This window comes from Ranitomeya imitator, chromosome 2 (genome assembly GCF_032444005.1).
Source record: "Ranitomeya imitator isolate aRanImi1 chromosome 2, aRanImi1.pri, whole genome shotgun sequence".
Classification (NCBI taxonomy): domain Eukaryota; kingdom Metazoa; phylum Chordata; class Amphibia; order Anura; family Dendrobatidae; genus Ranitomeya; species Ranitomeya imitator.
The window spans coordinates 255,975,805-256,047,893 of NC_091283.1; the positions used below are offsets into that span (position 1 = coordinate 255,975,805).

Consider the following 72,089-nt stretch of genomic DNA (forward strand, 5'->3'; position numbering starts at 1 on the left):
AGTCTTCACAAGGTTGCCACACACTGTTGTTGGTATGTTGGCCCATTCCTCCATGCAGATCTCCTCTAGAGCAGTGATGTTTTTGGCTTTTCGCTTGGCAACACGGACTTTCAACTCCCTCCAAAGGTTTTCTATAGGGTTGAGATCTGGAGACTGGCTAGGCCACTCCAGGACCTTGAAATGCTTCTTACGAAGCCACTCCTTCGTTGCCCTGGCGGTGTGCTTTGGATCATTGTCATGTTGAAAGACCCAGCCCCGTTTCATCTTCAATGCCCTTGCTGATGGAAGGAGATTTGCACTCAAAATCTCACGATACATGGCCCCATTCATTCTTTCATGTACCCGGATCAGTCATCCTGGCCCCTTTGCAGAGAAACAGCCCCAAAGCATGATGTTTCCACCACCATGCTTTACAGTAGGTATGGTGTTTGATGGATGCAACTCAGTATTCTTTTTCCTCCAAACACGACAAGTTGTGTTTCTACCAATCAGTTCCAGTTTGGTTTCATCAGACCATAGTACATTCTCCCAAAACTCCTCTGGATCATCCAAATGCTCTCTAGCAAACTTCAGACGGGCCCGGACATGTACTGGCTTAAGCAGTGGGACACGTCTGGCACTGCAGGATCTGAGTCTATGGTGGTGTAGTGTGTTACTTATGGTAGGCCTTGTTACATTGGTCCCAGCTCTCTGCAGTTCATTCACTAGGTCCCCCCGCGTGGTTCTGAGATTTTTGCTCACCGTTCTTGTGATCATTCTGACCCCACGGGGTGGGATTTTGCGTGGAGAACCAGATCGAGCGAGATTATCAGTGGTCTTGTATGTCTTCCATTTTCTAATTATTGCTCCCACTGTTGATTTCTTCACTCCAAGCTGGTTGGCTATTGCAGATTCAGTCTTCCCAGCCTGGTGCAGGGCTACAATTTTGTTTCTGGTGTCCTTTGACAGCTCTTTGGTCTTCACCATAGTGGAGTTTGGAGTCAGACTGTTTGAGGGTGTGCACAGGTGTCTTTTTATACTGATAACAAGTTTAAACAGGTGCCATTACTACAGGTAATGAGTGGAGGAAACAGGAGACTCTTAAAGAAGAAGTTACAGGTCTGTGAGAGCCAGAAATCTTGATTGTTTGTTTCTGACCAAATACTTATTTTCCACCATAATATGCAAATAAATTGTTAAAAAAACAGACAATGTGATTTTCTGGATTTTTTTTTCTCAGTTTGTCTCCCATAGTTGAGGTCTACCTATGATGTAAATTACAGACGCCTCTCATCTTTTTAAGTGGTGGAACTTGCACTATTGCTGACTGACTAAATACTTTTTTGCCCCACTGTATAATGCTCAGAAGGTATGTAGCTATATACTAGGCAATTTAATAAGCAGATCAATATTAGGAGAACTACTATAAAAACTGTGGTTTTAAAAACAAAACAATCTCATAGAGGCTTGCGGAGTTGAGCTTCTATGTATAGACACGCAATAGTAATGCAGCAAAGATCATACGTACTATTCTTCGTGTAGACACCTGGGTCTGAAGAAAGTCGGCAAGAGCAACACGTGCACTTGTAAGATTGTAACTTAGTTATTACTTCCCTTGTGATGATCGGCGATGTTCGGAGGTAATAGTTCCTCGGCGTGCTGTCCCGGCCGGTGACAGCTGCCCTTGCGGCAGGAAGTGGATGAGAGCTGAGCGCTCTGTATCGTTGCAGCTGACAGGACCTACGGAGACTTCGGGTCACGTGTCCTGTATGTCACGTGGTGCCCCTGTCGGAAGTACGGAGCACTGTAGGAGCCAAGAATAACCAACGCGTTTCGGAATAACACGGATTCCTTCTTCAGGGTTGGCTCCCGCTGTGCTCTGCTGGCTATATATAGCCTTGGCTCCTAAGTTGCATGTCAATCAAATGCAAAGAGTTCGACTCCATTATTAAGTCCCTTCGGTTTAGGTGTATCTAATTCAAAAATAAATCTGGTTTTCTCCCTAGACATTTATTTAATGTAGTCACCATTGCGCCAATCTTTATGGACCACCTTTATCCCAGACACTCTTATCCCTTGTAGGGAACCCCCGTGATGGATTGAAAAATGTTTTGATACAGGTACCGTCACACATAACAATATTGTTAACGATATTGTTGCTTTTTGTGACGTAGCAACGATATCGTTAAGGAAATCGTTATGTGTGACAGCGACCAACGATCAGGCCCCTGCTGGGAGATCGTTGGTCGCTGAGGAAAGTCCAGAACTTTATTTCGTCGCTGGATCTCCCGCTGACATCGCTGGATCGGCGTGTGTGACGCCGATCCAGCGATGTCTTCACTAGTAACCAGGGTAAACATCGGGTTACTAAGCGCAGGGCCGTAAAAGTAAAAAAAACAAACACTACATACTTACATTCCGTGTCTGTCCACCGGCGCTGTGCTTCTCTGCACTGGCTGTGAGCGCCGGCCAGCCGGAAAGCACAGCGGTGACGTCACCGCTCTGCTTTCTGGCTGACCGGCGCTGACAGTGCAGAGGTTTACTAAGGGTTACTAAGCCCTGCGCTTAGTAACCCGATGTTTACCCTGGTTACCAGGGGACTTCGGGATCGTTGATCGCTGGAGAGCTGTCTGACAGCTCTCCAGCGACCAAACAGCGACGCTGCAGCGATCGACATCGTTGTCGGTATCGCTGCAGTGTCGCTTAGTGTGACGGTACCCTAACTCTTCATGTTATGAAAACTTTGTCACAAGTGATTCTTAATGATATGCAAATGTCGTCACATGTGATTGCTCAAAGGAAATGACATACTATTCATTGTATCTGGACCCGTGGAAACAAGAACAACGTGAAACGGCCGTCGTCCTGTCTCTCTTGCCTGCATAACCTGCACTCGTCCTGCCCGCACCACTTTGTCCTTGTAACTCGTTTAGAAATAAAGCACTAAGGATATTTATCACAAACATCTGAAGTGTTGCTGCTATTTTTCTTCTCCATGGGACTCATTTCTATGTTAGCTTACTGACTGAGCACTCCTCCCTTCACCATGTGGTTTTTAATTACATCTAATCACACTTGGTTTTGGCCAACCCATATGTAGGCTTTACTGACAGAGGTGTCCACATTCACCAAGCATACAGACATTGGCCTTCGGTAAGTGTTCACATTTGGACAGGGAGGTCAGGGACCCATCAGATTAATGAGACCACCTTGACAATGGTTGATGGGCTCACACTATTTGGCCAAATTCTGTGCAAAGCATCTCTCAAATATTTTTCCTAATGTTCAAAAGCCATTTTGCTATTCATATTTCATATTAGACATGCTTTGGCACGATAGAGTGCAACCTTTTCTTGTATATTATATATGGAGGTAGTTGCTCCTGGTATGCACCTATTCACAGTAGTTTGGATGTGCCAGTCATTTTTCTGTCACAACACAAAACTAGGGCAGTCCCTATAGGAGAAAAACACAAGAAGTATACTGTATTTTCACATACTATCTATTCCTGACACTGGAGTGGCTTATAAACTTACGAAGTATATAGTTTGAGGTCTGGGATCTGCCAATATGTGGCTGGTTTTCTGACTGTTTCGGATAACATGATACATGATTTAAGTTTTTTTTTGTCTAGTGTCGCTTGAATATAGGTCATTATTAAATAGTCTCCTGATGAGTCGCCTTTGGAGAGGACGATGAAGCCCGTAGAAATGAGAGGCTTGTAGAGTGAGTGTGTATACGTCACCTCACCCTATATACTGAACTGTAGGGTACATGTTTTTTCTATTAGTCACCTACTGACTAATCTTCAGGGGGTAAATTATGGATATAGTTTTACCTTTGGAATGAATAAAGTTCAGTTTTATCCTTTCTTTCAGCAAACATGAGGAATGACAAGAGACAACCCACTTAAGAAAATTCAATTTTGGTTAAAACTATTCCAACATTATGAACATAAAAAGGCTTCTCCCCTATGTGACATCTCTGATGTTTATTAACATTTGATTTCCAAGTAAAATATTTCCCACATTAAGAAAATAAAAATGCTTCTCCTCTGTGTGACTGCTCTGATGTCTAACAAGAAGCGCTTTCCGGTTAAAACATTTCCCACATTCTGAACAGGAAAAAAGCTTCTTCCCTATGCGAGTTCTATGGTGCCTAACCAAATATGATTTCCGGTTAAAACATTTCCCACATTCTTAACAGAAAAAGGGTTTCTCCCTTGTGTGAGTTATCTGGTGACTAACCAAATATGATTTCCGGTTAAAACATTTCCCACATTCTGAACACGAAAAAGGCTTCTCCCCTGTGTGAGTTCTCTCGTGACTAACAAGATTAAATTTCCAGTTAAAACATTTCTCACATTCTGAACAGGAAAAAGGCTTCTCCCCTGTGTGAGTTCTCTGGTGATTAACAAGACTCCTTTTGTAGGTAAAACATTTCCCACATTCTGAACATAAATAAGGCTTCTCTCCTGTGTGAATTATTTGGTGTCTAACAAGCTGCCATTTATGGTTAAAACATTTCCCACATTCTAAACATGAAAATGACTTCTTTGCTTTAGGAACAGTGTGTTTCTTAATGACTCTTTTGTGACTTTGATTTTCCTTAGTAGTCAGTAATGAATCAGAAGATGGGACCTGTTTCATAGGATCAGATGATAGATCTTTGCTGTGAATGGATGATGATATACCTGGAGTAATGGCATTCACTTCAGTTGTATCTTGTAGGATCTCAAGATCATCAGATTTAAAAATTGAAGATGTCAGCTGTCTCTCTAATCTTCTGGTATAGTCATCTGCTAAGAGAAAAAAAAAACAATTATTTTTAATAAAAATATCCTTGAGGTTTACTTTTTTGAACATTTCTACTTAAACGGTCCATAAAATGGCAAGCTATGTAAAAAAAACTTTAATTATTTAACAAGACAATGACAGTTCACAATCTAATAGAAAACCTTGTTGGATGAGCCAGTAGTGTGTGGTGTTCAACTGTTTGTTCATTCTGCCTCCCAAATATCAGATAAAAAGGAACCAATCAATAATATGTAGGCGAAAATAATACCAATTCTCATCTCACAAAAAACAAGTCCCCACTCTGTTCCATCATCTGTCAATGGAAAAACAGTGGTTCCCACACTATTAGTGGCTCAAAGGCTGTTGAAAAGTAACAGAGTTTCTATAAACCAATCGAGCAAAATCCGCTCTCACTTCTGAGTCTTGCAGTGTGCTCAAACAACATTTAGGATCCCTGTATTTAGCAATATTATAGTGAGAAGAATCCATTTAATTTGCGGTGTATGTCTCCTGGAGCACAATCTGGGCACTGTGTGCTGGGTAATAAAATGGCAAATGTGTAACCTTCACTCTCCAACATCCACTGCGTGTTAATTTCCGGAAAGTGGCTGTGGAGTCAAAATATTAAGTACACCTACATACGTGGTCAAAATTGTTGGTACCCCTCGTTTAATGACAGAAAAACCCACAATGGTCACAGAAATAACTTGAATCTGACAAAAGTAATAATAAATCAAAACTCTATGAAAATGAACAAATGAAAGTCAGACATTGCTTTTTAACCATGCTTCCACAGAATGAAAAAAAAAAATAAAACTCATGAAACAGGCCTGGACAGAAATGATGGTAACTTAACCGCTTCGTGACTGCCAACAGTAGATAAACGTCGGCTCTGGCAGGGCTTTGTGCAGCGCCGACGTTTTTCTATGGTCGGCGGTTTTGTGCTCATCGGGACTCCCACGTACCTTATAACAAGGGGATTCCGGCGCACAACACTTCCAGTGAATCCCGACCTCATTGAGACCTGGTTGGTTCAGGTCCTGATGACGTCAGCATCACACCAGTCAATAAGACAAATCACTAGGAAAGTCTGTTGTAGCAATGAACTTTCCCGGTTGATCTGCCTCATAAAAACACTTTTACTCCTCAGATCTCCTGTCAGTGAGCGATTAGAGGAGAAACAGTGTTACAAGTGCAGCTGTGTCAGTCAGCAATCTTGTTATAAAGTAAAAAAAGAAAACAAAGCAGGATAGGGTTAGTGCTATAGTTAGGGTTAGTGTTGGGGCTAAAGTTAGGGTTACTGTTAGGGTTAGGAATATTGTTAGGCTAAAGTTGGGTTTACTGTTAGGGTTACTGTTAGGCTAAAGTTAGGGTAACTGTTAGGGTTAGGGTTGCTATTAGGCTAAAGTTACGGTTACTGTTAGGTTAAAGTGAAGGTTACTGTTACGCTAAAGTTAGAGTTAGGGTTTATTCTAAAGTTAGGGTAGGCTAAAGAATTTGGCTTTTCTCAATTGTCTCCCCAATAATTTGGTCACGTCAGTCTAGTCACGTCAGTCAGTCACGTCAGAGTTTTCTATTTCCAGGAAAAAAAAATAAAAACGAGTAAAATGGCCCATCAGTATTATAGTGCAGAGGAGGCTTATGCACTTTTATGTTCTGACAGCGAAGAAAGTGCAGTGCCAGATGGCGATGAGGATTTCGAGGGCTTTAGCAGCAGCGACAGTGATAGCTCAGAAATGAGCAGTGATTCTGATCCACAGGGCCGCCATCAGGGCATGACAGCCGTGACTGGCGTATGGGGCCCGGTGAGCAGAGGGGGCCCACATCGGGCCCCGTCTCATCTGCTCACCGGGCGCCCCCTGCAGGCGCTGCGGCAGCGGCACACTATTGACGTGCGGGCCCGCGCCCGCACGTCAAAAGTTAACAGCCACCAGCCAGTCTGAGGCTGGCAGCTGAATAGGGCCGCAGTGCGCACTCGCCGGCGTCTGATGTCATTGTCAGCCGCCGGCGGGCCCAGCGAGTGCGTCTGTGTGGAGCCTGGGGGGATCTTCGCCCGGCGCAGGAACATGGCCAGGTAAGAAGTCGTGGTTTTTTTTTTTTCTTTGAGAGCTGCCTGCGATCCAGGGGGGCCCGGGGGGCAGGATGATGGACACACAGGGGCAGAAATGCTGGACACAGTGTGGCAGAATGGTGGACACACAGGGGCAGAAATGGTGGACACAGTGGGACAGAATGGTGGACACACAGTGGGGCAGAATGGTGGACACAGTGGGGCAGAATGCTGGACACACAGGGGCAGAATGCTGGACACAGTGGGGCAGAATGGTGGACACAGTGGGGCAGAAATGCTGGACACAGTGGGGCAGAATGGTGGACACAGTGGGGCAGAATGCTAGACACACAGGGGCAGAAATGCTGGACACAGTGGGGCAGAATGATGGACACAGTGGGGCAGAAATGCTGGACACAGTGGGGCAGAATGGTGGACACACAGGGGCAGAAATGCTGGACACAGTGGGGCAGAATGCTGGACACAGTGGGGCAGAATGCTGGACACAGTGGGGCAGAATGCTGGACACAGTGGGGCAGAATGGTGGACACAGTGGGGCAGAATGCTGGACACAGTGGGGCAGAATGCTGGACACAGTGGGGCAGAAATGCTGGACACAGTGGGGCAGAATGGTGGACACACAGGGGCAGAAATGCTGGACACAGTGGGGCAGAATGCTGGACACAGTGGGGCAGAAATGCTGGACACAGTGGGACAGAATGGTGGACACACAGTGGGGCAGAATGCTGGACACAGTGGGGCAGAAATGCTGGACACAGTGGGGCAGAATGGTGGACACACAGGGGCAGAAATGCTGGACACAGTGGGGCAGAAATGCTGGACACAGTGGGGCAGAATGGTGGACACAGTGGGGCAGAATGCTGGACACAGTGGGGCAGAAATGCTGGACACAGTGGGGCAGAATGGTGGACACACAGGGGCAGAAATGCTGGACACAGTGGGGCAGAATGCTGGACACAGTGGGGCAGAATGCTGGACAGTGGGGCAGAATGCTGGACACAGTGGGGCAGAAATGCTGGACACAGTGGGGCAGAATGGTGGACACACAGTGGGGCAGAATGGTGGACACAGTGGGGCAGAATGCTGGACACAGGGGCAGAATGCTGGACACAGGGGCAGAAATGCTGGACACAGGGGCAGAAATGCTGGACACAGTGGGGCAGAAATGCTGGACACAGTGGGGCAGAATGGTGGACACACAGTGGGGCAGAATGCTGGACACAGTGGGGCAGAATGCTGGACACAGTGGGGCAGAAATGCTGGACACAGTGGGGCAGAATGGTGGACACAGTGGGGCAGAATGCTGGACACACAGGGGCAGAAATGCTGGACACAGTGGGGCAGAATGCTGGACACAGTGGGGCAGAATGCTGGACACAGTGGGGCAGAAATGCTGGACACAGTGGGGCAGAATGGTGGACACAGTGGGGCAGAAATGCTGGACACAGTGGGGCAGAAATGCTGGACACAGTGGGGCAGAATGCTGGACACAGTGGGGCAGAATGCTGGTCACAGTGGGGCAGAATGCTGGACACAGTGGGGCAGAATGCTGGACACAGTGGGGCAGAAATGGTGGACACACAGTGGGACAGAATGGTGGACACACAGTGGGGCAGAATGGTGGACACAGTGGGGCAGAATGCTGGACACACAGGGGCAGAAATGCTGGACACAGTGGGGCAGAATGGTGGACACAGTGGGGCAGAATGCTGTACACAGTGGGGCAGAAATGCTGGACACAGTGGGGCAGAATGGTGGACACACAGGGGCAGAAATGCTGGACACAGTGGGGCAGAATGCTGGACACAGTGGGGCAGAATGCTGGACACAGTGGGGCAGAAATGCTGGACACAGTGGGGCAGAAATGCTGGACACAGTGGGGCAGAATGGTGGACACAGTGGGGCAGAATGGTGGACACAGTGGGGCAGAATGCTGGACACAGTGGGGCAGAAATGCTGGACACCGTGGGGCAGAATGGTGGACACACAGGGGCAGAATGCTGGACACAGTGGGGCAGAATGCTGGACACAGTGGGGCAGAATGCTGGACACAGTGGGGCAGAAATGCTGGACACAGTGGGGCAGAATGGTGGACACAGTGGGGCAGAAATGCTGGACACAGTGGGGCAGAATGGTGGACACAGTGGGGCAGAAATGCTGGACACAGTGGGACAGAATGGTGGACACAGTGGGGCAAAATGCTGGACACAGTGGGGCAGAATGGTGGACACACAGGGGCAGAAATGCTGGACACAGTGGGGCAGAATGGTGGACACAGTGGGGCAGAATGGTGGACACACAGGGGCAGAAATGCTGGACACAGTGGGGCAGAATGGTGGACACAGTGGGGCAGAATGGTGGACACACAGGGGCAGAAATGCTGGACACAGTGGGGCAGAATGCTGGACACAGTGGGGCAGAATGCTGGACACACAGGGGCAGAAATGCTGGACACAGTGGGGCAGAATGCTGGACACACAGGGGCAGAAATGCTGGACACAGTGGGGCAGAAATGCTGGACACAGTGGGGCAGAATGCTGGAGACAGTGGGGCAGAAATGCTGGACACAGTGACAGGGGCAGAATGCTGGACACCGTGACAGGGGCAGAATGCTGGACACAGGGGCAGACTGTGAGACCCAGGGGCAGAATGCTGGACACACAGTGGGGCAGAAATGCTGGACACAGTGGGGCAGAATGCTGGACACAGTGACAGGGGCAGAATGCTGGACACAGGGGCAGAATGCTGGACATTGGGGCAGAATGCGAGACACAGTGGGGCAGAATGCTGGACACACAGTGGGGCAGAATGCTGGACACACAGTGGGGCAGAATGTTGGAGACAGTGGGGCAGAAATGCTGGACACAGTGGGGCAGAAATGCTGGACACAGTGGGGCAGAATGCTGGACACAGTGGGGCAGAAATGCTGGACACAGTGACAGGGGCAGAATGCTGGACACCGTGACAGGGGCAGAATGCTGGACACAGGGGCAGACTGTGAGACCCAGGGGCAGAATGCTGGACACACAGTAGGGCAGAAATGCTGGACACAGTGGGGCAGAATGCTGGACACAGTGACAGGGGCAGAATGCTGGACACAGGGGCAGAATGCGAGACACAGTGGGGCAGAATGCTGGACACACAGTGGGGCAGAATGCTGGACACACAGTGGGGCAGAATGCTGGACACAGTGGGGCAGAATGTTGGAGACAGTGGGGCAGAATGCTGGAGACAGTGGGGCAGAAATGCTGGACACAGTGACAGGGGCAGAAATGCTGAACACAGTGACAGGGGCAGAAATGCTGAACACAGTGACAGGGGCAGAATGCTGGACACAGGGGCAGACTGTGAGACCCAGGGGCAGAATGCTGGACATTGGGGCAGAATGCGAGACACGGGGCAGAATGGAGATACGGGGCATGATTGGAGACACAGGGCAGGATGAAAGACATGGGGGCATGACTGGAGACAGATGGGGCAGGATTGGAGACAGATGGGGCAGAATGGAGACACAGGGGGCATGATTGGAGACACTGGGGGCAGAATTGGAGACAGATCGTGCAGGATCATGGGGCAGGATGGATATGATGGAGACAGATGGGGCAGGATGGAGAGATCACATGGGGCGATCATATGGGGCAGTGTCGAGTTCACACTCAGTCGGAGCAGCCTTTGGAAGTGGGGAATCACCAGAAATAATACACAAGACACGTCTTGTATAGTGTATCACTGGGAAGTCTCTGAAGCACGCCTGCCTTCAAAGTGCTATCCCTTCTTTATATAGTTGTTTCAGTAGGTTTAGTGGTTATACAAGTTTTGCATGTTTAAACAAAGAGACAAAACAGGAAAGAAAGAAAAGAAAAGAAAACAGTTTCGTGGGCGGCAGTTTCACAACAAACAGTACAAAGGCAATTCCACAGACAAGAAAAACAGGATTTCATACTATAGCTAAAATGTCCTTGAATGGACAGGTCAATATTTATCACAAATTCTTTTTTTTTTTTTTTTTTTGTTCATTGAGGTAATCATTTTTGTTCTGCTCTTCACAATCCCCCCTTTGACATATTCCATTCAAAACCTTGTCGATCATTTTAGTCATTCTTTTTGTGATATTACAAAAAAAAACTTTATATTCTCGCATCCATTACACAAAATTTATTTGTGCATACCGAGATACCCTTGAGTACAACCTTGAATAATACATATATAATTACAATAACCATAACTGTATGTATTAGGCTTTGCATAATCCCGAAGACACAAAAGAGAATGGTAAAACCAAAAACACTCAGTTTGAAAAAATGTTTGCAGTAATCCGCAAGTGCTAGTAAAAGATGTAAATAACAGGGTATTTGGTTGATACGTTTTTTGCAAAAAATGTATACTAAGCTGCTCTACCAATCTTCACGGTATACCCATATCAGAGCAGTCCTAACTAATGTATGCAATCCCTATCTGATGTATTTAAAAACCTGATCATCTGTATATTACCTGTGTGAACAGGGTTCAGAGAGGAAAAATCCATGTGTGCATACAGGGCAGAACAGCTTTTGTGCAGCTAGCCCAAGAGGAGTGGTGGAACTCCCCAGTCTTGTAGACACAAGAGAACAATCATGGAAACAGGAACACATGGGCTACTTGCACAGTGAACAAGTCTGTAAGAACATGTTCACACACCACCAAGAAACCTGAAGACACAAAAGAGAATGGTAAAACCAAAAACACTCAGTTTGAAAAAATGTTTGCAGTAATCCGCAAGTGCTAGTAAAAGATGTAAATAACAGGGTATTTGGTTGATACGTTTTTTGCAAAAAATGTATACTAAGCTGCTCTACAAATCTTCACGGTATACCCATATCAGAGCAGTCCTAACTAATGTATGCAATCCCTATCTGATGTATTTAAAAACCTGATCATCTGTATATTACCTGTGTGAACAGGGTTCAGAGAGGAAAAATCCATGTGTGCATACAGGGCAGAACAGCTTTTGTGCAGCTAGCCCAAGAGGAGTGGTGGAACTCCCCAGTCTTGTAGACACAAGAGAACAATCATGGAAACAGGAACACATGGGCTACTTGCACAGTGAACAAGTCTGTAAGAACATGTTCACACACCACCAAGAAACCTGAAGACACAAAAGAGAATGGTAAAACCAAAAACACTCAGTTTGAAAAAATGTTTGCAGTAATCCGCAAGTGCTAGTAAAAGATGTAAATAACAGGGTATTTGGTTGATACGTTTTTTGCAAAAAATGTATACTAAGCTGCTCTACCAATCTTCACGGTATACCCATATCAGAGCAGTCCTAACTAATGTATGCAATCCCTATCTGATGTATTTAAAAACCTGATCATCTGTATATTACCTGTGTGAACAGGGTTCAGAGAGGAAAAATCCATGTGTGCATACAGGGCAGAACAGCTTTTGTGCAGCTAGCCCAAGAGGAGTGGTGGAACTCCCCAGTCTTGTAGACACAAGAGAACAATCATGGAAACAGGAACACATGGGCTACTTGCACAGTGAACAAGTCTGTAAGAACATGTTCACACACCACCAAGAAACCTGAAGACACAAAAGAGAATGGTAAAACCAAAAACACTCAGTTTGAAAAAATGTTTGCAGTAATCCGCAAGTGCTAGTAAAAGATGTAAATAACAGGGTATTTGGTTGATACGTTTTTTGCAAAAATTGTATACTAAGCTGCTCTACCAATCTTCACGGTATACCCATATCAGAGCAGTCCTAACTAATGTATGCAATCCCTATCTGATGTATTTAAAAACCTGATCATCTGTATATTACCTGTGTGAACAGGGTTCAGAGAGGAAAAATCCATGTGTGCATACAGGGCAGAACAGCTTTTGTGCAGCTAGCCCAAGAGGAGTGGTGGAACTCCCCAGTCTTGTAGACACAAGAGAACAATCATGGAAACAGGAACACATGGGCTACTTGCACAGTGAACAAGTCTGTAAGAACATGTTCACACACCACCAAGAAACCTGAAGACACAAAAGAGAATGGTAAAACCAAAAACACTCAGTTTGAAAAAATGTTTGCAGTAATCCGCAAGTGCTAGTAAAAGATGTAAATAACAGGGTATTTGGTTGATACGTTTTTTGCAAAAAATGTATACTAAGCTGCTCTACCAATCTTCACGGTATACCCATATCAGAGCAGTCCTAACTAATGTATGCAATCCCTATCTGATGTATTTAAAAACCTGATCATCTGTATATTACCTGTGTGAACAGGGTTCAGAGAGGAAAAATCCATGTGTGCATACAGGGCAGAACAGCTTTTGTGCAGCTAGCCCAAGAGGAGTGGTGGAACTCCCCAGTCTTGTAGACACAAGAGAACAATCATGGAAACAGGAACACATGGGCTACTTGCACAGTGAACAAGTCTGTAAGAACATGTTCACACACCACCAAGAAACCTGAAGACACAAAAGAGAATGGTAAAACCAAAAACACTCAGTTTGAAAAAATGTTTGCAGTAATCCGCAAGTGCTAGTAAAAGATGTAAATAACAGGGTATTTGGTTGATACGTTTTTTGCAAAAAATGTATACTAAGCTGCTCTACCAATCTTCACGGTATACCCATATCAGAGCAGTCCTAACTAATGTATGCAATCCCTATCTGATGTATTTAAAAACCTGATCATCTGTATATTACCTGTGTGAACAGGGTTCAGAGAGGAAAAATCCATGTGTGCATACAGGGCAGAACAGCTTTTGTGCAGCTAGCCCAAGAGGAGTGGTGGAACTCCCCAGTCTTGTAGACACAAGAGAACAATCATGGAAACAGGAACACATGGGCTACTTGCACAGTGAACAAGTCTGTAAGAACATGTTCACACACCACCAAGAAACCTGAAGACACAAAAGAGAATGGTAAAACCAAAAACACTCAGTTTGAAAAAATGTTTGCAGTAATCCGCAAGTGCTAGTAAAAGATGTAAATAACAGGGTATTTGGTTGATACGTTTTTTGCAAAAAATGTATACTAAGCTGCTCTACCAATCTTCACGGTATACCCATATCAGAGCAGTCCTAACTAATGTATGCAATCCCTATCTGATGTATTTAAAAACCTGATCATCTGTATATTACCTGTGTGAACAGGGTTCAGAGAGGAAAAATCCATGTGTGCATACAGGGCAGAACAGCTTTTGTGCAGCTAGCCCAAGAGGAGTGGTGGAACTCCCCAGTCTTGTAGACACAAGAGAACAATCATGGAAACAGGAACACATGGGCTACTTGCACAGTGAACAAGTCTGTAAGAACATGTTCACACACCACCAAGAAACCTGAAGACACAAAAGAGAATGGTAAAACCAAAAACACTCAGTTTGAAAAAATGTTTGCAGTAATCCGCAAGTGCTAGTAAAAGATGTAAATAACAGGGTATTTGGTTGATACGTTTTTTGCAAAAAATGTATACTAAGCTGCTCTACCAATCTTCACGGTATACCCATATCAGAGCAGTCCTAACTAATGTATGCAATCCCTATCTGATGTATTTAAAAACCTGATCATCTGTATATTACCTGTGTGAACAGGGTTCAGAGAGGAAAAATCCATGTGTGCATACAGGGCAGAACAGCTTTTGTGCAGCTAGCCCAAGAGGAGTGGTGGAACTCCCCAGTCTTGTAGACACAAGAGAACAATCATGGAAACAGGAACACATGGGCTACTTGCACAGTGAACAAGTCTGTAAGAACATGTTCACACACCACCAAGAAACCTGAAGACACAAAAGAGAATGGTAAAACCAAAAACACTCAGTTTGAAAAAATGTTTGCAGTAATCAAACTGAGTGTTTTTGGTTTTACCATTCTCTTTTGTGTCTTCAGGTTTCTTGGTGGTGTGTGAACATGTTCTTACAGACTTGTTCACTGTGCAAGTAGCCCATGTGTTCCTGTTTCCATGATTGTTCTCTTGTGTCTACAAGACTGGGGAGTTCCACCACTCCTCTTGGGCTAGCTGCACAAAAGCTGTTCTGCCCTGTATGCACACATGGATTTTTCCTCTCTGAACCCTGTTCACACAGGTAATATACAGATGATCAGGTTTTTAAATACATCAGATAGGGATTGCATACATTAGTTAGGACTGCTCTGATATGGGTATACCGTGAAGATTGGTAGAGCAGCTTAGTATACATTTTTTGCAAAAAACGTATCAACCAAATACCCTGTTATTTACATCTTTTACTAGCACTTGCGGATTACTGCAAACATTTTTTCAAACTGAGTGTTTTTGGTTTTACCATTCTCTTTTGTGTCTTCAGGTTTCTTGGTGGTGTGTGAACATGTTCTTACAGACTTGTTCACTGTGCAAGTAGCCCATGTGTTCCTGTTTCCATGATTGTTCTCTTGTGTCTACAAGACTGGGGAGTTCCACCACTCCTCTTGGGCTAGCTGCACAAAAGCTGTTCTGCCCTGTATGCACACATGGATTTTTCCTCTCTGAACCCTGTTCACACAGGTAATATACAGATGATCAGGTTTTTAAATACATCAGATAGGGATTGCATACATTAGTTAGGACTGCTCTGATATGGGTATACCGTGAAGATTGGTAGAGCAGCTTAGTATACATTTTTTGCAAAAAACGTATCAACCAAATACCCTGTTATTTACATCTTTTACTAGCACTTGCGGATTACTGCAAACATTTTTTCAAACTGAGTGTTTTTGGTTTTACCATTCTCTTTTGTGTCTTCAGGTTTCTTGGTGGTGTGTGAACATGTTCTTACAGACTTGTTCACTGTGCAAGTAGCCCATGTGTTCCTGTTTCCATGATTGTTCTCTTGTGTCTACAAGACTGGGGAGTTCCACCACTCCTCTTGGGCTAGCTGCACAAAAGCTGTTCTGCCCTGTATGCACACATGGATTTTTCCTCTCTGAACCCTGTTCACACAGGTAATATACAGATGATCAGGTTTTTAAATACATCAGATAGGGATTGCATACATTAGTTAGGACTGCTCTGATATGGGTATACCGTGAAGATTGGTAGAGCAGCTTAGTATACATTTTTTGCAAAAAACGTATCAACCAAATACCCTGTTATTTACATCTTTTACTAGCACTTGCGGATTACTGCAAACATTTTTTCAAACTGAGTGTTTTTGGTTTTACCATTCTCTTTTGTGTCTTCAGGTTTCTTGGTGGTGTGTGAACATGTTCTTACAGACTTGTTCACTGTGCAAGTAGCCCATGTGTTCCTGTTTCCATGATTGTTCTCTTGTGTCTACAAGACTGGGGAGTTCCACCACTCCTCTTGGGCTAGCTGCACAAAAGCTGTTCTGCCCTGTATGCACACATGGATTTTTCCTCTCTGAACCCTGTTCACACAGGTAATATACAGATGATCAGGTTTTTAAATACATCAGATAGGGATTGCATACATTAGTTAGGACTGCTCTGATATGGGTATACCGTGAAGATTGGTAGAGCAGCTTAGTATACATTTTTTGCAAAAAACGTATCAACCAAATACCCTGTTATTTACATCTTTTACTAGCACTTGCGGATTACTGCAAACATTTTTTCAAACTGAGTGTTTTTGGTTTTACCATTCTCTTTTGTGTCTTCAGGTTTCTTGGTGGTGTGTGAACATGTTCTTACAGACTTGTTCACTGTGCAAGTAGCCCATGTGTTCCTGTTTCCATGATTGTTCTCTTGTGTCTACAAGACTGGGGAGTTCCACCACTCCTCTTGGGCTAGCTGCACAAAAGCTGTTCTGCCCTGTATGCACACATGGATTTTTCCTCTCTGAACCCTGTTCACACAGGTAATATACAGATGATCAGGTTTTTAAATACATCAGATAGGGATTGCATACATTAGTTAGGACTGCTCTGATATGGGTATACCGTGAAGATTGGTAGAGCAGCTTAGTATACATTTTTTGCAAAAAACGTATCAACCAAATACCCTGTTATTTACATCTTTTACTAGCACTTGCGGATTACTGCAAACATTTTTTCAAACTGAGTGTTTTTGGTTTTACCATTCTCTTTTGTGTCTTCAGGTTTCTTGGTGGTGTGTGAACATGTTCTTACAGACTTGTTCACTGTGCAAGTAGCCCATGTGTTCCTGTTTGCATAATCCCGGTAACCCACCCACCGATCCCTCTGAACCAATTGGCCGGGTTAAGAAAAGAAAAGGTATCTGACCACCAGCTATCCTTATTTTGGTCATTGTCTTTGTCATACTGATCCCTGAGTCGTTGTACGTCTTTTAATTTAAATCTCATACTCATAGTACTATTCGGGTCTATATAATGACAGCAGGTGGGTCCGATGATTTGACACATACCCCCTTGTGAGGCAGTTAGGTAATCCAATACCAGGGTATGTTGGTTAGTGACTATTATAAGCTGATTCTGTACAGCTATACTAGTATTTAATATGTCCAATATATCCCAAATCTGATCATCTAGATAATCCGTGGCTCTAACTAATTTATCCCACATTTGTGTTAACATAGGATAAATAAAAATGGTACTAGCAATTTTGTTGGGAATTCCCATTTGTACTATATGCGGCCTCCCCGAGGGACGTGGTGAGTTATCTGCAGCTCTTTTATACAGTGTGTGCTTGGGCACGGCTTGCATATTCACTTGTTTATTTGAAATTATGAAAGTAGCCGGGGTTAGGCGTCCTAATGTACAAGTACCCTTTATACCATTTATATGCTCCTTCTCCGCATATCCAAAATGTACCCTCAGGCAGATCCCACAAAGCTGAGTGCTGCAATACCAATCTGTGAGCCAAATCCACAAAACTAGATACATTCTGAAGCATACACCAAGAGGGTTTTTGTCCCAAGGGGCTACAGTACCCGGCTGCGGGATTCCCACATACATGCATTCCGTTGACATACTCATTGGATTCATTACAAACCAGGTTCCCCGGCTTACTTGTACAACTGTTTGCATCACCTTGGGGGAACAACTCAGAATGTTCCCATTTTCTATTATGTATGTATCTTTCCAATACTGTAGGTTTGAAAGCATCAGAGGAAGGGGTGGTTGTACTGAAACTGAGCTGTAGATTTTCAGTGGGGACCTGTCCTAAATCAGTTAATCCAGTCTTATTCCTAGGTACCCATTTTCCTCCCTTGAATGCTAAATATTGTAAGTTGTCTATTTTTCCTGTAAGATTGCCCTGCCACCAAGGAAATTCTACCCATCCCACAATTGGTATGGCGATTGTAGTATTCCATAGCCTAGTATTGCCAGGTTGGTTGTTGGCCAGGTTGTCTGAACAATTAGGCCAAGCGAATATTTCTTCAGCTGACACGGGAACTGCTAGAAAAGGTATACTTGTGGCTGATACTGGTGAATGGGTACAGATCCAACAATCTGCCAGGGGTTGCGTATTATTTAACAAGTCATGCACTAATTTTCTATGATGTTGTACGAATCTATTGTTCAAAGGGGCTAGAGAATTCAGTCTTTCCCATGCCTCCGTTGAGGTTAACATTATTAACATCAATATCATGAGTCTTATACTGCTTTTTTGCAATGGCTTGCATGTATCCATGATGCCTTTCCTTCAAGCTTGACTGCTGTTGGAGTTGTTAACAGGACTTGGAAAGGTCCGTCAAATCTCGGTTCCAGAGTCTTTCTGGTGTGTCTTTTCACGTAGACTTGATCACCAGGTTCCAACTTGTGGCCTCCTTCGAGATTTTCTGGATCTGGAAGGGAAGCAAAAACTTGCGAATGCACTTTAGTTAAACGTTTTTGTAATTCTTGTACATAAGCAGTTAAAGTCTCAGTATTCAACATCAGTTGTTGTGGAAAATAACAACCCAAATTTGCTGCTCTACCAAAAAGAATCTCATGTGGTGACAGCTTAGCCTTCCCCCTTGGGGTGTTTCGGATGGAATACAGGGCAAGTGGTAGACACTCGGTCCAAGGCTTTCCTGTTTCTGCCATGGCCTTCTGGATTTTTAATTTTATTGTCCCATTTAATCTTTCCACTTTACCTGAACTCTGTGGATGATATGGAGTGTGAAACTGGTTTTCTACTCCCAACATTTTCATAACATTCTGGAATATTTCCCCAGTAAAATGGGTACCCCTATCTGACTCGATCACCTCAGGCATGCCGTAACGGGGTATCAGTTCATGTGCTATTTTAATGGCAGTAGTTTTTGCTGAGGCTTTACGAACTGGATAAGCCTCTGGCCACCCTGAGAACATGTCCACACACACAAGCACATATTCGTATCCATTGTACCTAGGAAGTTGGATGTAGTCGATCTGGAGTCTTTGAAAGGGATACAGTGGTCTTACATGATGCTTGGTTGGGGTTTTAATGGCCTGACCTGGATTGTGTGCCAGGCATATAGCGCATGCAGCACACATGTTCCGAGCAAAATTACCAAAGCCTGGAGCCAACCACCTTTCTTTTACCTTGAGCGTCATACCATTTGCCGACACATGCGTGGGTAGGTGGAGGTCACTTGCCACTGCGGGGTACCAGGCTATGGGTAAACACAACAAAGTTCCTTTTTTCCATAATCCTTGCTGATCTTCTGCCCCTTTTTTCTGCCACTGCCCTCGTTCTTCGTCGTCTACCTGTTTCTTAGCTTCCTTCAATCTTTCCTCATCATCTTCAGAGCTATCTAGTGTGTGGGCATGATGTAAGGGTTTACGTGCTGCCTGTTTTGCTGCCTTATCGGCTTTATCGTTACCCCTGGCTTCCTCGGTGTCGAGTCTCACATGTGCAGCTACCTTTATCACCGCTATTTCTTTAGTTTCTTGTGCTGCCTCCAGAATCTGTCTAATGAGGGAGGCATGTTTAACAGGTTGGCCTGAAGCAGTCATATAACCTCTGGCTCTCCATATTACGCCAAAATCGAAAATAATGCCATGTGCATATCTAGAATCAGTGTATATGTTTGCTGTCTGATCTTTGGCTATTTTTAGAGCTTCAACTAATGCCGTAAGTTCTGCTTCTTGTGCAGACTGATTAGCAGGGAGAGGTTCTGCTTTCAGCACTTCATGCTGAGTTACTACCGCATAACCTGTATGAAATTGTCCATTCATATCTGCATATCTACTGCCATCTATGAAAAGTTCAAATGTAGCATTACAGAGTGGCTTGTCACGTACATTACATAAGCCCTGAGTCTCTTGTTCCATTAATTGTACACAATCATGCATTGACTTTGATGGGTCAAAGGAGTTGGAGAGTGCAGTTTCAAAGGAGTTGGAGAGTGCAGTTTCCTCAGGTATGGTACCCCCCTCAGACTCTAAAGGGAGCAAAGACGCGAGATTAAGAGTCTGAATCCTGGCAAAGGAAATGTTGGGCGGCAGTAGTAGGGAACATTGGAGACGGAGGTGTCTGGCCATTGAAATATGTTTAGGTTGGACCTGGTTAAGAATGCCATGTACATCATGAGTGGTCTGAACTAGAAGTGGGTGATCAAGAACAATCTCAGAAGCTTTATCTAATAACAGTGAAATTGCGGCTACTACTCTTACACAAGAAGGTGCGGCTCTAGCTACAGGGTCCAGATGAGCTGATATGTATGCCACAGGTCTCTGTTTGTTTCCATGTTTTTGTGTGAGCACCCCTGTAGCATGTGAGGATATCTCAGCTGCCATCAATTGAAAAGGTTTAGTGTAGTCTGGGAGTCCCAAAGCCGGAGCTGATACCAGTGCTGTTTTCAAAGAGGAAAATGACTGTTTAGCCTCTTCACTGAGTGAATATGGTGTGTTGGCAATACAGTCATATAAAGGCTGCATGAGTTGACTTGCATGTATGATCCACTGTCTACAGTGTGAAACAATACCTAGGAAAGCACGCAGCTGTTTGTGATTCCTGGGTTCAAGCATGTTACGTTTTGGCTTCCGTACGTTGAGGTGTGAGGTGTCTGATGCCCTGTGATATGCAGTGACCTAAAAACACGACTGTTTGTTGACAAGCCTGGAGTTTCTGTCTATTTACTTTACAGCCTTCTTGCGCTAGGAAAATTAAGAAATTAACAGCTGAGGTAACTGCCGTCTGCTCATCAGGGCAACAAATAAGTAAGTCATCTACATACTGTAGAATGACTACTCCTGGTTCTGGGATGAAATTTTTTAGCACGGTCTGCATTGCTTCAGAGTACAAAGTTGGTGAGTGTACCATACCTTGTGGCAATCTTGTCCATGCTAATTGTTTACCCTTGAATGTAAAGGCAAACAAATGCCAACAGTTCTTATGTAGTGGCACAGAAAAAAATGCGTTTGATAAGTCAATTACCGTAAAATATGCAGCAGTGCTGGGAATTTGAGACAGTAAGGTATGAGAATTCGGTACCACAGGGGTGACCGGTGCCAAAACCTTATTGATTTCCCGTAAGTCGTGCACCATGCGATATTTCACCATAGTTTCTTGGGAGGACACTTTCTTTTTAACAGGATATAAGGGTGTATTGGCGGGTGACCTGATTTCTACCAAAACACCTTGTAACACATAATCCTGAATTTGTTGAGAAATCGCCTGTTCTTGCTGGGCGCTGATGGGGTATTGCCTAAGCTGAGGTAATATGGTTCCCGGGGCAGTTTCTAACAGTATAGGAGCTACTGATAAAAATCCTACATCAGTGTCTCCTTTTGCCCATAGGCTGTCAGGAACCCGAGACAAGTCAATTTTTGCTTGTTGAGTGTAAATTTCGGGAAAATCCTCCATTGCCTGTATTCTAACATATGGTTCCAGAGTTTCTGCATCTTCAGGGATGGTCAGCATAACTGTGCCATCTTCTCTAAAATAGATGTTTGCATGCATTTTACTTAAGACATCAGTACCCAACAAGCAGGTAGGTGCACCTTTAGCAAATAAAAATTTGGATACAAAAGTTTTAGGGCCAAAGCTCACATTTAAAGGTTTTCTAAAGGGCAACGCCTGAATTTTACCATCATACCCTTCTGCATATGTAACTTTTGAGGATATATTGTCAGGATATGGTAAAAAGTCCTGATTTAAAATGGAGGATGTTGCTCCCGTATCTATCAGAAAAGGTACATTTTTACCCTGAACTTCAACTTGTATTATTGGTCTTCTAGAAGGAAGAGAGACCTGCATAACTTTCAGTCATTCTGAGCTGTCTGTTTGATCAGGCACTGGGTTATTTATCCTATTTTTGGGTACAAAGGTTCCTGAATCTATATCTGTTTTTCTCTTCCTACATTCCCTTTGGAAATGTCCTGGCTTCTTACAGTAATGACAAGTAAACTTTTGATTAGCAGAGCCAGTATTAGCCTGTGCAATTCTTACTGGCTTAGAATTTTCTCTTAAGTCCATTTCTATCCCTACAGCTTTCTGTCTAGCCAGGTGTGGGTCTTCCAAGGTTCTCCAATCAGGGGTTGCGGCCTTAAGCTTTTCCTTCACTTTTGGAGACAATCCATCTATAAAGGTTTTTGTAACTAACCTCATCATTCCTGGAGCGGTTAGATCCATGCCTTCATCTCTGAAATTATTTTCTACACTTAGATAATATTCGTCTACTGATTGTCCAGATTTCTGAGCCACCACTCCCGTTGTTCCTCTCTGCCTCTGTCTCTCCCTCATGAAAACCATTAAGTGATCTACAAATTGTGTACCTGATTCTATCGTTTGTAAGGCACCATCTCCTGCTTGGGGCCTATGTACCTGTAGATTTGCTAATAGCTCCTGGAAGAGTCCAGGAGTCATTTTCATTCTACATGATTCTTCTCCATCTGCCCAAACTCCAGCGTGAGTCTGCATAATTTGCTGTATATATTGTGCAAATCTAACTGGACACTGGGTGGGATCTGGTGCGTTATGCAAGAGAGACATGCCTTCAGCGGGGGACCAAGGGAAATATTGTCGAGTTTGGTGATATCTAGTTCCCATTACTCCGTCAGCACCAGGTTCCCTAAAGGGTCTTGGTACTACCCTAACAGGGGCAAGTACAGCGCCATGTCTAGGTGTACCACAGGCTAGGCAATCATTTCTCCAGTCTGGATTTTGTTGTCCACAGTGCGGACATACCCATCCTCCTGGTCCGGCTAAACTTTGAGGTGGTGTTTGGAGAAAAGATGGGGCATGTGGGTTAAGGTATGGGGGTGGGGTATTTTTAGATTCCACATTTTGTTTTTCTCCACAGCCTGTGGGTCTAATACACCACTTTTTACTCTGTTGATTATATGTCCATCCCTCATTTTCTGCTACCCTAGAGACATCAATCAATGCTTGGATCTGATCTATCCATTTCTTGTCTCTGATTATGCCTTTTTTCCTTTCCTGAATTCCTTCCCATAGTTTTCTACTAAAAGCTTCTGCCCTAGTAACTCCAAACTTACTAAAAATCTTTTTCAGCCCCTTAGTGGCATCTTCACCACTTCTCTCCTTTATGATAGTATAGATATCTAATTCTTCTGGTTCCGACTTTGTTTGCTTATTCCCCATTTTCTTATCCTGAGCTTTCTTGCCCTAGGTGGCGTTTGGGTATGAGAATACCTCGTTACCTTCTTCCTAAGGAGCTAGGATGTCTTTTTCTTGCCCTAGGTGGCGTTTGGGTATGAGAATACCTCGTTACCTTCTTCCTAAGGAGCTAGGATGTTTAAACTGTGTTGATGTAAGAAAATCCTGATTCCTACACCTATAGCAAACAACACAAATGCAACCAGACAGAAAAAGAAAAAGAACATACAACGTATCTTGTCCCAGGCTAATTTATCTGTCCTGGGCTCATACTATCATACACTTATCCGTCACCAGGTTTTTGTCAAAGACAGGATCAGAGATTGAACATAGGCGCGGAGGTCTCCCCGAAAGGACGCAACCACGTTGCCCAGTGGGACAGTCACTTCTTCTGTTTCAACCCCCTGGGCGGCTTATAGGGCTATTCCCAACTTCCACACACCTTCTATTCACATTCACTCTCATTCAATGCCGTACTCCGTGAGGTGATCAATTCCTAAATAGTTCAAGAACCCGAGCTATAGGTATCCTCCTCTACTAGAACTACCCGCTAAAGAACACGACACAGAAAATCTTACGGACAGTGCAGGGCAGATATAAGAGATCTAACAGTGTCTCTTACCTGGCCAGGTTTTTGTTCATCTGCCGTCCATTATCCCAGATTCTCTTTTCGTTCGTATTCTGCCGGTGTTCTTGAAGGAATACACAGACCTCGGGTCCCTGTTCAGGCGCCAGGAAATGTCGGGATCACACTCAGTCGGAGCAGCCTTTGGAAGTGGGGAATCACCAGAAATAATACACAAGACACGTCTTGTATAGTGTCACTGGGAAGTCTCTGAAGCACGCCCGCCTTCAAAGTGCTATCCCTTCTTTATATAGTTGTTTCAGTAGGTTTAGTGGTTATACAAGTTTTGCATGTTTAAACAAAGAGACAAAACAGGAAAGAAAGAAAAGAAAAGAAAACAGTTTCGTGGGCGGCAGTTTCACAACAAACAGTACAAAGGCAATTCCACAGACAAGAAAAACAGGATTTCATACTATAGCTAAAATGTCCTTGAATGGACAGGTCAATATTTATCACAAATTCTTTTTTTTTTTTTTTTTTTGTTCATTGAGGTAATCATTTTTGTTCTGCTCTTCACAGGCAGGATGGGGAGATCATATGGGGCAGGATGGATACTCATGAGGGCAGGATGGGAGAACATCTGGCTGACGCCAGGAATGAGACACACGGGGCCAGGCTGGGGGATATTATTAATACCATAGGGGCTAATTTAGGGATATTATTACTGCAGTGATGTATTTATTTTATTTTTTGAGTATACTGTTTTAAATGGGGGGCGGTCCTGTTACTGTATAGAGTGATACTATGTCGCCTTCTTCATGTGGTGTAATGTAGAAGTTGTGAAAAATTAAGTAATGTGTTCTGCAAGCGGAGCTCGAGATAACTGTGTTATTTCCTGCAGAGAGAAGTCCTGGCTGGATGAAATGATGGCGGTCTGTGCTGGATGAAAGATGAAGGACTTCACCTAGAGACGTCACTGGTGAGTCAGTGTGTTACCTATACACTGACACTATACACTGTATACAGAGCTCCTGTGTATAATTTCACTAGTGATCACTATATTATCTGTACACAGACACTGCATACTAAGTACAGATCTCCTGTGTATAATGGCACTTATGGTGATAGTATGGTGCTTTTTTTTAAATTACTGATCAGAATTGTAGTATTCAGTCACTATGTGGTGGTAGTATGTGATCTGGACATGGTGTAGCGGTATTTGTTCCTTGTATGTGCTATTATTCGATCACTGTGGTGGTAATATGTCATCTGGTCATGGTGTTGTGGTATTTGTTCCTTCTATGTGATATTATTGGGCATTTTAAAAATTGAAAAATAAATAAAAATATACCTAAATTGTATTGCATATTTTAACAAATATTTAATAGGTTACAGTAGAGTAGGGCCCGGCCAAAAGTGTCTACCGTGTTATGGTGGCGGCTTAAAAAATCTTTTGTCCAAAACAAAAGCTGCCTGCTATGTATGTGATCTGGTGATGGGAACTGTCAATGTGTGATTGGTGAGAAGTGGAGTTTTTCCAAGAGAGAGCGGTGGGACTGTGGACAGTTCGAGGGGTGGAGCCTGGAGGCGGGGCAGGGGTGGAGCCTGGGCGGAGTCTCAAGGGGGCCCCGAAAATTTTGCCAGTATGGGGCCCCGAAATTTCTAGTGGCAGCCCTGCTGGTCCATCCTCATACACAAGGACCAGTACAACAAGAAGGACAAATAGCGCTTCTGGAGAAATGTCTCCAACTCAGGGAACAATGCCCAGTATTAGCGCTGTCCCTAGTGTTCGTGAATTGGTGCACACCGATGTCCAAGGGGCTTTGCCTCTGGATGTAGCATTTCCCAGATGGGAGGCTTCGGATTCGGCTACTCCAGTCATCCCTAATTTTAATGCCATTCCTGGTATAAATGTGGAGGTGGAAAATTTTGGACCAATTAATTTTTTTAATTTGTTTCTGGCAGATAGCTTGCTAGAGTATATTATCCTACAATCAAATTCATGTGTGTCCCAATTCATCAGCCAGAATCCACGATACTATTATGCTAGGTCAAATTTATGGGCACCAACAAATGTCCTAGAAATGAAAACATATTTAAGACTTACATTAGTTATGGGGCTTGTTAAAAACAAAAAAAAGCATTCGGTCCTATTGGTCTAACGCCCTGTTCAAGCCACCCCAATGTTTTCTGCCGTTCTTCCTAGGACCCATTATGAAATGTTTATGAGATTTTAGTATTTTAAGGACAACAGTCGATGCCTGCCCAGAAATGCCCCAGAACATGACAGACTATTCAAAATCAGACCCATCATCAAAGACTTGACAGAAAAGTACTTAAAGCTTTACACCCCAACAGAAAACATTTCCATTGATGAAAACATTTCCCTTGTAAAATTCAAAGGACGACTGCACCTCAAGCAATTTATTCCTTCTAAGAGGGCAAGGTTCGGACTAAAGCTCTATAAAATGTGCGACAGTTCAACAGGAAACACATCTGCTTTTCACATTTATGAGGGGAAAGATAGCCAACTAAACCCACCAGGATGCCCTACTTATCTGGGGACATCTGGAAAAACCGTTTGGGAGCTGATAATTCCATTTTTACAAAAAGGCTACAATCTGTATGTTGACAACTACTACATCGGCATACCCCTATTTAAAAGTGTGGTTGAACATAACATGGGGGCTTGTGGGACCATTCTCAAAAAATGTCCAGGGTTTCCTTAATCATTGGTCAACGAAAAGTTCAGAAAGGGGCAGTCAGGGGCTTTACACAATGGAGAACTGCTTGCCCTTAAGTATAAGTATAAAAAATGTATTTTTATCCTGAGCTCGATCCACATAGATGCCACGAGGGCCACTGCAGACCAACAGGGATCCACTACTCCAAAACCTGTGTCTGTCATTGACTACAACAAATATATGGGGGGTGTGGACCTTGCAGATCAGGTTCTACAGCCATACCAGGTATCAAGAAAGTCATATATCTGGTATAAAAAGTTAGTTTTATTTGTTTCAGGTGGCCACATATAATTATTTTGTTTTATACAAAAAATCAGTAAATGCAGATACTTTCCTTGATTATTGGGAAAAGGTAAATGAAAATCATGTTTTTGGAAATTTTGTCCCCGCCAATCCTTTAGAATCTGAAGATGTCAGAAGACTCACTGAGGGACATTTTATTGCACTCATTCCAGCAACTGAAACAAGAAAGATCCCCAGAGAAGATGTCGCGTATGTTCCAAGAGAGGAATGAGGCATGATACCCGCTATTATTGCTCACAATGCCCATCATTGCCGGCCTTATGCCTCTGAGAAGGGCAGAACAAAAATGATTACCTCAATGAACAAAAATAAAAAAAAGGAATTTGTGATAAATATTGACCTGTCCATTCAAGGACATTTTAGCTATAGTATGAAATCCTGTTTTTCTTGTCTGTGGAATTGCCTTTGTACTGTTTGTTGTGAAACTGCCGCCCACGAAACTGTTTTCTTTTCTTTTCTTTCTTTCCTGTTTTGTCTCTTTGTTTAAACATGCAAAACTTGTATAACCACTAACAACTATATAAAGAAGGGATAGCACATTGAAGGCAGGCGTGCTTCAGAGACTTCCCAGTGATACACTATACAAGACGTGTCTTGTGTATTATTTCTGGTGATTTCCCCACTTCCAAAGGCTGCTCCGACTGAGTGTGATCCCGACATTTCCTGGCGCCCGAACAGGGACCCGAGGTCTGTGTATTCCTTCAAGAACACCGGCAGAATACGAACGAAAAGAGAATCTGAGATAATGAACAAAAACCTGGCCAGGTAAGAGACACTGTTAGATCTCTTATATCTGCCCTGCACTGTCCGTAAGATTTTCTGTGTCGTGTTCTTTAGCGGGTAGTTCTAGTAGAGGAGGATACCTATAGCTCGGGTTCTTGAACTATTTAGGAATTGATCACCTCACGGAGTACGGCATTGAATGAGAGTGAATGTGAATAGAAGGTGTGTGGAAGTTGGGAATAGCCCTATAAGCCGCCCAGGGGGTTGAAACAGAAGAAGTGACTGTCCCACTGGGCAACGTGGTTGCGTCCTTTCGGGGAGACCTCCGCGCCTATGTTCAATCTCTGATCCTGTCTTTGACAAAAACCTGGTGACGGATAAGTGTATGATAGTATGAGCCCAGGACAGATAAATTAGCCTGGGACAAGAATACGTTGTATGTGATAGTATAAGCCCAGGACAGATAAATTAGCCTGGGACAAGATACGTTGTATGTTCTTTTTCTGTCTGGTTGCATTTGTGTTGTTTGCTATAGGTGTAGGAATCAGGATTTTCTTACATCAACACAGTTTAAACATCCTAGCTCCTTAGGAAGAAGGTAACGAGGTATTCTCATACCCAAACGCCACCTAGGGCAAGAAAAAAGACATCCTAGCTCCTTAGGAAGAAGGTAACGAGGTATTCTCATACCCAAACGCCACCTAGGGCAAGAAAGCTCAGGATAAGAAAATGGGGAATAAGCAAACAAAGTCGGAACCAGAAGAATTAGATATCTATACTATCATAAAGGAGAGAAGTGGTGAAGATGCCACTAAGGGGCTGAAAAAGATTTTTAGTAAGTTTGGAGTTACTAGGGCAGAAGCTTTTAGTAGAAAACTATGGGAAGGAATTCAGGAAAGGAAAAAAGGCATAATCAGAGACAAGAAATGGATAGATCAGATCCAAGCATTGATTGATGTCTCTAGGGTAGCAGAAAATGAGGGATGGACATATAATCAACAGAGTAAAAAGTGGTGTATTAGACCCACAGGCTGTGGAGAAAAACAAAATGTGGAATCTAAAAATACCCCACCCCCATACCTTAACCCACATGCCCCATCTTTTCTCCAAACACCACCTCAAAGTTTAGCCGGACCAGGAGGATGGGTATGTCCGCACTGTGGACAACAAAATCCAGACTGGAGAAATGATTGCCTAGCCTGTGGTACACCTAGACATGGCGCTGTACTTGCCCCTGTTAGGGTAGTACCAAGACCCTTTAGGGAACCTGGTGCTGACGGAGTAATGGGAATTAGATATCACCAAACTCGACAATATTTCCCTTGGTCCCCCGCTGAAGGCATGTCTCTCTTGCACAACGCACCAGATCCCACCCAGTGTCCAGTTAGATTTGCACAATATATACAGCAAATTATGCAGACTCACGCTGGAGTTTGGGCAGATGGAGAAGAATCATGTAGAATGAAAATGACTCCTGGACTCTTCCAGGAGCTATTAGCAAATCTACAGGTACATAGGCCCCAAGCAGGAGATGGTGCCTTACAAACGATAGAATCAGGTACACAATTTGTAGATCACTTAATGGTTTTCATGAGGGAGAGACAGAGGCAGAGAGGAACAACGGGAGTGGTGGCTCAGAAATCTGGACAATCAGTAGACGAATATTATCTAAGTGTAGAAAATAATTTCAGAGATGAAGGCATGGATCTAACCGCTCCAGGAATGATGAGGTTAGTTACAAAAACCTTTATAGATGGATTGTCTCCAAAAGTGAAGGAAAAGCTTAAGGCCGCAACCCCTGATTGGAGAACCTTGGAAGACCCACACCTGGCTAGACAGAAAGCTGTAGGGATAGAAATGGACTTAAGAGAAAATTCTAAGCCAGTAAGAATTGCACAGGCTAATACTGGCTCTGCTAATCAAAAGTTTACTTGTCATTACTGTAAGAAGCCAGGACATTTCCAAAGGGAATGTAGGAAGAGAAAAACAGATATAGATTCAGGAACCTTTGTACCCAAAAATAGGATAAATAACCCAGTGCCTGATCAAACAGACAGCTCAGAATGACTGAAAGTTATGCAGGTCTCTCTTCCTTCTAGAAGACCAATAATACAAGTTGAAGTTGAGGGTAAAAATGTACCTTTTCTGATAGATACGGGAGCAACATCCTCCATTTTAAATCAGGACTTTTTACCATATCCTGACAATATATCCTCAAAGGTTACATATGCAGAAGGGTATGATGGTAAAATTCAGGCGTTGCCCTTTACAAAACCTTTAAATGTGAGCTTTGGCCCTAAAACTTTTGTATCCAAATTTTTATTTGCTAAAGGTGCACCTACCTGCTTGTTGGGTACTGATGTCTTAAGTAAAATGCATGCAAACATCCATTTTAGAGAAGATGGCACAGTTATGCTGACCATCCCTGAAGATGCAGAAACTCTGGAACCATATGTTAGAATACAGGCAATGGAGGATTTTCCCGAAATTTACACTTAACAAGCAAAAATTGACTTGTCTCGGGTTCCTGACAGCCTATGGGCAAAAGGAGACACTGATGTAGGATTTTTATCAGTAGCTCCTATACTGTTAGAAACTGCCCCGGGAACCATATTACCTCAGCTTAGGCAATACCCCATCAGCGCCCAGCAAGAACAGGCGATTTCTCAACAAATTCAGGATTATGTGTTACAAGGTGTTTTGGTAGAAATCAGGTCACCCGCCAATACACCCTTATATCCTGTTAAAAAGAAAGTGTCCTCCAAAGAAACTATGGTGAAATATCGCATGGTGCACGACTTACGGGAAATCAATAAGGTTTTGGCACCGGTCACCCCTGTGGTACCGAATCCTCATACCTTACTGTCTCAAATTCCCAGCACTGCTGCATATTTCACGGTAATTGACTTATCAAACGCATTTTTTTTCTGTGCCACTACATAAGAACTGTTGGCATTTGTTTGCCTTTACATTCAAGGGTAAACAATTAGCATGGACAAGATTGCCACAAGGTATGGTACACTCACCAACTTTGTACTCTGAAGCAATGCAGACCGTGCTAAAAAATTTCATCCCAGAACCAGGAGTAGTCATTCTACAGTATGTAGATGACTTACTTATTTGTTGCCCTGATGAGCAGACGGCAGTTACCTCAACTGTTAATTTCTTAATTTTCCTAGCGCAAGAAGGCTGTAAAGTAAATAGACAGAAACTCCAGGCTTGTCAACAAACAGTCGTGTTTTTAGGTCACTGCATATCACAGGGCATCAGACACCTCACACCTCAACGTACGGAAGCCATACGTAACATGCTTGAACCCAGGAATCACAAACAGCTGCGTGCTTTCCTAGGTATTGTTTCACACTGTAGACAGTGGATCATACATGCAAGTCAACTCATGCAGCCTTTATATGACTGTATTGCCAACACACCATATTCACTCAGTGAAGAGGCTAAACAGTCATTTTCCTCTTTGAAAACAGCACTGGTATCAGCTCCGGCTTTGGGACTCCCAGACTACACTAAACCTTTTCAATTGATGGCAGCTGAGATATCCTCACATGCTACAGGGGTGCTCACACAAAAACATGGAAACAAACAGAGACCTGTGGCATACATATCAGCTCATCTGGACCCTGTAGCTAGAGCCGCACCTTCTTGTGTAAGAGTAGTAGCCGCAATTTCACTGTTATTAGATAAAGCTTCTGAGATTGTTCTTGATCACCCACTTCTAGTTCAGACCACTCATGATGTACATGGCATTCTTAACCAGGTCCAACCTAAACATATTTCAATGGCCAGACACCTCCGTCTCCAATGTTCCCTACTACTGCCGCCCAACATTTCCTTTGCCAGGATTCAGACTCTTAATCTCGCGTCTTTGCTCCCTTTAGAGTCTGAGGGGGGTACCATACCTGAGGAAACTGCACTCTCCAACTCCTTTGAAACTGCACTCTCCAACTCCTTTGACCCATCAAAGTCAATGCATGATTGTGTACAATTAATGGAACAAGAGACTCAGGGCTTATGTAATGTACGTGACAAGCCACTCTGTAATGCTACATTTGAACTTTTCATAGATGGCAGTAGATATGCAGATATGAATGGACAATTTCATACAGGTTATGCGGTAGTAACTCAGCATGAAGTGCTGAAAGCAGAACCTCTCCCTGCTAATCAGTCTGCACAAGAAGCAGAACTTACGGCATTAGTTGAAGCTCTAAAAATAGCCAAAGATCAGACAGCAAACATATACACTGATTCTAGATATGCACATGGCATTATTTTCGATTTTGGCGTAATATGGAGAGCCAGAGGTTATATGACTGCTTCAGGCCAACCTGTTAAACATGCCTCCCTCATTAGACAGATTCTGGAGGCAGCACAAGAAACTAAAGAAATAGCGGTGATAAAGGTAGCTGCACATGTGAGACTCGACACCGAGGAAGCCAGGGGTAACGATAAAGCCGATAAGGCAGCAAAACAGGCAGCACGTAAACCCTTACATTATGCCCACACACTAGATAGCTCTGAAGATGATGAGGAAAGATTGAAGGAAGCTCAGAAACAGGTAGACGACGAAGAACGAGGGCAGTGGCAGAAAAAAGGGGCAGAAGATCAGCAAGGATTATGGAAAAAAGGAACTTTGTTGTGTTTACCCAGAGCCTGGTACCCCGCAGTGGCAAGTGACCTCCACCTACCCACGCATGTGTAGGCAAATGGTATGATGCTCAAGGTAAAAGAAAGGTGGTTGGCTCCAGGCTTTGGTAATTTTGCTCGGAACATGTGTGCTGCATGCGCTATATGCCTGGCACACAATCCAGGTCAGGCCATTAAAACCCCAACCAAGCATCATGTAAGACCACTGTATCCCTTTCAAAGACTCCAGATCGACTACATCCAACTTCCTAGGTACAATGGATACGAATATGTGCTTGTGTGTGTGGACATGTTCTCAGGGTGGCCAGAGGCTTATCCAGTTCGTAAAGCCTCAGCAAAAACTACTGCCATTAAAATAGCACATGAACTGATACCCCGTTACGGCATGCCTGAGGTGATCGAGTCAGATAGGGGTACCCATTTTACTGGGGAAATATTCCAGAATGTTATGAAAATGTTGGGAGTAGAAAACCAGTTTCACACTCCATATCATCCACAGAGTTCAGGTAAAGTGGAAAGATTAAATGGGACAATAAAATTAAAAATCCAGAAGGCCATGGCAGAAACAGGAAAGCCTTGGACCGAGTGTCTACCACTTGCCCTGTATTCCATCCGAAACACCCCAAGGGGGAAGGCTAAGCTGTCACCACATGAGATTCTTTTTGGTAGAGCAGCAAATTTGGGTTGTTATTTTCCACAACAACTGATGTTGAATACTGAGACTTTAACTGCTTATGTACAAGAATTACAAAAACGTTTAACTAAAGTGCATTCGCAAGTTTTTGCTTCCCTTCCAGATCCAGAAAATCTCGAAGGAGGCCACAAGTTGGAACCTGGTGATCAAGTGGATTTGGCTCACAGATTGGTATTGCAGCACTCAGCTTTGTGGGATCTGCCTGAGGGTACATTTTGGATATGCGGAGAAGGAGCATATAAATGGCTTCCCATAGGTATAAAGGGTACTTGTACATTAGGACGCCTAACCCCGGCTACTTTCATAATTTCAAATAAACAAGTGAATATGCAAGCCGTGCCCAAGCACACACTGTATAAAAGAGCTGCAGATAACTCACCACGTCCCTCGGGGAGGCCGCATATAGTACAAATGGGAATTCCCAACAAAATTGCTAGTACCATTTTTATTTATCCTATGTTAACACAAATGTGGGATAAATTAGTTAGAGCCACGGATTATCTAGATGATCAGATTTGGGATATATTGGACATATTAAATACTAGTATAGCTGTACAGAATCAGCTTATAATAGTCACTAACCAACATACCCTGGTATTGGATTACCTAACTGCCTCACAAGGGGGTATGTGTCAAATCATCGGACCCACCTGCTGTCATTATATAGACCCGAATAGTACTATGAGTATGAGATTTAAATTAAAAGACGTACAACGAATCAGGGATCAGTATGACAAAGACAATGACCAAAATAAGGATAGCTGGTGGTCAGATACCTTTTCTTTTCTTAACCCGGCCAATTGGTTCAGAGGGATCGGTGGGTGGGTTACCGGGATTATGCAAAGCCTAATACATACAGTTATGGTTATTGTAATTATATATGTATTATTCAAGGTTGTACTCAAGGGTATCTCGGTATGCACAAATAAATTTTGTGTAATGGATGCGAGAATATAAAGTTTTTTTTTTGTAATATCACAAAAAGAATGACTAAAATGATCGACAAGGTTTTGAATGGAATATGTCAAAGGGGGGATTGTGAAGAGCAGAACAAAAATGATTACCTCAATGAACAAAAATAAAAAAAAGGAATTTGTGATAAATATTGACCTGTCCATTCAAGGACATTTTAGCTATAGTATGAAATCCTGTTTTTCTTGTCTGTGGAATTGCCTTTGTACTGTTTGTTGTGAAACTGCCGCCCACGAAACTGTTTTCTTTTCTTTTCTTTCTTTCCTGTTTTGTCTCTTTGTTTAAACATGCAAAACTTGTATAACCACTAACAACTATATAAAGAAGGGATAGCACATTGAAGGCAGGCGTGCTTCAGAGACTTCCCAGTGATACACTATACAAGACGTGTCTTGTGTATTATTTCTGGTGATTTCCCCACTTCCAAAGGCTGCTCCGACTGAGTGTGATCCCGACACCTCCATGACTAATATACAATCTTCCACAAAGAACCACATTTTTTAACTGTTTTGACATTCAAGCATTTGGTTTATTTAGTGACAGACACATTTGAGTAGAGCTGACCTAACAATTTCCGGGGGTAGGTGGGGGGATGTCTCCAGAGACACAAGCTGGGCACAATATATTGGGCACTACAATGACATTTTTGCAGTTTTTGCTGTAAAACTTCCACTACGTGTTTCTGGAAATCATCCATGTAGTGAAAATGGTCACTATATCCATAAATGAATTCACAGAGGGGTGTCATTTCCAAAATGGGGTCACTTCAGGGGGAATTCTGTTGTTCTGGCACTTAGCAGCTCTCCAAAGTGCCATAACAGCAGAATCCCCCTGAAGTGACCCCATTTTGGAAATAACACCCCTCTGGGAATTGGAAATGACACCCCTCTGCAAATTCACCTATGGGTGTAGTGACCATTTACCTATCTACCTATTTTCCAATGTAAAATCTGGGGTTAAAAACATTTTAGTGGTAAAAATTAATTACCACTGCCCAATGGTGTAATTTTCTATGGATCAGCTGTGGTGTCAGTTTGCTCACTGCACCTCTAGAAGAATTCATTCAGGGAAGAATTTTGTAAAATGCAGTCACTTTTGGGGGCTTGTACTATTCTGGCACCTCAGGGGCTCTGAAAAAGTGACATGTCACCCACAAACAATTCCGGCAAAATCTGCTCTCCAACATGGTGCTCCTTCCCTTCCGAGCTCTGCCATGCGTCCAAACAGTGGTTTACCCCCACATATGGGGTGTCAGCATACTCAGGACAATTTGCACAACAACTTTGGGAGTCCAATTTCTCCTGTTACCTTTTGAAAAAAAAATTGAGGGCAAAAAGATAATTTTTGTGGAAAAAATATGATTTTTTACTTTCACGGCTCTACGTAATTAAATTCTGTGAAGCACTTGGGGGTTCAAAGTTCTCACCACACATCTAGATAAGTTCCTGGGGGTCTACTTTCCAAAATGCGGTCACTTTTTGTGGGTTTCCAATATTTAGACACATCCGGGGCTCTGACAATGTGACATGTCACTCCCAAACAATTCCAGCAAAATCTGCTCTCCAATATGGCGCACCTTCCCTTCCGAGCTCTGCCATGCGCCCAAACAGTGGTATTCCGCCACATATGGGGTATCGGCGTGCTCAGGTGAAATTGTACAACAAATTGCATGGAGCAATATCTCCTTTTACCCTTATGAAAATGCAAAATATGGAGCTAAAAAGATTTGAGAAAATGGTATAAAATTCTGTGAAGCACCTGTGGTTTTAAGGTGCTCCATACAGATCCAGATAAGTTCCTAAGGGGTCTAGTTTCCAAAATGGTGTCATTTGTGGGGTGTTTAGGCACATCAGGGGCTCTCTAAACGTGACATGGCAACCACTAATTATTCCAGCATATTTACAATCAAATAAGCAAATGGCGCTCCTTCCCTTCCGAGCTCTGTCATGTGCCCAAACAGTAGATTTCCCCCACATTTGGGGTATCGGCGTGCTCAGGAGAAATTGCAAAACAAAACGTATAGTCCATTTTCTCCTGTTACCCTTGTGAAAGTAAAAAAAATTAGGTCTAAAGGAAAATGTTTGTGAAAAAAAGTAAATGCTTATTTTTTCCTTCCACATTCTACTCATTCCTGTGAAGCACCTGAAGGGTTAACTAACTTCTTGAATGGAATGTGGTTTTGAGCTCCTTGAGGGGTGCAGTCAGTTTTTAGACTGGTGTCACTTTTGGGTATTTTCTGTCATACTGAACCCCTAAGCTCACTACAAATGTGATGTGGTCCCTAAAAAAATGGTTTTGTAAATTTTGTTGTAAAATGAGAAATCGCTGGTCAACTTTGAACCCTTATAACTTCCTAACAAAAAAAAAAATTGTTTCCAAAATTGTGCTGATGTAAAGTAGACATGTGGGAAATGTTATTTATTAACTAATTTGTGTGATATAACTGATTTAAGAGCATAAAAATTAAAATTTTGAAAATTGCAAAAGTTTCAACATTTTCGCCAAATTTCCATTTTTCTAACAATTAAACGCAAGTCATATCAGGGAAATTTTACTACCATCATAAAGCACAATATGTCACAAGAAAACAATCTCAAAATCACCAGGATTCATTGAAGCGTTAATATGACCTCATAAAGTGACACTGGTCAGAAGGCAAAAACAGGCTCTGGTGCGAAATATTTTTCTGTACAACCTTTTGAGGCAATCACTGCAATCAAACGATTCCTGTAACTGCCAATGAGACTTCTGCACCTCTCGACAGGTATTTTGTTCCACTCCTCAAGAGCAAACTGCTCCAGTTGTCTCGTGTCTGAAGCTCTTTCCAAAGATGCTCAATAGGATTTAGGTCAGGGCTCATAAAAGGCCACTTCAGAATAGTCCAATGTTTTCCTTTTAGCCATTCTTGGGTCATTATCCTGTTGCAAGATCCATGACCTGCGACTGAGACCAAGCTTTCTGACACTGGGCAGCACATTTCTCCCTAGAATCCCTTGATAGTCTTGAGATTTCATTGTACCCTGCACAGATTCTAGACACCATGTGCCAGATGCAGCAAAGCAGCCCCAGAACATAACAGAGCCTCCTCCATGTTTCACAGTAGGGACAGTGTTTTTCTTGACTTGCTTCATTTTTCTGTCTGTGAACATAGAGCTGATGTGCCTTGCCATAAAGTTTCATTTTTGTCTCATCTGTCCATAGGACATTCTCCCAGAAGCATTGTGGCTTGTCAACATGTAGTTTGGCAAATTCTAGTCTGGCTTTTTTATGATATTTTTTCAACAATGTTGTCCTCCTTGGTCGTCTCCCAAGAAGTCCACTTTGGCTCATACAAGGACAGATGGTGTGATCTGACTCTGATGTTCCTTGAGATTGAAGTTCACCTTTAATCTGTTTAGAAGTTTTTCTGGGCTCTTTTGTTACCATTCGTATTATCCTTCTCTTTGTCATCAATTTTCCTCCTGTGTCCAGGGAGGTTGTCTACAGTCCCATGGATCTTACATTTCTGAATAATATGTGCAACTGTAGTCACAGGAACAAGAAGCTGCTTGGTGATGGTCTTATAACTTTTACCTTTAACAGGTTTGTCTATAATTTTCTTTCTAATCTCCTGAGACAACTCTTTCCTTCGCTTCCTCTAGTCCATGTTGAGTGTGATACACACCATGTCACCAAACAGCACAGTGAGTATCTGTAGCCCTATATACAGGCCACTCACTGATTCCAAGATTGTAGACACCTGTGATGCTAGTTAATGGACACACCGCAATTTAACAAGTCCCTTTGTCACATTATTTTCAGGGGTACCATCATTTCTGCCCAGGCCTATTTCATGAGTTTTATTTTTTTTAAATTCTGTGGAAGAATGGTTGAAAAGGAATGTCTGACTTTCACTTGTTTGTTTTCATAAATCTTTTATTTCTCATTACTTTAGTCAGATTCAAGTTATTTCTGTGACCATTGTGGGTTTTTCTGTCATTAAACGAGGGGTACCAACAATTTTGACCACACATGTATAGATTATAACCCTCAGTGAATTAATTTATAAAATGGAATCACTTTATGGGAGTTTTGACTATTCTGGTTTTCTGTCATTTAGTCATATTAGGGCTTCTGCATATGGTGTGTCCAATCTCATCTGGGATCTGTTCCTGCTCTCCAGCTGGAGTAATCTGCTCCCTACTTCAGCCAATTGGAAAGTACCACACCCTACTAAAGCTCAAAGCACATGGCCGGAATCTGCCAGAAACAGCGTTGTTCTCCTCTGGTTCAGTCCTCTGTGCTCAGCTTGTGTATTTGTTTCCTGTTGTGACCGTTGCCCGTTTACTGACTACTCTTGTGTCTTCTGATTCTGTCCCTCCGGTTCTGACCCAGCTACCTGACTATTCTTTTTGCCATCTAATACCACAGAATAGCAGGTAACACCATGGTCCAAGCCTAGGGGTCCCAGTGTAAGTCCAGATCCATGTAATGGTGTTAAAGGGCGATGAGCAAGGCGATCCTTGGGATATGGAAAGCAGAGAAGATAGTGCCAAGCATGTTCATGGTGGAGATCTTTTGAGCTGCCAGTTGACCACGAACATTGCTCCCAATACATTGTGTCTGCAAACTATTCCAGCTAGATCTGCAGTCAAACAGCTAAATGGCGCTCCTTCCCTTCTGAACACGGCCATGTGCCCAGAGAGTAGTGCACAATCGTATGTAGGGTATTGTGAGAAGCTGGAAAATAATTTGTAAGATCCATTTGTTTTCTATTATCCTTTGTAAATAATTCCAAAGTTATCACCACATAAAGTGACCACGTCAGATTGTAAAAATGGGGCCTGATTAAGAACCCAAAACTGGAAGAGGATAAATCAGAGGATTCTGGACACTACTGTAATCAAAAACTGACTATAGACAATAACATCTACTGAAATGCTTAAACTGAACAGTCTCCATCAGTAATAAATGAGCAGCTAGTGGTGAAACCTCTCTGGGGGAATTAGAGCACGGGGCTCGGTGACTTCACAATCTAAACTATCGGAAGCTCCAATATTTTCTGTCAGATGAGTTTCAAGAAGAAATATTACACATTTATAGAGAACTGTGTATAATAGTGCAGAGCGGAGATGTCTTAAAGGGAACCTGTCAGCATGATTGTGCTCAGTGACTACAGACACTCTCTGGTCGGTGCCATTATACCGATTACACCGATACCTGGTGATGAAATCTGTCTTGTGGTTGTTGTTTAATATGCATTTGTAGTTTTCAGTTAATGAAATTCTCGTGCTCTGGGGCGGGGCTTTGTGGTGCTCTGGGGCGGGGCTGTGGGCGGGGCTTTATGGTGCTCTGGGGCGGGGCTTTATGTGGTGCTCTCATTACATATCCATCTGTATTAGCTTATGACAGGTCACCGATCCCTCACTACAGGGGCTGACAGCCCCTCTGCGTTTGGATAGGAGACCCTGTGGCATGACATAGGGACCCGATCGCTGCCATGGAGAGCCAAAGTCGTCATGATGACATCCGGGTCTCCAGACCCGAGAGGCTAGATGTCATGCTCAGTGATGATCAGGAAGTCTCTCAGGTCAGTGTATAGAAGCGATCAGCCTGCACAAAATGATTGTCCTATAGTGGGACACAGTGTAAAACTAAGAATGAATTAAAAAATACCAAGAGCCCGTATATTACTACTCACCTGGGTAGTCATATGTGGCAATCTCCTCTTTACACCGCTCATCCCCCCTCACATATGTCTCTGTAGTATTAATATGGGTCAGATCTTCACCCTGAAACAAATATTATAAAAGTCACCGACAGATGGAGAAGTCCCATCTATGATCAGCTCTAATCCTGCCATCTCCACCGTTCTCATTATACAAGTATAAAACATATAATACTGGTGGATAAAACAAGACTGAGCACAAGACCTTCACCGGCGTCTACACATCATAGGGGAGGTCTCCTGACACCTTTTCTCCATCTACCTGATGATCCTGAGAAGCATTGGGATCTTCTTGGTTGCAGTCCTGTGGAAGAAGAGGACGGGGACATCTCTCTGGTGTTGTCCTCTTACTGGATAGATCTGGAGGAAACACATACAGGGAGTGAATTCATTCTTTACATACAGATAATTATAGGCCGTGTGTATTTAGTCCTGTCTATTACCTGGAGATGTGAGGGGCTGGGGAACCTCCATTATGACGTCCTTGTACAGATCTCTGTGTCCTTCTAAATACTCCCACTCCTCCATGGAGAAATAGACAGCGACATCCTGACACCTTATAGCAGTGGTCCCCAACCTTTCTGACCTTGAGAGCCACATTCAGCTTAGGGAGAGGGTCGCGAGCCACATCCAGCTCCCACCTCCTTCAAAGTAATATCAACCAAAGCCCTCATTACAGGCATAATAACCAAAGCTTTTCCACAGAAATCACTCCAGAGCAGTATACTGAGATCCAGGGGTATTCTCCCAACACACTGTCACATCCAGCTTTGAGCACCTCCTCTAACAGGTAGTACAAACCTCCAGCGTACCATACCTAAAACATCTCTGAACCCCTAAGACCAGTTAATGTGCATCCAGATCTGCAATTCTGTGCAGGGCTACTTACAAAATTCACCATTTTGAGATGTGCTCTTTATACCTGTTTGCTAGACCTGGACCTAATACATCAAGCTGGCAGAGAGTCGCGAGCCACAATTCATGGGGCCGCGAGCCACATGTGGCTCCCGAGCTACAGGTTGGGGAGCCCTGCCTTATAGGAACCTGACACATACAATGATACCGTCATCCCCCGATCCCTTCATAGTGTTACTGTATAATGTCCCAGCATTCCCAGCACTGTCACCTCTCCAGTCAGCAGCTCAATCATCTTGTAGGTGAGTTCTAGGATCTTCTGGTCATTGATGTCCTCATGGATCAGGGGGTGAGGTGGAGGCCCCGTGATTGGGCTCAGGGGTCTTCCCCATCCCTCAGACACAGGGTCCTGACAGCGATCACTAGAGGTCTTCTTCACCACTGTGTAATCCTGGTAATGGAGAGACACATTAATAAATCTCACTACAGACATCTCCAGAGTCCTCACCTCTCCAGTTCTGTCCATCTGTTATTGCCATAGATAAGAATGATGTAATGTGACGTCATCAGAATCTCTCACCTCTCCAGTAAGCCGGAAGAGGATCTCTAGGGTGAGGTGTAATATCCTCTCCGCCATCTTGTCTCTGTCCATATCCATCTTTGATGGGTAAATCAGGAAATGTTTCTTTTGTAGAAGATCTTCACTGAGAGGATCCGATATTGTAGAGACCTGAATGAAAAGATGAGCCGATGTAACATCATAAGAATCCTGTAATAATACAATTACTGGAGATAATAAGGGAAACATATGAGAGATTTATTATTTTACAGTATTTAGTTTCCTTCTTTCCATCTACTAATAAATCCTATATATTTAGGCCACAGACAACAAGCAGTTTCCTCCTCGGAGTCGGCAGCTGAATATGTTTCTCATAGACTCCTCTTCCATAACGCTAATTCTCGTCTCATTTACCGACCCTGGAATCGGCATTAGCAATACTGCAGGAGATATTCATTACACGCGACATGAGAAATAACTACTTCATGATGAGGACGACATCTTCATCTTCTACTACGGCTCTAGAGACAGATTTGGCCAGAGTCGGTCACTGACTCCATCACCACCGGCCTCTATATGAAGGTTTCCCGTCTTCCCCGCACTGTAATCTTCTATCATGTTAGATGTTAGGTCTGATTCTCACACATAAGTTTGTTTATAGCCTAGGAAGGGGGTAAAACCCATGGAGCTTTCCAGGCTAGTAATATCAGCTCACAACTGTATACTTAGCCTTAGCAAAGGCTATGCAAATTGTTGCAGGTTGATATTAATAGCGTAGGAAGGTGCCATGGATACTGCCCCCCAGGCTAAAAATATAAAAAGCACATATCTAAGATGCACCAATTCTGGCACTTAGCCTCTCTCTTCCCACTTGCCCTTTAGTGGATATCGCTGAAATTGTGATGATGGGAAGGAGAGGGTGACCAATACCACACCCCACCGAGCCCTGTCGATTCATAGGCATTAGTGATGAGTGAATATACTCATTACTCGAGATTTCTCGAGCACGTTCGGGTGTCCTCCGAGTATTTTTTAGTGCTCGGAGATTTAGTTTTAATCACCGGAGCTGAATGATTTACATCTGTTAGCCAGCATAAGTTCATGTGGGGGTTGCTCATCACTAATAGGCATCATAGCAACCGAGCGGGCGACCTTTATGGATGATACACTCCTGCCTATCCAACTACCGTATGGTAAATATCTCATAGATCCTGGTTTCATTAGTATCTGCGACAAGAATGAGGCTAAGTGAGTATTTATTAATTGTCGGTGGTCGGAGGTAGTCCGTGAGGTGGATGGTACCATATTGTGCATGTAGGGGGCAGTACTGTGGGGACATTATACTGTGTGTGAGGGGGATGCCAGTCCTGTGGAAACATTATCCTGTGTCTGTCGGAAGCCAAAATTGTGGGAACTTTATACTGTGTGTGGGGGTATGGCGGTACTATGAGAACATTATATTGTGTGTGGGGGTATGGAGGTACTGTAGGAACATTATACTGTTTGTGGGGGTATGGCGGTACTGTAGGAACATTATACTGTGTGTGGGGGTATGGCGGTACTATGAGATTATACTGTGTGTGGGGGTATGGAGGTACTGTAGGAACATTATACTGTGTGTGGGGGTATGGCGGTACTGTAGGAACATTATACTGTGTGTGGGGGTATGGCGGTACTATGAGAACATTATACTATGTGTGGGGGTATGGCGGTACTATGAGAATATTATAGTGTGTGGTGGGATGGAGGTACTGTAGGAACATTATACTGTGTGTGGTGGTATGGCGGTACTGTAGGAACATTATATTGTGTGGGGGGGTATGGCGGTACTGTAGGAACATTATACTGTGTGTGGGGGTTTGGCGGCACTGTAGGAACATTATACTGTGTATGGCGGTACTATGAGAACATTATACTGTGTGTGGGGGTATGGCGGTACTATGAGAATATTATAGTGTGTGGTGGGATGGAGGTACTGTAGGAACATTATACTGTGTGTGGTGGTATGGCGGTACTGTAGGAACATTATACTGTGTGTGGGGGTATGGCGGTATTGTAGGAATATTATACTATGTGTGGGGGTATGGCGGTACTGTAGGAACATTATACTGTGTGTGGGGGTATGGTGGTATTGTAGGAATATTATACTGTGTGTAGGGGTATGGCGGTACTATGAAAATATTATACTGTGTGTGGGGGTATGGCGGTACTGTAGGAACATTATACTGTGTGTGGGGGTATGGCGGTACTGTAGGAACATTATACTGTGTGTGGGGGTATGGCGGTACTGTAGAAACATTATACTGTGTGTGGGGGTATGGCGGTACTGTAGGAATATTATACTGTGTGTGGGGGTATGGCGGTACTATGAAAATATTATAGTGTGTGTGGTGGGATGGAGGTAAGGTAGAAACATTATACTGTGTGTGGGGGTATGGTGGTACTGTAGGAATATTATACTGTGTATGGCAGTACTATGAGAACATTACAGTGTGTGTGGGGGTATGGCGGTACTGTAGGAACATTATACTGTGTGTGGGGGTATGGCAGTACTATGAGAACATTATACTGTGTGTGGGGGTATGGCGGTACTGTAGGAACATTATACTGTGTGTGGGGTATGGCGGTACTATGAGAAAATTATAGTGTGTGTGGTGGGATGGCGGTACTGTAGGAACATTATACTGTGTGGGGGGGTATAGTAATACTGTGAGAACTTTACTCTGTGTGTGGGGGTATGGCGGTACTATGAGAAGATTATACTGTGTGTGGGGGTATAGTAATACTGTGAGAACTTTACTCTGTGTGTGGGGGTATGGCGGTACTATGAGAACATTATGCTGTGTGTGGGGGTATGGCAAACTGTAAAAACATTATACTGTGTGTGGGGGTATGGCGGTACTGTAGAAACATTATACTGTGTGTAGTGGGATGGTGGCACTATATGAACATTATACTGTGTCTTGGGGTATGGCGGTACTATGAGAACATTATACTGTGTGTGGGGGTATGGCAGTACTATAAGAACATTATACTGTGAGTAGGGGTATGGCGGTACAATGAGAACATTATACTGTGTGTGGGGGTATGGCGGTACTATGAGATCATTATACTGTGTGTGGGGGTATGGCGGTACTGTGAGAACATTATACTGTGTGTGGGGGTATGGAGGTACTATGAGAACATTATACTGTGTGTGGGGATATGGCGGTACTATGAGAACATTATACTGTGTGTTGGGGTATGGCGGTACTGTAGGAACATTATACTGTGTGTGGGCGTATGGCGGTACTGTAGGAACATTATACTGTGTGTGGGGGGTATGGCGGTACTGTAGGAACATTATACTGTTTGTGGGGGTATGCCGGTACTTTGTGATGAGTATACTGTGTGTGGGGGTATGGCGGCACTATGAGAACATTATACTGTGTGTGGGGGTATGGTGGTACTGTAGGAATATTATACTGTATATGGCGGTACTATGAGAAAATTACAGTGTGTGTGGGGGTATGGCGGTACTGTAGGAACATTATACTGTGTGTGGGGGTATGGCAGTACTATGAGAACATTATACTGTGTGTGGGGGTATGGCGGTACTGTAGGAACATTATACTGTGTGTGGGGTATGGCGGTACTATGAGAAAATTATAGTGTGTGTGGTGGGATGGCGGTACTGTAGGAACATTATACTGTGTGGGGGGGTATAGTAATACTGTGAGAACTTTACTATATCAATAGTAAAAGAATAAAAACTGAAAATGTAGGCCCCTTAAAAAATAGTGAGGAAAGAATGGTTGTAGATGACGAGGAAAAAGCTAACATATTAAACACCTTCTTCTCCACGGTATTCACGGTGGAAAATGAAATGCTAGGTGAAATCCCAAGAAACAATGAAAACCCTATATTAAGAGTCACCAATCTAACCCAAGAAGAGGTGCGAAACCGGCTAAATAAGATTAAAATAGATAAATCTCCGGGTCCGGATGGCATACACCCACGAGTACTAAGAGAACTAAGTAATGTAATAGATAAACCATTATTTCTTATTTTTAGTGACTCTATAGCGACAGGGTCTGTTCCGCAGGACTGGCGCATAGCAAATGTGGTGCCAATATTCAAAAAGGGCTCTAAAAGTGAACCTGGAAATTATAGGCCAGTAAGTCTAACCTCTATTGTTGGTAAAATATTTGAAGGGTTTCTGAGGGATGTTATTCTGGATTATCTCAATGAGAATAACTGTTTAACTCCATATCAGCATGGGTTTATGAGAAATCGCTCCTGTCAAACCAATCTAATCAGTTTTTATGAAGAGGTAAGCTATAGACTGGACCACGGTGAGTCATTGGACGTGGTATATCTCGATTTTTCCAAAGCGTTTGATACCGTGCCGCACAAGAGGTTGGTACACAAAATGAGAATGCTTGGTCTGGGGGAAAATGTGTGTAAATGGGTTAGTAACTGGCTTAGTGATAGAAAGCAGAGGGTGGTTATAAATGGTATAGCCTCTAACTGGGTCGCTGTGACCAGTGGGGTACCGCAGGGGTCAGTATTGGGACCTGTTCTCTTCAACATATTCATTAATGATCTGGTAGAAGGTTTACACAGTAAAATATCGATATTTGCAGATGATACAAAACTATGTAAAGCAGTTAATACAAGAGAAGATAGTATTCTGCTACAGATGGATCTGGATAAGTTGGAAACTTGGGCTGAAAGGTGGCAGATGAGGTTTAACAATGATAAATGTAAGGTTATACACATGGGAAGAGGGAATCAATATCACCATTACACACTGAACGGGAAACCACTGGGTAAATCTGACAGGGAGAAGGACTTGGGGATCCTAGTTAATGATAAACTTACCTGGAGCAGCCAGTGCCAGGCAGCAGCTGCCAAGGCAAACAGGATCATGGGGTGCATTAAAAGAGGTCTGGATACACATGATGAGAGCATTATACTGCCTCTGTACAAATCCCTAGTTAGACCGCACATGGAGTACTGTGTCCAGTTTTGGGCACCGGTGCTCAGGAAGGATATAATGGAACTAGAGAGAGTACAAAGGAGGGCAACAAAATTAATAAAGGGGATGGGAGAACTACAATACCCAGATAGATTAGCGAAATTAGGATTATTTAGTCTAGAAAAAAGACGACTGAGGGGCGATCTAATAACCATGTATAAGTATATAAGGGGACAATACAAATATCTCGCTGAGGATCTGTTTATACCAAGGAAGGTGACGGGCACAAGGGGGCATTCTTTGCGTCTGGAGGAGAGAAGGTTTTTCCACCAACATAGAAGAGGATTCTTTACTGTTAGGGCAGTGAGAATCTGGAATTGCTTGCCTGAGGAGGTGGTGATGGCGAACTCAGTCGAGGGGTTCAAGAGAGGCCTGGATGTCTTCCTGGAGCAGAACAATATTGTATCATACAATTATTAGGTTCTGTAGAAGGACGTAGATCTGGGGATTTATTATGATGGAATATAGGCTGAACTGGATGGACAAATGTCTTTTTTCGGCCTTACTAACTATGTTACTATGTTACTCTGTGTGTGGGGGTATGGCGGTACTATGAGAAGATTATACTGTGTGTGGGGGTATAGTAATACTGTGAGAACTTTACTCTGTGTGTGGGGGTATGGCGGTACTATGAGAACATTATGCTGTGTGTGGGGGTATGGCAAACTGTAAAAACATTATACTGTGTGTGGGGGTATGGCGGTACTGTAGAAACATTATACTGTGTGGGGGTATGGCGGCACTATGTGAACATTATACTGTGTCTTGGGGTATGGCGGTACTATGAGAACATTATACTGTGTGTGGGGGTATGGCAGTACTATAAGAACATTATACTGTGAGTAGGGGTATGGCGGTACTATGAGAACATTATACTGTGTGTGGGGGTATGGCGGTACTATGAGATCATTATACTGTGTGTGGGGGTATGGCGGTACTGTGAGAACATTATACTGTGTGTGGGGGTATGGAGGTACTATGAGAACATTATACTGTGTGTGGGGATATGGCGGTACCGTGAGAACATTATACTGTGTGTTGGGGTATGGCGGTACTGTAGGAACATTATACTGTGTGTGGGCGTATGGCGGTACTGTAGGAACATTATACTGTGTGTGGGGGTATGGCGGTACTGTAGGAACATTATACTGTTTGTGGGGGTATGCCGGTAATTTGTGATGAGTATACTGTGTGTGGGGGTATGGCGGCACTATGAGAACATTATACTGTGTGGGGGTATGGCGGTACTATGAGAACATTATACTGTGTGTGGGGGTATGGCGGCACCATGAGAACATTATACTGTGTATGGGGGTATGGCGGCACTATGAGAACATTATACTGTGTGTAGTGGGATGGTGGTACTATGAGAACATTATACTGTGTATGGGGGTATGGCGGTACTATGAGAACATTATACTGTGTGGGGGTATGGCGGTACTATGAGAACATTACACTGTGTGTGGTGGGATGGTGGTACTATGAGATCATTATACTGTGTGGGGCTATGGCGGTACTATGAGAACATTACACTGTGTGTGGTGGGATGGTGGTACTATGAGATCATTATACTGTGTGGGGCTATGGCGGTACTATGAGAACATTACACTGTGTGGGGGTATGGCTGTACTATGAGAACATTATACTGTGTGAGGGGGTTTGGCGGTACTATAAGAACATTATACTGTGTGGGGGTATGGCCGTACTATGAGAACATTATACTGTGTGGGGGTATGGCCGTACTATGAGAACATTATACTGTGTGGGGGTATGGCGGCACTATGAGAACATTATACTGTGTGTGGGGGTATGGCGGTACTATGAGAACATTATACTGTGTGTGGGGGTATGGCGGCACCATGAGAACATTATACTGTGTGTGGGGGTATGGCGGTACTATGAGAACATTATACGGTGTGTAGTGGGATGGTGGTACTATGAGAACATTATACTGTGTATGGGGGTATGGCGGTACTATGAGAACATTATACTGTGTGGGGGTATGGCGGTACTATGAGAACATTACACTGTGTGTGGTGGGATGGTGGTACTATGAGATCATTATACTGTGTGGGGCTATGGCGGTACTATGAGAACATTATACTGTGTGGGGGTGTGGCGGTACTATGAGAACATTATACTGTGTGTGGGAGTATGGCGGTACTATGAGAACATTACACTGTGTGGGGGTATGGCTGTACTATGAGAACATTATACTGTGTGAGGGGGTTTGGCGATACCATGAAAACATTATACTGTGTGTGGGGGTATGGAGGTACTATGAGAACATTATACTGTGTGTGGGGCTATGGCGGTACTATGAGAACATTATACTGTGTGGGGTAACATAGTAACATAGTTAGTAAGGCCGAAAAAAGACATTTGTCCATCCAGTTCAGCCTATATTCCATCATAATAAATACCCAGATCTACGTCCTTCTACAGAACCTAATAATTGTATGATACAATATTGTTCTGCTCCAGGAAGACATCCAGGCCTCTCTTGAACCCCTCGACTGAGTTCGCCATCACCACCTCCTCAGGCAAGCAATTCCAGATTCTCACTGCCCTAACAGTAAAGAATCCTCTTCTATGTTGGTGGAAAAACCGTCTCTCCTAAAGACGCAAAGAATGCCCCCTTGTGCCCGTCACCTTCCTTGGTATAAACAGATCCTCAGCGAGATATTTGTATTGTCCCCTTATATACTTATACATGGTTATTAGATCGCCCCTCAGTCGTCTTTTTTCTAGACTAAATAATCCTAATTTCGCTAATCTATCTGGGTATTGTAGTTCTCCCATCCCCTTTATTAATTTTGTTGCCCTCCTTTGTACTCTCTCTAGTTCCATTATATCCTTCCTGAGCACCGGTGCCCAAAACTGGACACAGTACTCCATGTGCGGTCTAACTAGGGATTTGTACAGACGCAGTATAATGCTCTCATCATGTGTATCCAGACCTCTTTTAATGCACCCCATGATCCTGTTTGCCTTGGCAGCTGCTGCCTGGCACTGGCTGCTCCAGGTAAGTTTATCATTAACTAGGATCCCCAAGTCCTTCTCCCTGTCAGATTTACCCAGTGGTTTCCCTTTCAGTGTGTAATGGTGATATTGATTCCCTCTTCCCATGTGTATAACCTTACATTTATCATTGTTAAACCTCATCTGCCACCTTTCAGCCCAAGTTTCCAACTTATCCAGATCCATCTGTAGCAGAATACTATCTTCTCTTGTATTAACTGCTTTACATAGTTTTGTATCATCTGCAAATATCGATATTTTACTGTGTAAACCTTCTACCAGATCATTAATGAATATGTTGAAGAGAACAGGTCCCAATACTGACCCCTGCGGTACCCCACTGGTCACAGCGACCCAGTTAGAGACTATACCATTTATAACCACCCTCTGCTTTCTATCACTAAGCCAGTTACTAACCCATTTACACACATTTTCCCCCAGACCAAGCATTCTCATTTTGTGTACCAACCTCTTGTGCGGCACGGTATCAAACGCTTTGTAAAAATCGAGATATACCACGTCCAATGACTCACCGTGGTCCAGTCTATAGCTTACCTCTTCATAAAAACTGATTAGATTGGTTTGACAGGAGCGATTTCTCATAAACCCATGCTGATATGGAGTTAAACAGTTATTCTCATTGAGATAATCCAGAATAACATCCCTCAGAAACCCTTCAAATATTTTACCAACAATAGAGGTTAGACTTACTGGCCTATAATTTCCAGGTTCACTTTTAGAGCCCTTTTTGAATATTGGCACCACATTTGCTATGCGCCAGTCCTGCGGAACAGACCCTGTCGCTATAGAGTCACTAAAAATAAGAAATAATGGTTTATCTATTACATTACTTAGTTTTCTTAGTACTCGTGGGTGTATGCCATCCGGACCCGGAGATTTATCTATTTTAATCTTATTTAGCCGGTTTCGCACCTCTTCTTGGGTTAGATTGGTGACCCTTAATATAGGGTTTTCATTGTTTCTTGGGATTTCACCTAGCATTTCATTTTCCACCGTGAATACCGTGGAGAAGAAGGTGTTTAATATGTTAGCTTTTTCCTCGTCATCTACAACCATTCTTTCCTCACTATTTTTTAAGGGGCCTACATTTTCAGTTTTTATTCTTTTACTATTGATATAGTTGAAGAACAGTTTGGGATTAGTTTTACTCTCCTTAGCAATGTGCTTCTCTGTTTCCTTTTTGGCAGCTTTAATTAGTTTTTTAGATAAAGTATTTTTCTCCCTATAGTTTTTTAGAGCTTCAATGGTGCCATCCTGCTTTAGTAGTGCAAATGCTTTCTTTTTACTGTTAATTGCCTGTCTTACTTCTTTGTTTAGCCACATTGGGTTTTTCCTATTTCTAGTCCTTTTATTCCCACAAGGTATAAACCGCTTACACTGCCTATTTAGGATGTTCTTAAACATTTCCCATTTATTATCTGTGATATGGCGGTACTCTAGGAACATTATACTGTGTGGGGGTATGGCGGTACTATGAGAACATTATACTGTCTGGGGGTATGGCTGCACTATGAGAACATTATACTGTGTGTGGGGGTATGGCGGTGCTGTAGGAACATTATACTGTGTGGGGGTATGGCGGTACTATGAGAACATTATACTGTGTGGGGGTATGGTGGTACTATGAGAACATTATATTGTGTGTGGGGGTATGGCGGTACTATGAGAACATTATACTGTGTGTGGGGGTATGTCAGTACTATGAGAACATTATACTGTGTGGGGGTATGGCGGTACTATGAGAACATTATACTGTCTGGGGGTATGGTTGCACTATGAGAACATTATACTGTGTGTGGGGGTATGGCGGTGCTGTAGGAACATTATACTTTGTGGGGGTATGGCGGTACTATGAGAACATTATACTGTGTGGGGGTATGGCGGTACTATGAGAACATTATATTGTGTGTGGGGGTATGGCGGAACTATGAGAACATTATACTGTGTGTGGGGGTATGGCAGTACTATGAGAACATTATACTGTGTGTTGGGGTATGGCGGTACTGTAGGAATATTATACTGTGTGTGGGGGTATGGCGGTACTGTAGGAACATTATACTGTGTGTGGGGGTATGGCGGTACTGTAGGAACATTATACTGTTTGTGGGGGTATGCCGGTACTTTGTGATGATTATACTGTGTGTGGGGGTATGGCGGCACTATGAGAACATTATACTGTGTGGGGGTATGGCGGTACTATGAGAACATTACACTGTGTGTGGGGGTATGGCGGCACTATGAGAACATTATACTGTGTGTGGGGGTATGGCGGTACTATGAGAACATTATACTGTGTGTGGGGGTATGGCGGCACCATGAGAACATTATACTGTGTGTGGGGGTATGGCGGCACTATGAGAACATTATACTGTGTGGGGGTATGGCGGTACTATGAGAACATTACACTGTGTGTGGGGGTATGGCGGCACTATGAGAACATTATACTGTGTGTGGGGGTATGGCGGTACTATGAGAACATTATACTGTGTGTAGTGGGATGGTGGTACTATGAGAACGTTATACTGTGTATGGGGGTATGGTGGTACTATGAGATCATTATACTGTGTGGGGCTATGGCGGTACTATGAGAACATTATACTGTGTGGGGGTGTGGCGGTACTATGAGAACATTATACTGTGTGTGGGAGTATGGCGGTACTATGAGAACATTACACTGTGTGGGGGTATGGCTGTACTATGAGAACATTATACTGTGTGAGGGGGTTTGGCGATACTATGAAAACATTATACTGTGTGTGGGGGTATGGAGGTACTATGAGAACATTATACTGTGTGTGGGGGTATGGCGGTACTATGAGAACATTATACTGTGTGGGGTGATATGGCGGTACTCTAGGAACATTATACTGTGTGGGGGTATGGCGGTACTATGAGAACATTATACTGTCTGGGGGTATGGCTGCACTATGAGAACATTATACTGTGTGTGGGGGTATGGCGGTGCTGTAGGAACATTATACTGTGTGGGGGTATGGCGGCACTATGAGAACATTATACTGTGTGGGGGTATGGTGGTACTATGAGAACATTATATTGTGTGTGGGGGTATGGCGGTACTATGAGAACATTATACTGTGTGTGGGGGTATGTCAGTACTATGAGAACATTATACTGTGTGGGGGTATGGCGGTACTATGAGAACATTATACTGTCTGGGGGTATGGTTGCACTATGAGAACATTATACTGTGTGTGGGGGTATGGCGGTGCTGCAGGAACATTATACTTTGTGGGGGTATGGCGGTACTATGAGAACATTATATTGTGTGTGGGGGTATGGCGGTACTATGAGAACATTATACTGTGTGTGGGGGTATGGCAGTACTATGAGAACATTATACTGTGTGTTGGGGTATGGCGGTACTGTAGGAACATTATACTGTGTGTGGGGGTATGGCGGTACTGTAGGAACATTATACTGTGTGTGGGGGTATGGCGGTACTGTAGGAACATTATACTGTTTGTGGGGGTATGCCGGTACTTTGTGATGATTATACTGTGTGTGGGGGTATGGCGGCACTATGAGAACATTATACTGTGTGGGGGTATGGCGGTACTATGAGAACATTACACTGTGTGTGGGGGTATGGCGGCACTATGAGAACATTATACTGTGTGTGGGGGTATGGCGGTACTATGAGAACATTATACTGTGTGTGGGGGTATGGCGGCACCATGAGAACATTATACTGTGTGTGGGGGTATGGCGGTACTATGAGAACATTATACTGTGTGTAGTGGGATGGTGGTACTATGAGAACGTTATACTGTGTATGGGGGTATGGCGGTACTATGAGAACATTATACTGTGTGGGGGTATGGCGGTACTATGAGAACATTACACTGTGTGTGGTGGGATGGTGGTACTATGAGAACATTATACTGTGTGTGGGGGTATGGCGGTACTATGAGATCATTATACTGTGTGGGGCTATGGCGGCACTATGAGAACATTATACTGTGTGGGGGTATGGCGGTACTATGAGAACATTATACTGTGTGGGGGTGTGGCGGTACTATGAGAACATTATACTGTGTGTGGGAGTATGGCGGTACTATGAGAACATTACACTGTGTGGGGGTATGGCGGTACTATGAGAACATTATACTGTGTGGGGGTATGGCGGTACTATGAGAACATTATACTGTGTGGGGGTATGGCCGTACTATGAGAACATTATACTGTGTGGGGGTATGGCCGTACTATGAGAACATTATACTGTGTGGGGTGATATGGCGGTACTCTAGGAACATTATACTGTGTGGGGGTATGGCGGCACTATGAGAACATTATACTGTGTGGGGGTATGGCGGTACTATGAGAACATTACACTGTGTGTGGGGGTATGGCGGCACTATGAGAACATTATACTGTGTGTGGGGGTATGGCGGTACTATGAGAACATTATACTGTGTGTGGGGGTATGGCGGCACCATGAGAACATTATACTGTGTGTGGGGGTATGGCGGTACTATGAGAACATTATACTGTGTGTAGTGGGATGGTGGTACTATGAGAACGTTATACTGTGTATGGGGGTATGGCGGTACTATGAGAACATTATACTGTGTGGGGGTATGGCGGTACTATGAGAACATTACACTGTGTGTGGTGGGATGGTGGTACTATGAGAACATTATACTGTGTGTGGGGGTATGGCGGTACTATGAGATCATTATACTGTGTGGGGCTATGGCGGCACTATGAGAACATTATACTGTGTGGGGGTATGGCGGTACTATGAGAACATTATACTGTGTGGGGGTGTGGCGGTACTATGAGAACATTATACTGTGTGTGGGAGTATGGCGGTACTATGAGAACATTACACTGTGTGGGGGTATGGCGATACTATGAGAACATTATACTGTGTGGGGGTATGGCGGTACTATGAGAACATTATACTGTGTGGGGGTATGGCCGTACTATGAGAACATTATACTGTGGGGGGGTATGGCCGTACTATGAGAACACTATACTGTGTGGGGTGATATGGTGGTACTCTAGGAACATTATACTGTGTGGGGGTATGGCCGTACTATGAGAACATTATACTGTGTGGGGGTATGGCCGTACTATGAGAACATTATACTGTGTGGGGGTATGGCGGTACTATGAGAACATTATACTGTGTGGGGTGATATGGCAGTACTCTAGGAACATTATACTGTGTGGGGGCATGGCGGTACTATGAGAACATTATACTGTCTGGGAGTATGGCTGCACTATGAGAACATTATACTGTGTGTGGGGGTATGGCGGTGCTGTAGGAACATTATACTGTGTGGGGGTATGGCGGTACTATGAGAACATTATACTGTGTGGGGGTATGGTGGTACTATGAGAACATTATATTGTGTGTGGGGGTATGGCGGTACTATGAGAACATTATACTGTGTGTGGGGGTATGTCAGTACTATGAGAACATTATACTGTGTGGGGGTATGGCGGTACTATGAGAACATTATACTGTCTGGGGGTATGGTTGCACTATGAGAACATTATACTGTGTGTGGGGGTATGGCGGTGCTGTAGGAACATTATACTGTGGGGGTATGGCGGTACTATGAGAACATTATACTGTGTGGGGGTATGGCGGTACTATGAGAACATTATACTGTCTGGGGGTATGGTTGCACTATGAGAACATTATACTGTGTGTGGGGGTATGGCGGTGCTGTAGGAACATTATACTGTGGGGGTATGGCGGTACTATGAGAACATTATACTGTGTGGGGGTATGGCGGTACTATGAGAACATTATACTGTGTGTGGGGGTATGGCAGTACTATGAGAACATTATACTGTGTGTGGGGGTATGGCGGTACTATGAGAACATTATACTGTGTGTGGGGGTATGGCGGTACTATGAGAACATTATACTGTGTGTGGGGGTACGGTGGTACTAGGAGAAGATTATACTGTGTGTGGGGGGATGGCGGTACTATGAGAACATTATACTGTGTGTGGGGGTATGGCAGTACTATGAGAACATTATACTGTGTGTGGGGGTATGGCGGTACTATGAGAACATTATACTGTGTGTGTGGGGAAGGCGGTAGCGTGAAAATACTTTTTTACGAGAGATGCCAGTACTGTGGAAACATTATACTGTGAGCGCCATCATATATATTACATAAGGGGTGTAAAAAGGAGAGTCATAAAAAAGACTCCTCAGGGCTGTGCTGCATTTGTACAGACTGCTATCTGCCGTCCAGACGGGACCATGTGACATCAATGGGAAGAGGGAGGGTTTCCGGAGGGAAGAGTCTAGAGGGTGCACCTGGTCAGGAGACCTTGATGACGCAGTTACTGATATTATAAAGGCCGGAGCCCCAAAGGCAGAACAGATTTGGCGCCAACAAAGGAAAGGGGTGCGGGGAAGAATCTGAGGTACCAGCTCATGGTAAAGTGCCCGAGGCAGCTGGGTGTGGGGCAGAACCTGCTTACAGGGCATAATGGGGGCATTACACTGTGTGGGGCCAAGAAAGGGGCCCTGTACTAGGAAAACAATCCGCTCCCTCACTTCCTGTCCTCCATAGTTGGCTCGTATGTATCTATTACAGGAAACAGAACAACAACGTTATGATTCTTATAAAGAGTCTCAGTGCAGAAGGGGTTAATGTCCCTGCGCTCAGTAATGGGGAATCTCCACATACCTCCACCTGCAGAGCCGCACTCCACATATATGGCTGCTCTGTGCGCACAGGACCTGTGATGAGGTCACAGGAGGGAGGAGTCAGGGGTCACGTGATCCGCAGTGAAGACGCTACATGGAGACTTCTCCTCAGTCAGTGACATTTCCGCCATTATTCGCCCTCACTACTGGCACAATTACCTCGCGCCGCCTTTTCTACACAATGTTATGTGTGGAATGTAACGTGTGATTTCTCTGGAGACAAATAGACCCCACACATGAGGGAATTATTACCGGTTACCGGACGTCTAGTATATGGCGGCATATGATTGTGCTATCGCCTCCACACCGGGAGCTAAAATGCCGAAATCTCGCTTATTTAACCCCTTCCAGTGTCCGGCTAAGGGTCATATACGGCCATGCTCCTCTCCAGTCACTGTGGGGTTTTGGTAATAGGATGGAGGGCGGCGTCCATGCTTGGACTTCAGAGAGAGTAATAATATCACAGCTCACCTTCCCTGTCCTTTACCCCTTACACCTGATCTGTTTAGCTAATTACCTGGAGATAAATGGTTTTACAGACTTAGGGCCCCTTTCCACTTGTGAGAAAAATGGACGAGTGCAATCCGATAAAAAATCGAATTGCACTCGGACCAATGTTAATCAATAGGTGACACTCCATTTGCGATTTTTTTCCCAGCCGAAATCGGACTGAGAAAAATCTGTGTCGGCTGAGAAAAAAATCGCAGCATGCTGCGTATTGCTGAGATTCTCGGACGAGACTCGCCAATGCAAGTCAATGGGTGCGAGAAAAAAAACGCACAGCACTCGCACCATGCGAGTGCTGTCCGATTTTTACGCACCCGTGTCCTTAGAAAAGCCGGCAATTCAGCGCAGAGTACAGTAAAATCACACTGACAGGTTAGATGAGAGTAGATATATACACATAGAATAGGTATATATACATATATATATGTCAGGGAGACACCTATATTTATATATTTATATTTCATACAGCGCGAGATAGCTTTAAAGCTGGTAATTCAATTACCGGCTTTTGCTTTCTCCTTCCTAAACCCGACATGATATGAGACATGATTACATATAGTAAACCATCTCATATCACCATTTTTTTTTGCATATTCCACACTACTAATGTCAGTAGTGTGTCTATGCAAAATTTGGCCGTTCTAGCTATTATATTTAAGGGTTAAATGGCGGAAAAAATTGGCGTCGGCTCCCGCGCAATTTTCTCCGCCAGAGTAGTAAAGCCAGTGACTGAGGGCAGATATTAATAGCCTGGAGAGGGTCCACGGTTATTGGCCCCCCCCCGGCTAAAAACACCTGCCCCCAGCCACCCCAGAACAGGCACATCTGGAAGATGCGCCTATTCTGGCACTTGGCCACTCTCTTCCCATTCCCGTGTAGCGGTGGGATATGGGGTAATGAAGGGTTAATGCCACCTTGCTATTGTAAGGTGACATTAAGCCAAATTAATAATGGAGAGGCGTCAATTATGACACCTATCCATTATTAATCCAATTGTAGTAAAGGGTTAAATAAAACACAAACACATTATTTAAAATTATTTTAATGAAATAAAAACAATGGTTGTTGGAGTATTTTATTCTACTCTCAATCCAGTCACTGAAGACCCTCGTTCTGTAAGTAAAAAAACATAATAAACCAACAATATCCTTACCCTCCGCAGATCTGTAACGTCCAACGATGTAAATCCATCTGAAGGGGTTAAAATATTTTGCAGCCACGAGCTTTGCTAATGCAATGATGCTCATGGCTGCAAAAACCCCGGAAAATGAAGGTAAAGTAGGTCAATGACCTATATTTAGCTTCATTTGCGGTGAGGCGCCCTCTGCTGGCTGTTCCTAGATCGTGGGAACTTTCCTAGAAAGCCTGGGAGCTTTCAAGGAAAGCTCCCACGATCTATGAACAGCCAGCAGAGGGCTCCTCACCGCAAATGAAGCTAAATATAGATCATTGACCCATATTTAGCTTAATTCCCTGGGATTTTGCAGCGAGGAGGAGCAGCCTGCATTAGCGGAACTCCTTGCTGCAAAATGTTTTAACCCCTTCAGAAGGATTTACATCGTTGGACTTTACAGATCTGCGGAAGCTAAGTATATTGTTGGTTTATTTTATTTTTTTTGTCACAGAACGAGGGTCTTCACTGAGTGGATTGGGCGTTAAATAAAATATTACAACAACCTTTGTTTTTATTTCATTAAAATAATTTTTAATAATGTTTGTGTATTTATTTAACCCTTTACTAGTATTGGATTAATAATGGATAGGTGTCATAATTGACGCCTCTCCATTATTAATTAGGCTTAATGTCACCTTACAATAGCAAGGTGGCATTAACCCTTCATTACCCCATATCCCACCGCTACACGGGAATGGGAAGAGAGTGGCCAAGTGCCAGAATAGGCGCATCTTCCAGATGTGCCTGTTCTGGGGTGGCTGGGGGCAGGTGTTTTTAGCCGGGGGGGGGGGGCCAATAACCGTGGACCCTCTCCAGGCTATTAATATCTGCCCTCAGTCACTGGCTTTACTACTCTGGCGGAGAAAATTGTGCGGGAGCCGACGCCAATTTTTTCCGCCATTTAACCCTTAAATATAATAGCTAGAACGGCCAAATTTTGCATAGACACACTACTAACATTAGTGGTGTGGAATATGCAAAAAAAATGGTGATATGAGATGGTTTACTGTATGTAAACCATGTCACAAATCATGTCGGGTTTAGGAAGGAGAAAGCAAAAGCCGGTAATTGAATTACCAGCTTTAAAGCTGTATAGCGCTGCATTAAATATAAATATATATATATAGGTGTCTCCCTGACATATATATATATGTATATATACCTATTCTATGTGTATATATCTACTCTAATCTAACCTGTCACTGTGATTTTACTGTACTCTGCGCTGAATTACCGGCTTTTCTAAGGACACGGGTGCGTGAAAATCGGACAGCAATACGGATGTCATACGGATGTTGCGATAAAAAAATCGCATGACACTCGCATGGCACTCGCAGACGTTACATCAGTTTTTTCAGTCCGTAACTCGGACCGCTTTTTTCTCACACAAGTGGAAAGGGGCCCTTACCGTGAGAGGGGCATATAACCTTATACGTATCGCCATGGTGACGGATGGAAGACCACACACAATACACCTGAGGGGCAGATTGAACATTTGATGCTGCCATTCGGGGTAACCAATGCTTCGTCAGTCTTTGAAAATGTCATTAATTATATATTTTTCTCACTGATTGGTGGATTTGTGGTAATTTTCCTGGATGATATATTGAGTTCCTCACGTACTCTGGAGGAGCATGGTGAGCATGTCAGACAGGTTCTCCAGGTTCTACGTGACAACTATTTATTTTCTAACCTGGAGAAATGGCAATTTGTGGTACAGCAGGTCCAGTTCTCAGGACATTTGGCTTCTGCATTGGGGTTTCAGATGGACCCCGTTAAGGTCCAAGCAGTCCATGAAAGCGTTACAGAGATTTCTTGTAGTCGAGATCCTGAGGAACAAACAAGCGAAAAATAGGGTCTTATCTGATAACAAGATCTAATGAGAATAGAGGAGTATTACACTCACCTGATAGAGCGGCACCTCAGCAACATGTTCAATGCATAAATCAGCTGCTGCCAGACACGGGGCCAAAGACCGAGCAGAATAGCTGATCCGGGTATAATCTGTCTGTACCTGCACTGCTGATGAAGACCATCAGATATGGAGATTTCCTTAGAAACGTTTATTCAAATAGGTTTTCACAGTCAACGCGTTTCAGAGTCACGCAGGACAAAACCTGATAGCGGATGAACATGTCAAGCTTGGAACGTTTTATATGAAGTCTCTATGAAAAAAAAAATCCAAACAAAGTCCGATATGTCTAAGTTCATGAGGAAGTCTGACAAACAAAAATAAATGATGGTTTATGGAAAAAAAACATTTACATATTAATTATATTAAAAAGTACTTATGACTGAATTGAGGTCGCCTAAAAGAATGAATAAACATGTATGTGATGTGAATGAGAAAGTTCTCGCCAGTAAATAAATCATTTATAAATGGTGTTATTGAGTTGTGTGAGTAGTTTCCAATATGAGATGTGACCTGGTGTTCTGGAAGGTTCTGAAGTCACAGGTATAGTGGTGTAAAGCTGGGCACTAGAGTTGAGCGACTTTTACTTTTACAGGATCGGGTCGGGTTTCACGAAACCCGACTTTTTCAAAAGTCGGGCCGAGTGAAATCGGCCGATCCTGTAAAAAAGTCGGGGTCGGGGTCGGCCGAAACTCGAAACCCAATGCAGTGCATTGGGTTTCCAATGGTTCCCAGGGTCTGAAGGAGAGGAAACTCTCCTTCAGGCCCTGCGATCCATATCTAAGTGTGAAATAAAGAATTAAAATAAAAAATAGCGCTATACTTACCCTCTGACGCGCCCTGGTACTAACCGGGAACCTTCCTTCCTTCTAATCAGCGCTTCCAAGACCTGCGGTGACGTCGCGGCTTGTGATTGGTCGCGCGGCCACCCATGTGACCAATCAGAAGCCGTGACGTCACCGAAGGTCCTGGAAGCGCTGATTCTTAGGAAGGAAGGCTGCCGGAAAGAAGCAGGGTGCGTCCGAGGGTGAGTATATACCTAATAGGAATATACTCACCCTCGGACGCGCCCTGCTTCTTTCCGGCAGCCTTCCTTCCTAAGAATCAGCGCTTCCAGGACCTTCGGTGACATCGCGGTGACGTCACGGCTTCTGATTGGTCGCGCGAGCGGTCACATGGGCGGCCGCGCGACCAATCACAAGCCGCGACATCACCGCGACGTCACCGCAGGTCTTGGAAGCGCTGATTAGAAGGAAGGAAGGTTCCCGGTTAGTACCAGGGCGCGTCAGAGGGTAAGTATAGCGATATTTTTTATTTTAATTCTTTATTTTACACTTAAATCTGAATTCCGATACCAATTCCCGATATCTTAAACATATCGGGAATCGGTATCGGAATTCCGATTCCAGTTTCAGAAGATCGCCGACTTCATGGCCGACCCCACACAGGGGTCGGGTCGGGTTTCATGAAACCCGACTTTGCCAAAAGTCGGCGACTTCTGAAAATTTTTGACCCGTTTCGCTCAACCCTACTGGGCACCACTAGTGAACTTGATGGATCAGCATTGGCCTGAAGAAATAGAATTATTGGAAAAGAATCCATTGAACCAGAAGACAAATCCGTAACCCAATAGTTAATGTATTTCCGGGTTTGCTCGCCGGGAGTTCGGGTCCCTGCCCTGCATGTTTGGCGCTCTTTAGAGAGCCAATAAACATGCAGGAATTGTCTGCCACACACTGTAATGCCGTAGCCATGTTGGTTGTGGCATTACAGTGATTGGCTGGCCGCACAGCATCATCAGGTCTATAAGAGACCTGGCCCCGCCCTGCTCGTCACATTCAGCTCTGGAATCAGACAGTGTAGGGAGAGCTTCTGCCGAGATAAGGTCAGATGTGGGGGGTTTCAGTTAGTGAGGGTCTACCATCATAGAATCCATAAATCCAGCTAAACCAACTGTCCATCTAAGGACTAATTCCGGAGTATATAGATTGCAGTGCTAGGTAGGCAGGGGAGTGTATGTGGCTCTATACATATCAGTACAAGGCCTGCAGGCGCTGTATGTGGGTATATACAGTACAGGCCAAAAGTTTGGACACACCTTCTCATTTAAAGATTTTTCTGTACTTTCTTGGCTATGAAAATTGTAAATTCACACTGAAGGCATCAAAACTATGAATTAACACATGTGGAATTATATACTTAGCAAAAAAGTGTGAAACAACTGAAAATATGTCTTATATTCTAGGTTCTTCAAAGTAGCCACCTTTTGCTTTGATGACTGCTTTGCACACTCTTGGCATTCTCTTGATGAGCTTCAAGAGGTAGTCACCAGGAATGGTTTTCACTTCACAGGTGTGCCCTGTCAGGTTTAATAAGTGGGATTTATTGCCTTATAAATGGTGTTGGGACCATCAGTTGTGTTGTGCAGAAGTCTGGTGGATACACAGCTGATAGTCCTACTGAATAGACTGTTAGAATTTGTATTATGGCAAGAAGAAATCAGCTAAGTAAAGAAAAACGAGTGGCCATCATTGCTTTAAGAAATGAAGGTCAGTCAGTCTGAAAAATTGTGAAAACTTTGAAAGTGTCCCCAAGTGCAGTGGCAAAAACCATCAATCGCTACAAAGAAACTGGCTCACATGAGGACCGCCCCAGGAAAGGAAGACCAAGAGTCACCTCTGCTTCTGAGGATAAGTTTATCCGAGTCACCAGCCTCAGAAATCGCAGGTTAACAGCAGCTCAGATTAGAGACCAGGTCAATGCCACACAGAGTTCTAGCAGCAGACACATCTCTACAACAACTGTTAAGAGGAGACTGTGCAGCAGGCCTTCATGGTAAAATAGCTGCTAGGAAACCACTGCAAAGGACAGGCAACATGCAGAGGAGACTTGTTTGGGCTAAAGAACACAAGGAATGGACATTAGACCAGTGGAAATCTGTGCTTTGGTCTGATGAGTCCAAATTTGAGCTCTTTGGTTACAACCACCGTGTCTTTGTGCGACACAGAAAAGGTGAACGGATGGACTCTTCATGCCTGGTTCCCACTGTGGAGCATGGAGGAGGAGGTGTGATGGTGTGGGGGTGCTTTGCTGGTGACACTGTTGGGGATTTATTCAAAATTGAAGGCATACGGAATCAGCAGGGCTACCACAGCATCTTGCAGCGGCATGCTATTCCATCCGGTTTGCGTTTAGTTGGACCATTTATTTTTCAACAGGACAATGACCCCAAACACACCTCCAGGCTGTCTAGGGGTATTTGACCAAGAAGGAGAGTGATGGGGTCTATGCCGGATGACCTGGCCTCCACAGTCACCAGACCTGAACCCAATCGAGATGGTTTGGGGTGAGCTGGACCGCAGAGTGAAGGCAAAAGTGCCAACAAGTGCTAAACATCTCTGGGAACTCCTTCAAGATTGTTGGAAGACCATTCCCGGTCACAACCTCTTGAAGCTCATCAAGAGAATGCCAAGAGTATGCAAAGCAGTCATCAAAGCAAAAGATGGCTACTTTGAAGAACCTAGAATATAAGACATATTTTCAGTTGTTTAATACTTTTTTGTTAAGTATATAGTTCCACATGTGATAATTCATAGTTTTGATGCCTTCAGTGTGAATGTACAATTTTCATAGTCATGAAAATACAGGAAAATCTTTAAATGAGAAGGTGTGTCCAAACTTTAGGTCTGTACTGTAGATATCACTGCATACATCAAGAGGGCCCATTCCATTACTGGCTGCTGCTGCCTATTACATATATACATAGCCCCAGGTATCAGTGGTCAGGAATAATTGTTTTTGCATCTTAATCCTAATTATTTTATTCCAGAGCCCTTTTTTCCCCATTTGCTTGTTGACACTGCAGACTACAGCCGGATCCTTTTCATAGTTCAGCGTAAAAATCCGGCTATTTTACATGGGTTTGCCCGTCCCAGCGATCACATCTGAGTCTGTAGAAAACTCTGCCATTTTTTGTCGTACTGTATAATTTTTTTTTGAGTGTCTTATCCAATTTCTTGACACCATTTTGATTCCCAGAAAAATATTTAGCAACAGGGCAGATATTGTAAACTGAGTTTTGTACGCCACAGGGATCACATATAAGCATTATATATTAGATGGTGTCGTATGTCACCATAATTATTAAATAACACTGTACGTAATTGAGGGGCATTTAGAAATTGTGTCATAAACAATCATATTCTGCTGCACATTAGGAAAACGAGTAAGAAAATGAGAAATTACTGAATAATACAATCAGTCAGTATAGTAAAGGGGTTTGGGCTGGGATCACATATTACCACATGGACAGGTCCTCCAGTGAGGGTGAGCCACCGCCGAGTGGGGGCGCCACTGCGCAGGTCTAGGGTGCCACCTCCGCTGTCAGGTAGGGTGTATTTAGTATAAGGGAGGGTGTTAGGGTATTACGTAGGCTTTTTACTCCCCTTCCTTTTCTATTCCAGTTCATAGTGGCGGTGTGATTCACTCCTGTTGGTGCTGGTGCCCGACTTGCTGTAAGGTTTCCTGACCTCCTTTTGATGTCCTTGATCTCTTTGTGCCTAGATATCTCTGTCCATGTGGAATCCTTCTTGTGAGAGGCTCCATATAGAGGCCAGCAATGGCGGAGCGCTCCATCATTTAGACTACCACTTGTCTGCCCTAACCCCTGATGAGTCCCCCCGAGATGAAACATGTAGGGAGGTGGTCTTTTATATAGGAATGGTTTGAGAAATCCTGTATCAAACTTACGGATTCCTGTTGAACTGTAATAGGAGGGTGCATTCTCCATGAGGCATCCTCATCGTTTGGTGAGATTGCTCCAATTACTCATGTACCCCGATCTTTTCTTTGTTAACATAATCTGTATGATTATCAGTGGTACTGATTTTCCTAATGGGTAAAAATTTGGTTATGTTATTATTATTATTATTATACATTTTTATAGCGCCATTTATTCCATGGCGCTTTACATGTGAATATGGGGCAAATATAGACAAATACATTAAACATGAGCAAATAACAAGGCACACGGGTACATAAGGAGGGAGGACCCTGCCGCGAGGGCTCACAGTCTGCAGGGATGGGTGAGGATACACTAGGAGAGGGTAGGGCAGGTTGCGCTTCAGTAATGTTGTCCAATATTACTGGCAGTGGTGGTATTATTCTTTTGGATCTATGTACCTTGTTTGTTTCCTCTGCTTGATTATAAATGTCTATCAGTTTAGTGACTGTTTCAAGTTAAGGGAGCAGGGAAGTCTGCCTATATTAACGAGTGATGACAGAAAAACGACTGGCACATCCAAACTAGTGTGAATAGGTGCATACCAGGAGCAGCTACCTCCATATATAATATACAAGAAAAGGTTGCACTCGATCGTGCCAAAGCATGTCGAATATGAAATACATGAAATATGAATAGCAAAATGGCTTTTGAACATTAGGAAAAATATTTGAGAGACCCTTTGCACAGAATTTGGCCAAATTGTGTGAGCCCATCAACCATCGTCAAGGTGGTCTCATTAATCTGATGGGTCCCTGACCTCCCTGTCCAAATGTGAACACTTACCGAAGGCCAATGTCTGTATGCCTGGGTGAATGTGGACACCTCTGTCAGTAAAGCCTACATATGGGTTGGCCGGAACCAAGTGTGATAGATGTAATTAAAAACCACATGGTGACGGGAGGAATGCTCAGTCAGTAAGCTAACATAGAAATGACAAAAAAACGACTGGCACATGGACAGGGAGGTCAGGGACCCATCAGATTAATGAGACCACCTTGACGATGGTTGATGGGCTCACACTATTTGGCCAAATTCTGTGCAAAGCGTCTCACAAATATTTTTCCTAATGTTCAAAAAGCCAGTTTGCTATTCATATTTCATGTATTTCATATTCGACATGCTTTGGCACGATAGAGTGCAACCTTTTTTTGTATATTAACTAGTGGTCTCTATATGTATAATCTGCTTCCTATCTGGTTAGCTTTTGCTAAATATATGTTTGATTTTTGTTGTTGTGTCAGTCATTTTAATAGTCTTATTAAATGTGATGTTTTAGGTTCCCATTTTTTGCTATTTTCTATTATCCACCATCCAACCAACAACCTTTTCCCACTGCTCTGGTTCCAATACTGCTGTCCTGCTGCTGTCCCCTAGTAATTGGGACAGGAAGGTCGAGCCAGCAGATGTGGGTGTTTGTTGTGGCCACTGTCAGCTTGCCCACGACCTCTCCATGCACCATCACCATCATGTCCACTTCCCCATCCCTTGCCACGCACCTTGCCCATTTTACATGGGCTACAATATTTTCCATGTTCACTACAAATGGATGAATTTGGAGTGAACTTATATGTGATCTGTGTGCGGGAAAACCACAGTATAAAATATCTGCCCTGTAGGTAACAAATTTTTTTTTAGCAAACTGGTGTCAATAACTAGAGTAACACACAGCGAAAACAGTTCAATGGAGGCCTCAAATGCCACAATTTGTAGCCCACAGATAGATGAGGCGTGAGACAGAGATACCACACTGTAAAATACCAGGCCTGTTTTTTTTTTTTTTTTTCGGCCAGCAAAACTGTGTCAAAAAGTAGGAAATGGCACAACAAAAACAATTCTATGGAGCCCTGAAATGGCACAATCATGAGCGCAATGATATGTGATCTGTGTGGAGTACAAAACTCAGTTTACAATATCTGCCCTGTTGCTAAATATTTTTTGGCAGCAAAATGGTGTCAAGAAATTGGATAAAACACTCAAATTTTTTTACAGTACCACAAAAAAATGGCAGAATTTTCTGCGCACTCAGATGTGATCGCTGGGACGAGCAAACCCGTGTAAAATAGCCGGATTTTTACGCTGAACTCTGAAAAGGATCTGGCTGTAGTCTGCAGTGTCAACAAGCAAATGGGGAAAAAAAGGGGCTCTGGAATAAAATAATCAGGATTAAGATGCAAAAAAAATGATTCCTGGCCACTGATACCTGGGGCTATGTATATGTGTAATAGGCAGCAGCAGACAGTGATGGAATGGACCCTCTTGATGTATGCAGTGATATCTATATACCCACATACAGCGCCTGCAGGCCTTGTGCTGATATGTATAGAGCCACATACACTCCCCTGCCTACCTAGCACTGCAATCTATATACTCCGGAATTAGTCCTTAGAAGGACTGTTGGTTTAGCTGGATTTGTGGACTCTATGATGGTAGACCCTAATTAACTGAAAACCCCCCACATCTGACCCGATCTCGGCAGAAGCTCTCCCTACACTGTCTGAATCCGGAGCTGAATGTGACGAGCAGGACGGGGCCAGGTCTCTTATAGACCTGATGATGCTGTGCGGCCAGCCAATCACTGTAATGCCACAACCAACATGGCTACGGCATTACAGTGCGTGGCAGACAATCCCTGCATGTTTATTGGCTCTCTAAAGAGCGCCAAACATACAGGGCGGGGACCCGAACTCCTGCCGAGCAAACCTGGAAATGCTCGGTGCTCGCCGAGTACAGCGATGCTCGGGCCAGTAACGAGCATTACCGAGTATGCTCGCTCATCACTAGTGTAGTTCGTTCCCCCAGTTTTTTCGTTGTCTCTGGCATCCAGAGTGCTCCTCCAATGGATCCTCCATTCTGTAGCCTGAGTGATCAGCCGACGCTCTTTGTATCGCATTATTCACCTCATCACCACCTCCCTCATTTTCCCTTACTCCCATTCACTACACATTCTATCAGCTTCCACCATAGTAGCTGACCCCGATACATGCTCACTAGGTTTATGTCTCCTGTCACCAGAACAGCCGCGACCAGGAACCAACACGCGCTCTTCGAATAGACAGCCGTCACATACAAGATCCAATCACATTCTTGTGTTGTCAGCACTTCCATTTCTCACTATGTAACACCCCAGGCTGACATTCATTCTTATTACTTATTAACCATTGGGTGATGGATTTGTCTTCTGGGTCAATGGATTCTTTCCCAATAATCCTATTTTTTCAGTCAAATGCTGATCCATCAAGTTCACTAGTGGTGCCCAGCTTTACACCACTATACCTGTGACTTCAGAACCTTCCAGAACACCAGGTCACATCTCATATAGGAAACTACTAACTTCAAAAAACTGACCGTCACATCCAAGAATAGACTAAGTGTGAACAGGTGCTGAACCTAGAGTCACCAACTCGTATACAGTCAAATAAATAGCATACTGCAGCGGCAAAACCTGCAAACATGAAACATGAAAATTGAACTGCATTACTGCACTAGAAGTATGAAAAAATTGAGAAAGTTTAGCGCATAAATTGGCCTAATTATGTGTACCTTGTAGCCACGTTAAGGCATTTCTCATCTCTATCTCTAGAGATTTTTAGTCAAAGAGAGGAATCGCTTTTAGGTTCCCATTCAGATGAAGACTTTTTTCTCAGAGAGGAAAGGCATAGCTAGGACCTTGTATATGAGGAATGCCTTAACGTGGCTACAAGGTACACATAAATAGGCCAATTTATGCGCTAAACTTTCTCAATTTTTCATATTTCTAGTGCAGTAATGCAGTTCAATTTTCATGTTTCATGTTTCCAGGTTTTGGCGCCGCAGTGTGCTGCCTTATTTATATGACTATATAGGAAACTACTGACACAACTCAATAACACCATTTATAAATGATTTATTTACTGGCCAGAACTTTCTCATTCACATCACATACATGTTTATTCATTCTTTAGGTGACCTCACTTAATTCATAAGTACTTTTTAATAGAATTAATGTATGTGAATGTTTTTTTTTTTTTCATGAACCATAATTTATCTTTCTCTGACGGACTTTCTCATGAACTCTGACATATTGTGCTTTGTTTGGCTTTTTTTTCCCAAAAAGACTGCATATAAAACGTTCCAAGCTTGACATGTTCATCCGCTATCAGGTTTTGTCCTGCGTGACTGTGAAAACCTATTTGAATAAACGTTTCCATCTCCATATCTGACAGTTTTCATCAGCAGTGCAGGTACAGACACATTATACCCGGATCAGCTATTCTGTTCGGTCTTTGGCCCCGTGTCCGGCAGCAGCTTATTTATGCATTGAACATGTTGCTGAGGTGCCGCTCTATCAGGTGAGTGTAATACTCCTCTATTCTCATTATATCTTGTTATCAGAGAAGACCCTATTTTTCGCTTGTTTGTTCCTCAGTATCTCGACTACAAGAAATCTCTGTAACGCTTTCAGGTTACTTAGTTAGAAGCAATCAAGGACTGCTTGGACCTTAACGGGGTCCATCTGAAACCCCAATGCAGAAGCCAAATGTCCTGAGAACTGGACCTGCTGGACCACAAATTGCCATTTCTCCAGGTTAGAAAATAGTTGTCACGTAGAACCTGGAGAACCTGTCTGACATGCTCACCATGCTCCTCCAGAGTACGTGAGGAACTCAATATATCATCCAGGAAAATTACCACAAATCTACCAATCAGGGATAAAAAATATAATTAACCCCTTAACAACTGCTGATACGCCTTTTAACGGCGGCAGTTAAGGGTACTTAAAAAAAATTGAATAGCTCCCCCCAGAGTCGGATTTCCTTTGGGGTCTCGGTTGCCGAGGGTAGCCGAGACCCCAGAGAACATGATTCGGGGGGGGGGGGGGAGGGGGGTTTATCGACCCCTGGGTTGCCACCGCCGATAATTAACCGTTTACCGGCGGCTGCAAAAAACCCCCCAAAAACGCGATTTCCCATTTAATTTCTCTGTCCTCTGATGTGATCGCACATCAGAGGACAGAGAAATGGGGTCCTCGATAGCCCCCTGATACTTACTCATCTCCCCCAATGCTCCTCGTGGCTCCCGATGGGCGCCACCATCTCTTTCCGGGGAAAAAATGGCGGGCGCATGCGCAGTGCGCCCGCCGGCCGGCCCCCGGCAGATCTTTGGGGTCTCGTCTTCTGGGGGTAGCCGAGACCCCAAACAACATGATTGGGGTCGGTTTTTACTGACCCCTGTTTTGTGATCGCCTGTATTTAACCGTTTACCAGCGAACGCAAAGAAAAAAGCTGGATGTCATTCTCTGTCCTCTGATGTGATCGCACATCAGAGGACAGAGAAATAGGGGGATCGGGGACCCTGTTGTACTTACCGGTGTCCCTGAGTCCTCCTGCGTCCCCTCCTGACCGCCGGCTTCTTCCATCGGGAAGAAAATGGCAGGCGCATGCGCAGTGTGCCCGCCGTGATGTGCCGGCCGGCAGAGGAAGATTCTTCCTCTTGTTTTATTTTGGTCACTGTGAGATCCTATCACAGTGATCAAAATAAAAAATATAGTAAATAACCCCCCCTTTATCACCCTTTTAGTTAGGAAAAAATGATAAAATAAAAAAAGTATGTATATCTATTTTCCAATTAGGGTTAGGGCTAGGGTTAGGGCTAAGGTTAGCGTTGGGGCTAAAGTTAGGGTTTGTGGCTAAAGTTAGGGTTAGGGGTGGTGCTAAAGTTAGGGTTAGAGTTGGGGCTAAAGTTATGGTTAGAGTTGGGATTAGGGTTTGGATTAGGGTTAGTATTAGGGTTAAGGTTGGCATTAGGGTTATGTTTGGGATTAGGTTTAAGGTTGGAGTTAGGGTTGAGATTATGATTAGGGGTGTGTTGGGGTTATGGTTGGAGTAAGAATTTGGGGGGTTTCCACTGTTTAGGTACATCAGGGGGTCTCCAAATGCGACAGCCAATTTTGTGTTTAAAAAGTCAATTGTTGCTCCCTCCCTTCTGAGCTCTGCCGTGCGCCCAAACAGTGGTTTACCCCCACATATTGGGTATCAGCGTACTCAGGACTGATTGGACAACAACCTTTGGGGTCCAGTTTCTCCTGTTACCCTTGCGAAAATGAAAAAAAAAATTGGGGGCTGAAAAATCATTTTTGTGGGGAAACAAATGATTTTTTTATTATCATGGCTCTGCGTCAAACTTCTCTGAAGCACTTGGGCGTTCAAAATGCGCACCACATATCTAGAAAAGTTCCTTGGGGGGGTCTAGTTTCCAAAATAGGGTCACCTGTGGGGGGGTTCTACTGTTTAGGTACATCAGGGGCTCTGAAAATGCAAAATGACACCTGCAGACCATTCCATCAAAGTCTGAACGTCACTACTTCACTTCCGAGCTCTCCCGTGTGCCCAAACAGTGGTCCCCCCCACATATGGGGTATCAGCGTACTCAGAACAAATGGGAAAACAAATTTTGGGTTCCGATTTCTCCTGTTACCCTTGGGAAAATAAAAAATTGGGGGATAAAAAAATAATTTTTGTGGAAAAAAAAAATATTTTCACGAATCTGCATTATAAACTTCTGTGAAGCACTTGGGCATTCAAAGTGCTCACCACACATCTAGATAAGTTCCTTAGGGGGTCTAGTTTCCAAAATGGGGTCATTTGTGGGGGGTTTCTACTGTTTAGGTACATCAGGGGCTCTGCAAATGCAATGTGACACCCGCAGACCATTCTATCAAAGTTTGCATTCCAAAACGGTGTGCCTTCCCTTCCGAGCTCTGCCGTGCGCCCAAACAGTGCCCCCCCCCCCCACATATGGGGTATCAGCGTACTCAGGATAAATTGCACAATAAATTTTGAGGTCCAATTTCTCCTGTTACCCTTATGAAAGTAAAAATCTGGAGGTGAAAAGATAATTTTTGTGGAAAAAATATGTTTTTTTTTATTTTCACGGCTCTACATTATAAACTTCTGTGAAGCATTTGGGGGTTCATAGTGCTCACCACACATCTAGATAAGCTCTTTGGGGGGTCTAGTTTTCAAAATTGGGTCACTTGTGGCGGTTTCTACTGTTTAGGTACATCAGGGGCTCTGCAAATGCAACATGACGCCCGCAGACCATTGAATCAAAGTCTGCATTTTAAAACGTCACTACTTCCCTTCCGAGCCCTGATGTGCGCCCAAACAGTGGTCCCCCACCACATATGGGGTATCAGCGTACTCAGGACAAACTGGACAACACATTTTGGGGTCCAATTTCTCCTGTTACCCTTGAGAAAATAACAAATTGCGAGCTAAAAAGTCATTTTTGAGGAAAAAAAAAGGATTTTTTTTTCACGGCTCTGCATTATAAAATTCTGTGAAGCACTTTGGCGTTCAAAGTGCTCACTACACCTCTAGATAAGTTCCTTGGGGGGTCTAGTTTCCAAAATGGGGTCACTTGTGGGGGTTTCTACTGTTTAGGTACATCAGGGACTCTCCAAACGCAACATGACGCCCACAGACCATTCCATCAAAGTCTGTATTCTAAAACGTCATTACTTCCCTTCCAAGCCCTCCCATGTGCCCAAACAGTCGTTTACCCCTACATATGGGGTATCAGCATACTCAGGAGAAACTGGACAACAAATTTTGGGGTCCAATTTCTCCTGTTACCCTTGAGAAAATAAAAAATTGTGAGCTAAAAAATCATTTTTGAGGAAAAGCACCTGAGGGTTTATAGTGCTCCCCACACATTTAGACAAGTTCCTTAAAGGGTCTAGTTTCCAAAATGGTGTGACTTGTGGTGGGTTTCCACTGTTTAGGCACATCACGGGCTCTCCAAATACGACATGGCGTCCGATCTCAATTCCAGCCAATTCTGCGTTGAAAAAATAAAACGGCTCCTTCTCTTCCAAGCTCTGCGGTGCGCCC

General features: G+C 43.7%; 1 protein-coding gene across 2 annotated transcripts; it reads right to left on the bottom strand.

The window, feature by feature from the left end:
* Nucleotides 1–2,937: 2,937 nt before the first annotated feature.
* On the bottom strand, nt 2,938–40,305 carry LOC138662970 (oocyte zinc finger protein XlCOF8.4-like). Of its 2 annotated transcripts, none has more exons than XM_069748995.1 (4): nt 40,110–40,305; nt 39,929–40,026; nt 39,640–39,730; nt 2,938–4,777 (listed from the first exon to the last, which is right to left on the bottom strand). In XM_069748995.1, exons 1-4 carry the CDS (start codon nt 40,264–40,266, stop codon nt 4,179–4,181), a joined length of 945 nt encoding a protein of 314 aa, XP_069605096.1. In that variant the 5' UTR covers nt 40,267–40,305; the 3' UTR covers nt 2,938–4,178. The 2 variants fall into 2 exon arrangements, with proteins under 2 accessions (XP_069605096.1, XP_069605095.1); XM_069748994.1 differs by having other exon boundaries at nt 2,938–4,780.
* Between the last annotated feature and the right edge of the window lie 31,784 nt (nt 40,306–72,089).

Bases quoted from the DNA above. Each gene is read 5' to 3' on its own strand.
- LOC138662970 (XM_069748994.1), bottom strand. From the start codon at position 40,266: ATGTGGCTCTCAAGGTCAGAAAGGTTGGGGACCACTGCTATAAGGTGT. The intron at 40,027-40,109 runs GTAATAGACAGG...TGTTTCCTCCAG, and splicing joins CCAGCCCCTCACATCTCCAG to ATCTATCCAGTAAGAGGACA. The intron at 4,781-39,639 runs GTGAGTAGTAAT...TTTTTCTCTTAG, and splicing joins TGCCACATATGACTACCCAG to CAGATGACTATACCAGAAGA.